The sequence below is a fragment of the Poeciliopsis prolifica genome, unplaced genomic scaffold (genome assembly GCF_027474105.1).
Source record: "Poeciliopsis prolifica strain line A6 unplaced genomic scaffold, Auburn_PproV2 SCAFFOLD026, whole genome shotgun sequence".
NCBI lineage: Eukaryota > Metazoa > Chordata > Actinopteri > Cyprinodontiformes > Poeciliidae > Poeciliopsis > Poeciliopsis prolifica.
The window spans coordinates 443,773-500,634 of record NW_026562401.1 but is presented as its reverse complement, the minus strand read 5'-3'; the positions used below and the strand labels follow the sequence as shown (position 1 = coordinate 500,634).

At 37.6% G+C, this 56,862-nt stretch overlaps 1 protein-coding gene across 1 annotated transcript; it reads right to left on the bottom strand.

Annotated features, from left to right (window-relative positions):
• Window positions 1-3,711: 3,711 nt before the first annotated feature.
• Window positions 3,712-54,839, bottom strand: nphs1 (NPHS1 adhesion molecule, nephrin). Its single transcript, XM_055047901.1, has 30 exons — window positions 54,782-54,839; window positions 51,358-51,451; window positions 46,001-46,189; window positions 40,905-41,027; window positions 32,867-32,989; window positions 32,196-32,277; window positions 28,244-28,347; window positions 25,795-25,916; window positions 24,305-24,476; window positions 22,837-22,994; window positions 21,386-21,527; window positions 19,887-20,011; window positions 19,634-19,802; window positions 18,912-19,038; window positions 18,534-18,706; window positions 17,736-17,876; window positions 17,025-17,159; window positions 15,555-15,676; window positions 14,503-14,662; window positions 14,228-14,384; window positions 12,932-13,083; window positions 9,176-9,287; window positions 8,919-9,100; window positions 8,774-8,809; window positions 7,836-7,958; window positions 7,243-7,291; window positions 5,929-6,058; window positions 5,005-5,089; window positions 4,669-4,832; window positions 3,712-3,975 (listed from the first exon to the last, which is right to left on the bottom strand). The coding sequence occupies exons 2-30, from the start codon at window positions 51,419-51,421 to the stop codon at window positions 3,886-3,888; spliced, it is 3,711 nt and encodes a 1,236-aa protein (XP_054903876.1). The 5' UTR covers window positions 51,422-51,451; window positions 54,782-54,839; the 3' UTR covers window positions 3,712-3,885.
• Window positions 54,840-56,862: the final 2,023 nt, after the last annotated feature.

The following is a 56,862-nucleotide window of genomic DNA, read 5'->3' as shown; positions in this document are numbered from 1 at the left end:
AACATATTCTGTTTCCACAACTTAGCTTATAAAAGCGACCTTTTACAAAAAAGTCACTGTTTTGTAAAATCTATCTTTTGGTAAAAGCAACCTTTATTTACAAAAAGGTAGCTTTTATATATATAAACAGTACATCTTTAAACTGTCACCATGTCCAGTTTAAGGGATGTATTTAAACTGTAGAATATGAAGCAGATCAATCAAGCTTCTCCGGCTCGTCAAAGTAGGCCTGCAGCCATTTGCATAACATCGCTCCCATTCAGAAACAATCAATCAGCACCATAAAAAAAGTTTTAGCAGTGTCAGTCATGCACGTGTAGACTATAACAATGACATTTTGGTGTGCAAAAATTTGCATGCTAATGTCATGCTAATTTTTTATGAAAATATTTTCAACTATATGCACCAGCATTGTCCTGCTACTTCACCAGTACACTCAGAAAATATTGATACTCACCATGTTCTCTACCTCCCCTGCTCAGAGGCTCAAAAGGTGGTGCCTGCACAGATGTATTCGCTACACCCTACTTATATTGTTGCATTATTTGAGCCCATTTTCCACTAAGCTCTGACATTAACAAGTCATTTTTACACCAGAATTGCAGTTTAGTGGACATTGGCTTTCTTTGATGAAGCCTGACAACGGCCATGTGTTTGGCTTAGTTGTCAGTTTTGTTAACATGCATAAACCTAATCAATTGTCTGGACAATGTAAAGGTGTTAAAGTGTATTTGTGCTTCTCTGGATTATTCTTTTTTAAAGCACAATCGATTTATCTGGAAGAGACGGGGTGCCCAGCCTACATTTCTCCTTGTAGAGGCTACAGGATAACACAACTTCAGGTAGCAGGAAGTAGATTGTATCTTTGTTAGGGATGCTAACAAAATGATATCAGCTTCAGCAGTATGAGTGGATAACATAAATAAAAAAAAAAAATTACAATCAAATCTCTACTTTCTGTGTTTGTTCAAGCTACCATTTTCAATGTAGAATGATCAGCTGCTACATTGCATCTAGTTGTGCAGCAATTGACCAACATTTAATTTGTAACTCATATTTTCTAAGACTCTTCATACAGCCATCAAGGCTTGAGAACAGAAGAAAGACTCTCCGGTAGCAGTCAGTCTAATAATGAATCTGAAGAGGCTTCTGACTGAAGACTCTTGCTATGACAGTCTTCTGACTGTCATGACTTGTTAACGGCACAACTGAAGAATTATAGAGATGTTACAAAAGTTGTGGTTCAAACGTCCCCTGAGCCATTTCATGCGGAAACCATTTAAGTTTCTGCAGTTATTCCATCTAATTTTGCACAAATTGAGAAATTGACGCTTTTCATTTGTAGTATTTGATCCACACCAAAAGTACCCAGATGCATAGTACAGTTAATGAAATCATTAAATTAATTTCCAACTAGATCCAGTTGAAATATACAGGCAATAACCAAAATGTACATCTATTGCACTAGCCACTAAAGTTACATAGATACTTTTTGGAAAGAGATTATTTAATTATGCACAATCACATGGAAAAAAATAACCTCAGACATTAGGTAATTAAATAATGTCAATTATTTCTCTTTTGATTAAATTTTTCCCTCTCTGAGATTCTCTGAGCTGCCTTGAGATTCTCCCTGGAAGCAACATATCAAAATGTTCATGAGGCGAGTAAGGAAAAATAGAAGGTGACATGCTGTATTGAGCTGTCAAGCTTTCAGTCTAGCAGATTACTGTTCATGGCTGAGCTGAAATGAAGCATTATGAACACGCTTTGGTATGAAAACAGAGCTCAGTTAGACAGGAACTTAAACAATTGTTCAGTAATGAGACAAACGCACCTTGACGGCTCATAATGGAGAATAGCAAGCCTGGGACAGAGAGCTCAGTGAGGAATATTGAAATGCATCTCCAGGCATTCAAACCCCACTAAGGAAATTTGTGGATTTGGCAGATTTGAATTGCATCTTGCATCCTGTAGGTAAATATTTTCATTGAAAGAATGGATTGATTTTTGTTAGAGACCTGTGGGGCTTTTCAGTCAAAGAGAAAAATATATGCAGTGCATTACATACAGCAACACTGCTGTGATGAATACTTGATAGAACATAGGCGGACATGACAGGAAGACAGGTAAGAACTTGAAAGTTCATGTTTGCACACACAAAATGTTAGCCAATAAGAGTGATGGTGATTCTGATCTACTAAAGGCAAGTAAGTATTCAGAGTATTCAGCCAATGATCTGCCGCTTAACAGTTTCATGTTACGCCTAAACTGCTAAGTTATAGTCACTGATGCAGAAAGTAAGCATGTATGTGCTACATATTCAAATTACAACCAGTCAATGAAAGTTGCAAAAGTATTAATATTAATGTTTTCAACTTGCGTTGAGCATAATGCAGAAGTTTAGCAGAAATTTTAAATATTAAAGTAGGCGACATGTTATTACAACTCCTCCACTCCCTCTCTTAATTTGTAAACCCTTTTCAAAACCATGCTTAAGCTTTCTTCCACTTATTGCTCTACTAGATAAAATTCCAGTAAAATAAACACCAATTTGTGGTTGCGTAATAAAATATGAAGAATCTGAAATAATTTTGCATGGAACTGTGGGTACAACAAATGACTGTAAATATCTGAGTAGTATTGGATAGAGGAAGATGAACTATCACCACGGTACCTTAGTAATCTGAACAAATATGCCAAAAGGGTTTTCATTCAAATATGCATATATTTTCTTAATATGTGTGATTCTGCAAGTCTGCAAAAGGAACTTAGCGTAAAATACAGTTTTATACTATTTAAAAAAAAAGTCCAGCCTCACAAATTGATTTCTAACTTGAATTTTGACATTGTGTATATTTCATATGAGAAGATTATAACACTAATTTTTCTTTGTGTAAATACCAGTTGATATTAGATAAAGAGCCACCAAAATAACTGGTTTTCTATAAAGCAGTGGCCACATTTTAAGCTTAGCTTAACCTTTTTCTCTTCTCAGTCTCTCTCTTTCTCTCTGACTCCAAATTCCCAGCATGGTTTCTCCCCTTCACCGATGCTTTAAGCTGAATTGCAGTCCAAGAGAAAATAGGATTATAAAGTCTGGTCACAGATATGGCTTCTCTCATCTTAAGATGAAACTGTGCTAAATACCGCTCAGTATGATCCCATTGTAGGGACTCCATAAGACCAGCTGTCAGAACTGAAAAGTCTTTGTAGTCGACGGGGGGAGGGGAAGGGTCCTGTCATCAGGTTCTCATCTGGATACACACTGGAAAATGTGGATGTCAGATGGGTCAAAAGGATGATGTCTGCTTGGGTGGCACCGTGAGCCTCTGTTGCTTCTGCTCCAGTGCCAACCGCACACATGTCAGTTTATTTCTATCTCTAACCGACTGATTCATGTCTACCTGCAGGCCCGCAGGAGGAGGGGGGGCATTGTGGGTAATAACGATGACTCGGCTCTAAAAAGGAGGCAGAAGATGGAAGGGGGATTAAAAAGAGGAGCAGAAGTCAAAACTAAACTTATTGTGTAATATTTATTGAGAGAAAAACAATATTTATCATATTGATATTCCTGACTGCAAGAAGGGGACCGAAGCTTTCAAATCTTTCCTCTACTGTAGCTTTCTTCTTGCCTTCTATTCAGTTTGCAATTTATGTCAGTGAATTAGATCAACTTGTTATTGTAAGGGTAAAAAGTAAAAACAAAACTTTAAAGTTGAAAAACTTATGTTTATTTTTGCTCTTAATCTTAATCATTCAATATCATTTGAACCAAGTTCTAGAAACAAAAAAACAGTATGACAGGAGTTTATACTTCTTTACAGCAATTTACTCAGTATCTACTATCTAGTCAAATTATTTGATTGATATCATTGTCTCAATCTAGACTAATTCTCCTCGTAATTCGAAGGGTAGATCGTAATCCCGCTCTGGTTGTTGATTATTCATGAACTGCCCGTCTCTCTTGAAACCCTGTCAAAAGAGAGAATACAATTACTGTGGAAAATGATTTTTCTCATTAAAAACTAATCTACCTATCAGAATAAGATAATCTGAATAAATATATGAAGGGAAAATGTTATCCATAGCAACCTGGTTACACATAAAAAATTGTTCTGGGATCTTGTGTGACATCTTTGATGAGTTGCCAAAACACTTCCAGGAAGCTTCTCTCCTGCTTCATGTTTTTTTTTTCCTATTTGGAGATTAATGGTTCTCCCTTTACTTCACTCGAGTCACAAAATTATACAGCTTTGTAGCTTTAAAATGGAGCTTGTGGTATTGCTTTTTGAGACTTGGTCTTATTTTCCACTTCATTTCTACTTTATCTGAAAGCTTCTGTTTAAGTTACTTTATGATTCTTCAAGGTTTCATGGTACATAGGTTTGGTGTTGTCAAGTAAAATTAAACTCAACTTCCCAAAAAATTACAGTAGGAGCAGGTTGCTTTTGATAACATTTTCCTCTAAAGTGAAATACTTGAGAAGGTGTTTTTATATTAAAATTTGCTTAATATAAAGCAAAAAGCCAAAAAAAACAAAAAAAGCAAGAGAAATGTGATGTAAAAGCTTTTTTTTATATTTTAGTAATGCATTAAATATTTTAAATGTATTTGTTATGTAAGTGTTCTAAAGAGTTTTGTTTCTTTTTTGTTTTTTTCAAAGACCTGATGGTGGGTTGGTGACCTCCAGTCCTCTGCTTGCTGGATCAGTCTGTGATCAGAGAAAAGTGGACGGTGGGCTGGAAGAGAGGAAGCCAGTGTGTCCTGCCGCACTCTTCTGTCACCCACGTCTTCATACAAATGGCTTTCAAAGTTCACAGGAACAGCACCTTTAACAGACCAAACACAATCACAGCATAAACACGGATTAAAACATAAATATGGATCACTATAATTTTCAGTGTTTGCCTAAAAATAACGGTCTCTTTTCACTCTCTGCTCGACAGAAAGTAAGGTGATTGCTTATGCCTTGGTAAAGCAAAAGTGTTTGTAGTGTCTCACCAGGGTCATGCCTGTCCTCAAGATGTGGACCATGGTAGTGTTTATAGTCACCAGTAGGATAATGATAATGGGAGTCTTCCTGAAACTGATCAAATAGACAACATTTCATCAAATAAAGCATCACAAACCATTTCCACATGTCAGTAGTTCAAAGGGATTTTATGTTAATGTCAAAATAGTCTAAAGGAAATTCTAGTACAAATATAGTCCAAAAATCTGTCAACACACACAAAAAAATCTGAGCTGTATTAGTTAAAAAAAGAACTGTAAAAAAATAATAAAAATATATTAGTTTTTTTTTTTTTTTTTTTTTTTTACATATTTTTTTACCAGAGGTGCCAATAAATGTTTAGGACACCCTATAAAGTAATGAGGGATAATGTTCAAAGAATGAAATGCTGCAGTAAGATTTTGAGAGATACTATGTCAGTGGTACATCTTAGGGCATAACCATATAAAATACAATGTTGTTTATCATACAAAGCATCCAGATATTGCTGAAGGTAAACATGCTTAAAGTCAATTAAAGTGAGGTGAGCTCTGCCTTCATGTGTATTTCTGAACCGACTCTCCTCTGACTGCACAGCCTGATCTGTTTTCTTTTACCTCAATAAACTGTTTTCTTCAATCTCAAATCCTTTTTGGCCTTTTAAAAGAACAAAATGATCATTTCTCCGAGATCAATGTGTATTTTGAATGCTAATTGTGGGCTATTGATCAATGTTCCATCCCTGCACACAACCAGAGGTTTCATTAGTTTATTTATCCCTTTTCCTTGTTATGGCTGAAGCCTCCACTTCCTTTGCTGCTAGATCTCTTCACCCTGTGCCTAACCTCTTTCCTCTACTCATCTGTTTCTTGGTGTCTCTACAGATCATCTGTTGCCCTTTTCTCTCCCCCCGTCTCCTCCTCCCTCTTTCTTACCGCTGTGTAGCTCTCGTAGACGTTGCTCCCTGTTTCAGATCCAGTGTCAATGAGGAGGGTGCGTTGGGCTCCGGTGTTGATTTTTTCTCTGCTCTCATACTTATTGGAGTTGCTAGTTGATTGACTTGACCTGCATGTAGAAATCAGAGCTTATCTACTTCATGGTTATACTGCTGATAATTCATCCCAAGTGTGTATAAATGGACATACTAACCACACAGTTCCCATAGAAACTTATTTCTAATGAACATTTGGCCTTTCATGATTACTGCAGGGCTTTTGAAATAAAGTATTGAGTCTCATCATAATTACAATTATCAATGTTTTCATTAAGAATCTGGTGTGGACAATCACAAAATACTGTGTAATGATAAATTACAAAAAAAAATGATACATGGATTTCAAAGCTTGTAAAAATAAAGCAAGAAGAGGGAAACATGCACTTAAATTCTGTCGCCCTGGGCCTTTACTTTATAGAGGCTCCTTTCACTGCACTTACAGCTGCAACTAATTTTGAGCATCCGTCTATGAACTTTGCATAATCCAGAAAGGTAATTGTTTTTTTTAATTATCTCTGTGGGTGGAGAACAACTTTTAAGTCTTTCCATACATTTTTAAATGGATTAACATCCATCTCTTGATTGGACCATGAATATGCTTTTATCTAACCAAGCATTAGATAAAACCAATTGCTTTTGGTTTTGCAAATGGTATGACAGATATAAGTTTACCATCTGTCATGGATGGGAAACTTTCATGACAGGTGCAACTTTTTAAGAAAAATGTCTTCCTGCATTGCTCTTTATTTGGCTCAATCTTATCAGCTCTGTTCAGCTTCCCCACAGCATGACATTGTGACCACCATGTTTCACTGCAGGGGTTATGTGTTCAGGGTCTTGTGCAGGGTTAGTTTTGCCTGCATATTGCATTTTGCATGGAGATCATCTGACTAAGCCCCCAACATGGTGGTTTGGGTCACTTTAAAAGGAGCTTCTTATGGCTTTTTTTTTTTTCTTTTCCTGATGTGAGTTCTATCCATGTCACCATTATACTATACGTTGCTTTGGTCTATCACATAAAATTGGAAAAAAATACATCCAAGCCCATGTTCATAATGTTTAAATGGTTTTATGTGGCATCATATTGTAGTTTCTTGGCAGTATTGCATGTGTGACGCAAGGTTCAAGACATCAATTTAGACAGCGTTTTATCTAATCTTGTTTTGCCTCCTCAGCTTCCTCCAGCACATGAGTGAAAAATCATAAAACATGTATATCTCCTTTTCCTCCAATTAAATCCAAAACCTTGACTTACACATCCTCTTCACTCTTCTGTCCATTCACCACACTGTCCCTTTCTGCCTCTGTAGGGGGAACGAGATACACAGAAAGCTACTCTGTCAAATGTTGAATTTGATCGAAAAACTAAAGAGGCCAGAGAGCAAGAGTAAATGAAAGATTAGTGAGATGTGAAAGAAATTCAATGGAAAAAAAAACAGAGGGCAAAGGAAGGTGCAGAAGGGAAGAAAAACCTGAAAGACTGAGGAGCAGGACTTGATGGTTTGGCTGATGAACAAATGGAAAGAGACAAGAGGGGAGAGCGAGAAAGAGAGGAAGGACATGAAGCCGGCCAATGAGATAAAAGATATGAGTGCAACTAGGAAGTGACAGTTTTGAGGGATGAATGTGGAGAGAGGTAGAGGCTCAGATGGTGAGTAAAAGGAGAGGAGACAAGACACACAAACAGAAAGAGGAACACGGAGCAATGAGGTGGTGCTGAGCTGACAATTACATCATTGCTCAGAGTAATCTCTTTAGAGTCTTGTGCGGTGGAGATCGGAACACTGCAGAGACAAGAAAGCGAGGAACACTTCCCCATCCGCAGATGAAAAAGATAATCACGGGTACTTGTTTTGTCGCGCCTGTTTTTCCACTTCCGCCCAAAGAAACAGCCCAGCGAATTCAACACCAGCAGGACTCCAAACACCACTGTGAAGGCCACAGTCAAATGAGTTGGCAGGCCACTCGGAGCTGGTTGCAAGCAAAAACAGAAATATCAGATTAGTGCAGAACAGATAAAGCTAAACTGAAGGACATGTAAGGATAAAAAGACCTAACTGGTCTCTCAGCAGCTTTTAAATAATTAAGAACTAGCAGATGACAAAAATAGCTACCGCTGTTACAGCCACAAAAAGGTGCCTGAAATAACATGAGGAGCTAAAGGAAAGCCACTGCTTGTCTCGCCTGGATTTCTTCAAACTCTTAAAAGACTCAAATTTAAGAAGCATAAATCTTATGCTTCTTAAATTTGGTATTGTCATTTTGAATATATAAGACAGGATAAACTTTACTTACAAAAGAAAACAACGGCATTTCTGGGACCAATACAGAAGAAAAATTGTCAATGTCTGAATTGTATAGTTTGGACTGAAGTTAATGCCTTTCATATGAATACATTTGAAAAATAGAGACACAATATTTCTATGGCACAATTTTAAGCAATTGTCAAAGTAATAGAAATGAGAAATACCAAAATGACATTTTGCAAAAAATAAAAATTGATCTCAATTTTTGACAGGAACTCTTAGCCAAATTTCTAATTTCTAAAATAACATTTAAGTAGTCAAAGAACCAGAGAAGTCATGCAAAAAGCATATATAGCATTCAGTGTACTCAGCAAACAGGGAATTATTTTCTTTCTGACACTGAATTATTGGCTTCATATTGTTTAAGTAACAAAAAATGATAACGCAGCCATTAAACTTAAATAATTTGAGTCTTAAAGAGTTTTATTACACTTTCAGTTATATTACTTTTTTCATTAAAATTGAGGGGGGAAAACTCACCCTGTGTTTCATCATCCGATTCATCCTCTTCCATATCTTTTTTCACCATGAAGAAAGAGAAAGGACATAAAAAACACAATCTTCATAAATGTACTGTTGACATCAGTCCTCAGATGATTGATCTGGGGGGTAACTCCAAACTGACCCTCAGTGGTGATGGTCAGTACTGCACCGTCGTCAGCATAGCCACTCTCTCCTATGGAGTTCAGGGCATTAACTGAGAAGTTGTAGGTGGTCTGCGGCTGCAGACCGGTAACGGTGAAGGTTGTTGTATCCGGGGGAACGACATCTACATACATGAAGCTGACAGACTGGTCCCAGATGTATCTGTCAAAGAAAAGAACACTCTATCAAATATGGCTTCCTGTAAGGATACTTGTCCTTTTGGACATTTGTCTTTACCGTATGCGATATCTCTGCTGCAAACCCCCATTAAAGCCAGGGATCCACTCCAGAGTGACGGAGTTATGGGTAACACTGACAAGACTGAATGATGAAGGTGGATCTGGGTGATCTGAGGGTAAAAAGGAAAGTTAGTCTAAAAAGCAAAAGTGTTCTTTGTCCAAAAGCTGAATTCTTCCACACTGCAGTAAAGTCTTTGACTAGAATGTAGTTGCTATGAAATGAGAATGTATGCTATTATGAGGGAACTGATTATTCATACAGACTCTAGAATAGTAAATGCCACTCTGCCACTTACAGGGTTGTGCGCTCCATACTCTTTCCTCCTTTTTTATTATATAGAGTGTCTGTATGTAGACAAATAAGTGATCATTTTAAATATGAGTGTAGCGCTGTTGATGTTCTTAATCAGAGAATATAAGTAAACCATCTATTTTCTCTTTTGTGTGTGACTATGGTCACATTTAAAAACCTACTGCTTTGTAAGGTTAAAGCATTGAAATTTATAATAATAATTTATACAAAGAGAGAAAGGTTGGATGATTTTGGCTGATAACCACAATATTAGGTGTCTTTCCATCCATATTTTCATAAATGTCACTGGGTTTTGAGGAGCGAGTCGCTACTCTTACCAGGACAGAACTCTTAAAATGTTCAAAATACATAAATATTTTATTGCATGAGCATTAACTTAAACTGGTGTGTTTTTCACATTTCTGGTAGTGGTCTTTGGAGTTTATTTTAACTCTGTTAACACTTTTTATACAGCTTGATGGCAAGAAAAAACTTGATTCCACCAGACATATTTGTCACAGTTCCAGTTGTTTTAAAGTTATTAAATTATTACTCTGGTTGTAGCAAGTTTAGGTGAGTAGCGATTTTCTTTGTGTCTTTCCAAAATAATAAAGATTAATAAACACATCCTGCCTAAAAGGCTTTTTTTATGTACTGCCCAAATGCTCAAAGGAAACAGATAAATGTGGATTAGTGAGTAAATGTTTCTACATTGCTCAGTCAAAAAACTACAGCTAGAACAAATGATTAAAAAAGTGGTGAGAATTCTTTGTTATTGTCCCTATCTGGTATCTTTACAGACACAAGCTTCAAGGTATTTATTGGTATATGATATGATTGTACGACAAAATAAATCAGTTTTAATTAAAACAAAAAAGTCCAAATTGTGCCTTTATATTTAGTTCTGCTAACAACCCTTACAAACTTATTGTGCAAATAATTTCTTCAAAAGTCACTTAAAATTAATGTGTTTGGAGGAATTAAAAAGTCTTTACCCTGTGGTGACCCCAGGCTAAAGAACAACCCATGTTGTTCGAGGCCTTCTCGAGGACAGAAGCCTCGACAAGACCGTCAAAGGTACAATTCCCGGCCAGATGACTATGGCTGCATGTTTTTACTCTGTCTCATTACCTGTCTGAAACTTTCAAATAAAGGTCACTGGAGATAGTAAGACCTTTTCTTTTCTTTTTTTTTTTTTTTGAAGAATTCTAAAGCAAGGGTAAAAAATTTTAACGTTTTCAACACCTTATTCAGTACTGTTTAATCCATCTCCTGAAAATGATGAAAATATGGCACAACTACAAACCTGCTAAGCCATGGTGTTTCACCAAAACTCACAAGTCAGGGAAAGAGACCATTAGGAGAAGAAGTAAAAAAAAAAACCTATGTATTAGTCATGCACTACAGTCTGGTGTTTATGGAAGAGCAGCTGCATTTTTGGATTGTTGAAAGAAAACCCATAACGTGTCCCTGTGCAGTTTTTCATAAGCTACGTTGAGGACGCATCAAACATGTGGACAAACATTAGTTCTAGGTCAAAGTTCAGACATAGAACTAATCTCTGGCAAGACTTGGCAAACATTTTTTAGATTCAATCTGAAGAAGCTTGATGGTCATGAATAGTTCTCTTTCCACTTTCAATTATGCACAATTTTATATTTTGTCCCTTCAAATACATATAAATTAGATTGCGATGATTCAACATGTGGAAAAGTGGGGTACTTTTGCAAGTGTCAGTGTGTGGCACTGTTTTTTTTAAAGAGAAAAATCACAATGTGGGTTTTCTTCATAGATGCTCATTGAAAAGGTGAGCTCGAAAAAACAATCTTAATTTTTATAAATTTTTGACTTAAAAAGCTAATTATTTTACCTTATGATTAGCAACAAAAGACAAAGCATTTGGCTGACTCCTTTAATAACCCAAGAACTGATTTTTATAATTTATATCACCAAACTTAAGCAATAAGACATTGCCTTATTGCTTATGTTTGTATCAATATTGAAAGAGCTCATCAAAGGAAGCTACTCAGACCTTTGGTCTTTTACAAAGGACTGCTTCAGCTAGGCTTCTGAAAGCAAAGTGGAGTGTTTCACATTTGGAGCATCAGAAGCAATAATTTTGGAGAGGAGCAGTAGTCAAGGTGAAATGAAAGAGAGGTAGTTAAACAGAAGCATAGGAAGAAAGCACTGCTTGAGCAGTGATTCATTCTGCACACCAGTTTACAAAACTAAATAATTCCTACATTCAACTCAACTCAAAGAAGGCAAAGAGTTCTCTTAAATAAACTAACAAAAAAATGTCTTTCTTTCAGCCCAGATGTGATAAGGAAGTATTTAAAATTTATTATCACTGTGTCAAATTAATTATGATAATTCCCACATGGCCATAAAAAAGGAAGAAAAATATATGGGCAAAAACAGGGCCAGTATTGGATTGTGTTTTAAAGTTTTTATAGTAAACATTAAATGTGTCCATCGATAGCTGCCGGCATTTGCTGAGAGCTGGACTTGGTTGATTAGACTGGTAGTGTGCAGATACATTCGGTAGCTTGAGGGTGGAAAAGTCTAAGTATGCCAGGAGAGTAAAGCTTATCACTGCAACTCTTATCTGTGGAGGAAGCAAAGTAGTGCTGTGGGCTAGATGATAAGGTAGAGAGATAGAGGAATAAAATAAGGTCTGGCTCTTGTGAACAACAACTCTCTCTGCAGTTTACAGAATCATCGTGGGATTGTGAGGATTCTCCCAAACTACTCTGCAGTTGCAGAGAAGGCCGGATAGAATTTGGACCACACGGCATGGATTCAGTTTTATTTAACTGTATCCAAATAAGAACAGAAGGAAACATTCATGCTTTCCTGCCAAGTGTGTGATATGAATAATCCCTACCCGGTGTGTGCCATAAAAAAAAAGAAAAAAAAAACTCACTTTGATCAGTTGCCATTCATTTAAAAACATTCATGTGGGATATTTTTGATTTTTTTTTGTCCACTAGAGGAGCAAATTTATAACAATGCGAAAGGCAGAGTGGGAGAAAATGGATGCCAAGGACGGTCAAGAACCAATAGACACTTTCTTGCAGTGTGTTGTGACTTGGTATTTATCCTACCAATCTCTTAACAGTATGATATTGTGTGTTTACAAGAACAGTGAGGCTCAGACATATGGCTTGTGTTGGCCCGATAATTAAACTGAAGGGAGTGTTATGATTATTTTTAAATTGGTTCGCATTTAAAAATAAATAGGTCAAACAAGGTTGTTTTATATAATTTCAAAACACTGCTATTGATCTAATAACCTTTTTCTCTTTCGACATGCCCAAAATTTGGCACAGCTTGCTTTTTCCTTTTTTTTTTTTTCTCTCCCTTTTGCAAGGCACCAAGTAAGAATACTGCTGAAACCACAGTCACCCAGAGACTCACGCCCAATTGCACTTAAAATGGAAATGTATGCAGATGCAATACTTGTGCTGACGAGCTGGATGTCTAGCTTGTCTTCCCCAAGTGAGTTGCGAGCAGTGCAGCTGAAGACGGCGTAGTCCAGAGTGGCGCTCACATTCACCACTCGCAGAGTACTGGTGTGGAAAGAGCCATCTCTCGCTGTCCTCTCCTCATACCTGCAATATGAAGATTTATGGCACTGAGGTAGGAAAAGGGATAAACACTCTGCGGTCACTAAAGCTGGCTGAAATAACAATAAATAGTAAAATAATGGAGCAAATTTGAGGATTAATGTAAACCACAGGACAAGCTAATAGAGCATGAATGTGAACCACGCCTCTCAAAATTATTCATACTCCCTAACTTATTCATATTTTGTCACATTAATAGTTAGTCAGATGGGAAGAAGAGAACCAGTGAACATCAATTTTCAACTTTTGCCACAAATTCTCTGTTGGATTTAGGTCTGGACTTTTACGGGGCCATTCTAACTCATAATTATGCTTTGACTTAAACCATTCAATGTTTAGAGTCATTGTTCTACTTAATAGGAATTCAGTATTGTCTTTTGAAGCCTGCGAAGAACAGCACTCCACAGCATGATACAACTGCTACCCTGTTTAACCAGTGTGATAGTCCATTCAGGATGATGCACGGTACTAATTTTCTGCAGCACATATTGTTCCAGAGGTTGGTCAAGCCATTCAGCCGGAGCTTTTTTAGCATGTCTGCTATGTAGACTACATGGCTTGTGGTAATCTGTTAACGGGACATGTCATGATTTTGATTTGAGAATGGCTTTCTCTTTTTCACTCTTCCATAAAGTCAAATTTGTGGAGAGGATAAGTGAAGGTTGTCAACACATCCTCACTCCTCACGCTAGTATTTCCCAGCCTTTTTCCTGTATCACTGATTATTCTTGTCCTTTCGTTTCTGTTGTGCCACACTACTACTATTTCTGGATGATGAAATGAACACCTTTCCACTATTCGTCCGAAACTTGTGTTTATAATTGAATTCTACTTTTACCTTTTCCACAACTTCCATATCTGCTGGCGGTGTTCTTTTGGCTTCATAAGTTCTGATTGTTCATTATTTCCCATGACAAACATTATGAGTTTCACAGAACTATTCTAAGTAAGATTCATTTTCTTCCCAAGAAATCTGGGAAGATTCATTTTGTTGATCTGTGACAAAACTACAACACAATATATTGAACGATGTATAAGAAAGGGTGTGTTTGCTAGTAATATTTTTCAAAGATCTCTAAATATAACTTTGTGATTAAACTATGACTAGAAATCAAAATCACCTCCTGACCTGGGATTTGCCAAATCTATGAGCATCCCTTTCTTTTCCCAAGTAAACTCTACAGGAGGAATGCCCTCTGCCTGACACACCAACTCAGCAGTGGCAGTGCCATCCCCTCGACTGGCAACCTTCCTCCACTGGGGTCCTTTCCGAAGTTCAGGAATGACTTCAAAAGGAAAGACAGATGAGGAAAAGTATTCAGAAACCTCAAATACTGCATTTTCATAAGTCAACTGAAAGTTTGCTTTACTTCTTAAACTGAAAAATAACAACAATGAACCTACATTGCACCACCAGCTTCATTTCCACACTGCCAGGGAGTGCTATGCCATTGCTGGCTGTACACTGGTAAAAACCAGCATGAGCCCGAGTCACATTATGAATGGTCAGCAAGCTTGATTTGTTTTCGTTGGTCCCCTCTCCCATCTCCACCTCTTCCTCTCCCTGTGGAAGACAGAGTGAGGAGAAATAAGCAAAAGACAGCTGCTATCCCTCAGTACCTGCACTCCCTCTAAGGGATGGTGCACTACCTGTCTTGCTGTGCAAAGCAAGACAGGTAGCCAGACATTATGGCTTGATGTCTGCATGAGAAGGACGTTCAATACAACAAGCTGAGAGGACAAAAGAAGAATAACACCAAAGGCTGTTGAGCCCCAAGACACAAGAAAAAGGAAGGCTAATAAAAGCCGAGAAAAAGAACACGAACCCGACTGTCAGGGGGTGGGTTGGACCACGGAGAGCATCAGCAGATAGAGACCACGCCACATTGACAAATGTGCCCTTTAGTCACGCAGCGGTAATGAAAGCTATTTTTCTGTATTTGGGCTGAGTGTGAAACAAGGAGACATGGGGTGGAGGGATAGTTAAAGCCAGTGAATTATAGTGCATCTGTGCATTTAGAGAGCCCAGTGATAAACGGTAAGAACAGAGAAAATAACACAGAGGAAGCCAGATAGGGGAAATAGATTCTAGACTGTTGCTGCACAGACTGTGTGTCCGTGCGCGTGTGTGTGACTGAGTGAGTGTGTTTGTGGCCTTGTTTTTGATACGACGTAAAGACCATTTTCCCAAAAAATACTACGCTATGGTTGTGAGCTAGTCATTGGAGCAGTTGGTCCCAGAAGGAAACCCATAAGAAGGAGTCCTTTAGGATCTTTATGACCTTTGTGTTAATTGAGTTCAGGTTAGGTTGAGGTTGTACTGCTAACCGATAACAGTTAGGTTTAGCGTAAGGGTCGAGGTTAGGCTAGATAACGAATCAAAAATGAATGGAAGTCAATGCAAAATCCTGTGAAGATATAAAGATGTGCATGCATGTGTTTGCTGTAGCACTCACCAGCCATTTCCAAGAGAACATCTCTGGTATAATGGGGTTGGCATCTGCCACACATATCAGGTCTGCTGTTCCTCCCTGGTTCACATACACAGGGTCTTTCTCTGCCTTGACACTCGGAGCATCTGAGTGTGAGGAAAGAGGAAAAGGCTGAAGCAGAGGTGAAGTCAGTCTGAGACAAATCATCCATTAAAAAAGCCATGTTGATTTGCGATAATTACTCTTGCACTTGTTTGGCTTTGACAGTGTTCATAACCCCTGGGATACAATACTATTAACTTCTTTCTATGCTTGAGCAAAGATGGAAAATTAATGTGACCCACGAAACCCTCTAATGAGAGCACATCCCTATTCAGATTATGGCAGTGACCAGTTTGCCCTCGTTTTGTTTCCCGTCTCTATCCATCTACACAACAGTGAATCTCTCCTTCCATTCAGAGTCCTCACTTCTTTTCTTTGTTAGCTTCATAAGCTTTTTACACTTCCCATGGGTCCCATGTACATGCAACAGTAAGGCCATTAGTGCCAACTTGTCTGAACCTATGTTCCCTCCTGAAGAACAGTGGCAAAAAACACTAGCAAGAGACAGACCTCTGGGTTGGTGGTACCCACTCGTGTTGGTCTCCTAACAAAGACCGACATTGTTAAGTGGGATACACTTCCACACTTAAAAGCTACTACAATCTTCCATACATAATGAATATCTACAACTGTCATGCCCAGTCAGTGCAGGATGGCAGAATCCATTAGTCGTGTACCATGGGCTTTGGTGAATCAGACAGACCTACATTTTCAGCGCTAGCATTATTAAATCATTACTATCGAGGCAGAGGGCCTAGAGCTTGAGGCTGGGCCTGAGGCAGAGGAGGAAATGGATAGTCTTGTATGGAGGCCTAATGAAGGTTTTTTGAGGATGAATCGAAAGCAAGTTTTGGTTGCCTGATACTCTGCAGCTTTAGACAAGTTAAAATTGTGCTATTAGCAATCGATGAATTCACTGTACTGCATAAGCAATTATTCAAAAACCACATTTGAAAGACAATTGAGGAAAGTCAGATGTAATATTGTGTCCAGGAAGGTCAAAGTAACAAGGTAAGTTGAAGAACCTTATATGTGACAACTGCTTTTGAATCATTTTAGAGTTTATGTTGAAATGGTACTTATTCGGCTACAGAAGAAATCTGATTTTTCAACATGCCAGCACACATGGCAAAATAGAAAAGGAGTGTAGCAACAGCTTGAGATCAGATATAGAAGTACAAAAATAGAGAAAGTTGAACCAAGTGGTCAAATGCATTCCTAGCAAGAAGGTTTTTAATGTATGAAACCTGAAATAGTACAGCTTGCCAAATATTGCATCCAAACTGTCCTTTGTGACTGCAGGACAGTGCACATTGATTCTATGACATTGATTTAATATACTACATATTTTACTCTGATATGTCTATGCATCCTCTACTTGCAGTTTCTTACAGTAAACATCCAGTTTAACACTGGTTTCGTTGACACCGTCACCATTTTCACATTTGATAGTGTAAAGTCCGCCATCTCTTCTTGTCACATTCCTAATCTCCAAAGAGTGGTCATCCAACCAGTGGTGGCGTATGTCTTCCCCTTAAGAAAAAGCACACACAGACACACATGCACACACACGCACGCATGAAAACCAATAGTAAATTGAGTATTCATTACATGCTCATCAACAGCATGTCCTCTGGCCACTGGTCTCTAAGTGACATCTAATCCTGCATTATTGATTTGTCCTGGCAAGATTCCCACTACAATCTGACAATAGGTGTGTGAGGGAGACCTTCTGTACCACAATACCCAAAAAAAGTAATAGATGTTTTTTCTCATTTGAAAAATACTGTAATTTCATGGGGTTGACTGCATATAATGGAAGTAGCAGAGCTAACAGAAAGGGTGTGGGTGCAGCTGCGCTCTGATGACATCGACCTGGAGAGGAAGACGGGTTTAAAGCCCTTGTGTTGTATTCAGGGAGACAGCAATCCTCATTTAGACTGAATATATTAGAGCTGTAATGAGAATCACATTTGGCAGGGTCCCATGCTGGCTAACCTGCTATGTTTTATTCAGACCCTGAATGGCAGAGCTGAGTGCTTACTTGCTGGCTCAGCTCAACTAGGACCTGGTTTATAGAGCCATCACACAGCCCGGGATCACCTTTGACCAGCATCTGCTTGCGGCGCAGCCAAATGCAGGAGACCACCTCGGGGTTTGCTGAGACCATCAGGGGGATGGTTGCCACATCATCCTCCACCACCTGGACTTCTGTTGCTTGCTCAGAACTGAATTCAGGAGGATCTGACGTAAAAGCAGTACAGAAATACAAATCCAGCTGAATTCATACAAATGTTACATGCACAGAGGAATAAAAACAGGCTCCTGCTCACAGGAGTGATAAAATCCAACAAGAGCGAGCACAAAAACCCACAACACATGCTGAGCACAAAAGCCCGAAGAGACACTAATGAGAGTCAAACCAGTAGAAAGTCAACACCCCACCAATAATTCCAGATCTAACCAGCTTCAAGCATTTCTACAACAGGGGAGTGAGGCAGCACAGGAGGGAGAGGGAAAGGCATTAAAATGACGTCTGACAGTACTTTTGTCCAAATGCAGATCTGCACAAACACACAGTGACATTCCTTCATGCTCATACACAGCACCGAGCTTTGAAGCAGAGGCTGGCTGCTGCCTGTGAAATGGCATCAAAGGCAAACATGGCTATGCAGCAAAGCAAATGCACAATTAGGACACACTGCCGCAGAGCTCAACAGACATACAAATCACAACAAAGGTTTCCTGTAAACAAAAAATATATTGCAAAAATATCCCAACGATGTAGATTTCATCTGCATTGTTAGTGAATTGTCATTCAAAAATCAAGCAGACATTGCTTGGTTACACGTGTGCGACAAATAACTGAAAAAACATGTTTTTTATTCCTATCCTACTTACATATCACATTCAGTTGGTAAAACGTGTTAGTTCCCTCTTCCAACACAGGATTGTAGGCCTGACAGATTGCCTTCTGGTTGTGCTGTTGTGAAGTCAAATTCAGGTGAAGCCTACTGAGCACAGAAACGCCCCCAAACTCAGCTTTCTTGGGTGCCTCCTCAACTCCCTGGAATCTAGGAATAAGTGCCAAGTTACAATTGCTAAACAATTTTAAGTTCACAAAAATATAACTGGACACATCTCAGAAGACGAGTCTCTGTCGTCCTACATCATTTGCGTTACTTAAAGCTGATTATATCCTTACAAAGAAAGTAGTGGCGAAATGCTGATATATTATTTGGTGTTTCTCACACTACAGGTCTAATTTTTAAAGCAAACCTCAATGGGCCCACTTTCCAGGAAATGTCAGACTTTGGGTTGCTGCTCCCAGAAAGACACACCAGTTCCATCTGCTGACCTCGGTAAAACACTTCTTCGCCTGTAATCTTCATGCTCACGGCTGTAACTGGAGAAGCATAATTCAAACAAGAACAACCAACCATTTAAAGAACTTTCCTTTTTGATTGAAACAGAACTAACATACTTGGATAAGCTTATTGGAAATCTCTGAAGTAAGACTAAGAGCTACATTCTTTTGGCAAAACACAGATCGTCGCTAATAAATCACTAATCACAAATATAAGAGGACATTTTACAATGTGAACTCCAAATTATTTTGACTGTTAATTGTATTATCTTATTTCATTGGATCTCTTCTGTCACACATATGACTCCACACCTAATACACATAAGTAATGGCCACTCACATCAGGAAGTTAAAATCAGAATTGGCTGAAATATATGCAGCAAATAGGTGGATTAGAATGCCCCTTGTTTAGATTGAGATAGTTCTCTTTAAGGATTGGTGCTTTTAAATAACATGAGGTAAACTAATGACTGAAACACATGAAGGTGAATGCTATAAAAATTTCAGTTGAATATATAAGTTATATTCCAGTGTGTATCACCTTTATTTAGCCAATATTGATATTATACATCTTTCAGTTGACAAGAACAAAGCTCAGATGGTGTGCGTGCATCAGGACAGTAGACATACTCACACTGGACCAGTAGCTTAGCATGTGCTGATATTGTTCTCTTTGCCTCATTTGTGGCATCACAGCGGTAATCAGCCTGGTTGTCGCTCGCCGTCAGGAGCAGGTTGAGCACCCGAGTTACAACCATATTAGAGGACGTCTGTGCCTGTGCATCCGAAACCTTTTTTCCATTCTAAAGCATCAATGAAGAAATTAAAATATGGATTGACGTGCAATTGTTCTTGGCATACATAAATGTTATAAGGTAAGATTGCACCTTAAACCAGGTAAGCTTTGCAAGAGGATTCCCTCCAGCCGAGTGGCAAACAAGCAGGGCTCTGGTGCCCGAGCGAAGAGGGATGTCCTCAGGCGGTGAATCAATAAAAACTTTTTGTGGAGGATCTGTTCTCAAAGGGTAAAGATTTTGACATTTACTGTCTCAAGATTTTGCAAATTTAAATGTATGTCGTTTTCTGTGTCTGCTCAGCTCCTGAAGAACTCTATTTTTAAAAAAAGGTCTTTGTTAAGTATCAAATTGTCCAGAATGCTTGTTATATCGGAGTTTGGAATAAGAAGTGGTAAAATCTGCAGGGGCCTAATGAACGACAAAAGCGCTTTCTGTTCTTACCACTGTTTTGTATCTTATTTCTCCAGGGCTAAGTTACAGGGGTTGGATGTAAACCTCCTGTTCTTATATTTTCACGGAGAAGCAGGTGTTGCTTGCCTTTCGTCTTCTCCAAAATAGCTGCGATCTCACCTTCTAAATGAATTTAAAGTGATTATTTTTCTTTGCCGTTTGGTCCAATCTAAGCCCATGGGATGTGTGACAGCTGTGTATAAGTCTCAAATTAAATTGTAAGAGCGTTGAAAAGAAAAAAAAAAAAACTTTTTTATGCTCTGCTTCTAAGGCAGTCTGTTGCAAATGATCAAGAGTTAGTCAACGTTCAAATAAGACCTAGGAGCATTTTGAAATGAGCTGAGATTTCAAAATCTGCAACATATTCAAAAAGATACGTTGCAGATGTCTGTAGTTCCTTCAGAGTTACCTTGACCAGGGTTTCCCTGGAGATATGTCAATTTAGGTATATGGCACTTTGTTTTTTTGAGCTTATCAGACAAAACAGCATTTTGTGTGATGACACTGAGATTGGCTGACTTCTGAAGGCACATATTTTATTTAGCAATATTAGAGTACAGAGAGTTTCTAAGGAGATGGTCAGACAACACCTCAAGTTCTTCTATATTTTGTTTTGGTCAGTGATAAAAAACCCACTTGTGATTAATTCAAACCATGGCAGTAAATTAGAAGTGGAAAAAGAAAAAAAGTACATGGGAAATGGATATTTTCCAAGAAGCAGCATGTTGCTTCTGAGATGCCATTTTGTCCCATAGTACTTTCAACAAAGCAACGCAAAAAAAAAGAGATCTTAACAAATTAATGTAGGATAAATTTGGACTGAATTTTGGAATTTTTTTTGCTTAATCCCTGTGCAAATATAATAAGTTATATTCCAAGGTTTTCTTAGTGACTTTCAGTGATTAATTTCTCACTGTAAAAAATGTTTGCAGCTGTTAAAAAATAAATGTGGTAAAAGTCTTACATTTTTAAATGAAGTGAAAAATGTGTTTTTTTTCCTTAGGAAACAAAAAAAACAAACAAAAAAACAACAATTACACAAATTCAAAATGTTTTAATATTGTAGTTGATTATATGAAATCCAACTGCACTGTTTTGTTTTTTCAAATAATTTGTTAAATGTGATTATGATTACTTACAGTATACAGTGAGCTTAGCAGCCTGGATTTTGGAAAGATGAGTGCCATTATTAAAAGCCTCACAGGTAAGCTCCAGTCCATTTTCCTCCCGAGAGACCTGGTGGGTCACATTGGAGGTGGTTGTCATCCCTCCGTTCTCTCCCTGCAGACACAAGGAGCACGCAACAATTAAGATGAAGAAAACAGGCAGGCTGGGTCCTCCGTCCTCAGCTGTGAAAAAGCGAGACAAAAAGCAGAAAAAAAGCCACCAACCTCCCTGGTTTGTCTTGTGAATACAGATGGCAAATTAGCTGCTGTAATGACTGATGTTGTGCATGGTCTGTGATAAATAAGCATATTCATCTGATTCCCCCCGCTTTGCACCCCATTATAAATGGAGCACAGTGTCATTTTGCACCTGCCTGATAGTGGTCATGCCTATGCAGCACATCTGGTTATTAAAGCCATTATTGTGGTGATTACGGTAAAAGCCACAGTCAGAAAGACTAACAAAGACAGTGAACAGGCGCGTCAGTCTTCATTAACTTCCCACTGTTTCACATGCATTAAAGCTCACATGCAGCCCACGGAGTGCCTCGCGCAAGATCAAATGGAAATGCTGCTGCCAGATGAATAAAGAGCTTGTTTAATAATACTCATCTTCTGTGTCAGCTTTTATTCACTTTGATCTTATTAACGTACACAAAAGAGGAGCGGAGCAACGAAATACTCTTTTTCGAATTGCCTGACTCATTTGCAAAAGCTGCAGTGGGCTTATTCAGGGACTGCTCATGGTTGTACTGTTTGCTTTCATCTACCGGGGTTCACATGAGGTCAAATTTCATATTGGGGATTCGTTTTCATTCAGTCGAGGGTCTTTTGCTACCCTAATAAGAAGCTTGATTAAGCAGGAAGTGCTTGCTTGTCTATTAATATGCATGCCTTCTAGGCCATTTTAGGCAAAAGAGGAACATAAACACAGCCTTTTTCTGTTTTCTGGTTGCATAAAAACATTTTAATCTGCAGGTCTGATCAGAGATTTTTTTGTCATATTCGTCCATCCATTATCTTACACGCTTATCCTTAGGGGTGCTAAGCAGTCAACCAGTGAGAGGCGGTGTACCCTGGACAGGTCACCTATCCATCCCAAGGCAAAAAAGAGCATAGCTTCATAGAGCTTTAAGAACAAAACAAAATAAAATGGCAAAAAAAAATTGATTTACTGTGGATTTGCACAAAAACAAATTATTCAGTAAGATTTGACATCTATATACATTAGCCAGGTTAATTCCACCAAAATTGAAGAACTGATCAATATAAATAAATAATATAACATTCATGCCCACGACAAGTCCGTCAGATTCTGACCAGAACTATAAAACCTACCACTTTTTTATTACATTACTCTTCCTGACTACCAGCTCTGTTAGAAACATAGACTCTTTACGTATTTGTATGCCATCCAGTCCCACCTCTTCCATTGTGACAGAGGTGTTGCTGAGCTCCTTGTGCCCCAGCCACCAGCGAATGTGGACTGGGGGATTACTCGAGGACGCATGGCAGCTCAGAGTCAACTCCTGCCCTTCGATGGCCTCCAGCGAACCCGACAGCGTCAGCTTCGCAGGACCGACTGATGAGAAAGCACACACATCCACAAGCAAGCACGCAAAGATAAGTTAGTAAAAAAAAACATCACCCCACGAACAGCACATTCAACAGCTCCCTATTCTGATCACAGCGGCAGCGCAACTATTTTAGGATGTGAGACACAGAGCTCGTATCAAGGGTGAGAGTGAAAATCACTTTGAGTGGCAACTTGTTTTCTCTGGGGGTTTTTTCATTGTGGTTTCTAAAGTCTGCTTCGTTTTAACCAGAAGGGGAGACAGGGTACAAGCGCTGCAGGCGATACGATGCAGTTGTATAAATCCTTCAGGGCAATACAAAGGCTGGGGAGGGGGGTCTGAGCTGACAGGTTCAGAGAAGAAGGTGGGTCATGTGTGTCAGTTTGTTGTCACATCTGTGCACATCCCATATTCCACATTACTGTGCTTCCTCTCTTTCGCTCTTTCTCTCTTTTCTCTCTCTCTCTCTCTCTCTCTCTCTCTCTCTCTCTCTCTCTTTATATATATATATATATATATATATATATATATATATATATATATATATATATATATATATATATATATAAACATAAATTAAGAAATATAAATATTAAGAAATATAAACACAAAATCACATACACACGCATATATAAATATAAATATATATTTAACTAGCAGGGAATCTTACTCTGTGCCCTACAGCTTCTGTCGCAGCCTTGAGCACACCCAAACAGTCTGCAGTTCATTTTCAGCATCCCTGAATGCATGTCTTGAAGGAATGTTGACTTCAGAGCATGTTGGGGGGGCAAAGGCAGGCTCACTGATACAACTCTTCACCCGCACTGACACGGCATACACAACATATTTTTTAAATAAAGTTTTACATAAGATATCGCATCATTTAGAAAGAACTTAAGATTAAAATCAGGTGAAATGCAGCAAGACGTATGGATAATAACTCCATATTTGTTTAATAGTTGCTGAAGTAAACATTTTATATTCCAATAAAAGTGTAATCTATTAACTATGGTTGTTACAATTGCTCCTAGTATAATCTGTAGAGCCTCAGGAATGTGCAGTTAAGCAGATGAACTGAATTAATGCAACAGCTCCAAAAGAACCATGAAGTAACGCTAGTCTGGAGGCAGTAAGAAATATTGGCTTCAGCTACCATAGCCATTAGTTTCATTAACGATATTAACATTAGACTTCTCTTTTCATCTCTTTTCTTTATAGCCGGAACTTCCAGATTTTTGTTACTTTTTTCTTTAATCTTTAATAAACCATTAGAAGTAAGACCTGAAAAGGGTATTGTGTGCCTTCTGCTTTCACTCACAGAACACTGTTATTTTGCGGGTGATGGACAGAGGAGACAGGGAGACAATATTGGCACTTTCACAGCTCAGCTCTGCCTGGTTGTCAGCAGGGGTGATCTTTAGTCTGAGGATATTTCTGGACGTCTGGCCCACGACTTCCTCTCCCCAGGTTGTCGAGAGAACTTCACCTTCCTGTAAGATGGATGAACATGAGGGGAAAAAGAGGTGGCAGCGTGTCTGATTATGGAGACTAGCAAAAGCTTTCAGATCACTTAAACTGTTTATTCTCTTTTTATGTTATCTCCTCAAACACCAACGAGCTTTTATGTGAAAAATCTGTAAAATTCAACACGTTTTGTGAACAGTGTGAAAAAACAACATGTGGTATTCAAATTTCTTTTAATGTCTGAAAAGTGTGGCTTAAAGTCATACTCAGAGCCTTTAATCTAATGCTCCTTAATCAAATTAATCACAGCAAACTCCAGTCCTTTCATAAGTTACCTAAATAGTAAACATAGTCTGTCTGTAATGGTGCTTTTCCAGTAGAGCGTCTCAAAAAGTTTTGGTCCCGTCTGCCCCAGTCAGACTCATTTTTCTTAGTGGATCCGGTGCCGCTCTGCATGGCTGTTCTCAGATTTTCCTACCTACGTCAGTGGTAGCACTAGCCACACCGAACAGAGAACAAAGTAATTTGACTGACAGCTGACCATATTTGTTGATTAAGTTGAGATGTACCTCTGCAAACTCCAAACAACTTTATATCTTTGCTGTGGACTGCGGACATGCCATCTGCTCTCAGAGAGCTGCTCGGTACAGAGAAGTGGAATTATGAGTTTAATCACAAGCAACGGCAGGAACATGTGTTTAATTTTGGGGCAGAATGACGATGACTTAGCACGTCTGTAAGCAGCTTCTCTGTCTGAAGCTGCCGATTTTTGTCGGTGCTGCAGAAATCAGCAGTGTTTACATAATATCAGCTTTTGATATGAATTTAACTTTTTGTTTGGATTAAAAATAAATAACGTTCTTGTGTGGCCATTGGTTTACACCTTTTGAGTGCATTATTTAAACCCTAAAGGTTGCACATCAAAAAAAATAATAATAATAATAAAGAGCTAGAATATAATTATTTTTATGTGCACAGCTTAACAATCAGCTGATCTGGGTCTTTATCGATGTGATTGGGCCAGTAATTCATTTATGTAAGACAAAATGATAATATCTGAAAAGTGTGGCCTCAAATAACATGAACAACCATGCCACTGCGAGCAGAGTTAAGTCATAAATTGTGTGTCCGGCACTTTCAACATCTCATAGACACTCTATATGAAATGATAGGCTAGATGAGGAGAACTTTAATCAGAAGTAAAGTCAAAAGGTTACAGAAACTCACAGCTTAGGTGGGAAAATAAGGTACTCTAGAGCTGGAAGGGTTTGTGAAATAAAATGACTCATTTAGCCAGAGTGATTTTTTTAAAGCTTCATTTCGCAGATGGCTAAGAGGATTTACCTTAGTCCATTGGAGAGTGCCCAGGGGGTTTCCACCATGGGATACACACTCCAACACGAGCAAACTCCCTGCTTTAACCACGTCTCCGTCCAAACCAATAATATATGGAGGCTCAGGAGGATCTGTCAGAAGAGGGAGAGACAAAAATAGCAATAGCTCAGAGAAATTTGAATCTGAAGCAAAGCATCAAAATATACTGAATACATTTAGTATTTGCTGTCACTCAATACAAATAATAAGTGGCATTTGAGGCCCCAACAGTTTCAGTTCTAGGATCTTAGCTTTTTCATACTTTACTCTTCTCTGAATTTACATTAAAGAGAGAAAAAAATCTATCTAAACATCTTTATGTTGCTGTTATACAAAGGTAAATAGTAACTAGATATATTTACTCAGTTACTTTTATTTAAGTAAGTTTTAGGGGGGAAAAATTGCATCTAGAAGTTTTACAATACTGTATACTTATTACATTTACTGAAGTATTGCAAAGTATCGCTGTCCTTACTGTAGTAAAATTATTCAATACTCAAAAATTATTCATTATACAATAGTGACTGTGACTAACTTCACTGAATGAAGACCAATTTGATTCCTATTTTAATTATATGAAAGTTTTATATTTAGTCATATTTTATGACTATTTTATGAAAATGTTATATTTATATAAAGTTTTATATATAAATATACTTGGCTATGCTATGGTAGCGTAGCCAAATAAAAATAACTTAAAAGAAAAAAATGCTTCTGTCTCATTAAGAAGCTCCAACATTTCTGCTTCAGTGCCTCAACACAACAATGCTCCTCCATTACCACTGTTCTTAGGGCCAATGAATGGAAGTAGACTATATGATGAACTCAGCAGAAACACAATTCCACCAGGTGTCACTTTGTGTTTTACTTTAAGTTGCATGCTTTTGCATGCAATTGGGTCACCACATCTACACATCTCAAAACCTTGTTGTACTTTTTTTCTAAGTTTCTGTTCAGCACTTTTTCCAGGGAGATGTGTCATATAAATAAACATTTAATTACTATATGCCATGAAATAATGAACAGAGTATCCCTGTGTGTTGAGACAAAGTTAATAAATCGGTCCCATTCAACATGGATATGTGTAAGAGAAATCCAGATCTGATAAAAGCATTAAGAATTAAGGGGAACAGTGAGACCATAAAGAAAAATAACAGATGTTCAAACAGTAATAAGACAACGTGAAATATGAATAAATTATAGCTGAGCTTGAATAAAATATTTGCAGTAAAATAAATTAAAAGAGGATGGGCTTTTGTTATTGCTGCAATCAGTTTCAGGGAGCAGCCTGTGGACTCTGGGCCAGCATGAAAAATTGCCACCTTGCTGACAATCTGGCTGGCAGAAAATGGCCACTGCGCTGGCATTGATGGGCTGGCACACTGAGTAATATCGCAGCAGAGGTCCCAAGTTCTGCAATATTAGCACTTTACCGCAGAACGAGCATATTATTTATGGAAAGGAAGGGAGAGTAGGTTTGTAGTAGCACAGATTTTGTCTACAAAGGGGTTGAGATTGGACTGAAGTTAATCAGGGTGTTCAGTCAGCTTTGAAGATGTTGGACTGGAGGGTGTGTCTGACTTGAAGACAGAGGAAAAACATCTTAACTTTAACTGATCAGCAGTATAAAATATAAACTCCACTGTGGTAAACAATAGCTGCCATGTCACGCAGGTTCATGCATTAAGAAACAAAGGCTCCCACAGTTGCAATGCCAAACAAAAGCAAAAAGGAAATTAAACAACAATACGGGAAAATGACAGCATTTGTCCCAGCTAACCTTTGTGCGGTTCAGCAGTTCTATTTCCATGCTGTCAAATGGTTTGTGAAATCAGTACAAGGAAAAAGGCACTTTCTGCCTCTGTGCATTCTAAATTTAATTTGAGCTGATGAACACAAACGTTGCCGGGCTAGTTAAGGCTGGATTTCTTATTATATGTGAGGTAGCCCTGGCTTCCATTAGCCTATTAGTTATTATAATGCTATTAAAAAAATCACTAGAAGCCTTGCTTGTACAATCCATCTGGGCTGGTCTAATAATCGTTTGGTGTATTTTGGGTTAACAATGGGCCAAAAGCTGTGTCAAACATGATACATCAGACTTAATGAAAATGTAATTGCACACTGCTCTGTTTTCCTCTGTACTAGTGAAAGAAAAAAACTGATTTTACTGTGACCCTACCGATCATTAATTGGGTCCACAGGGGGGATTTATTTATTTATTTTTTTTTCCGTTTTCGTCTTTTTTAAAACAGGTGTTGACTTTGCCTTCAAGTCGAATGTTTCTTCTCAGACCACTAGCATAGGCTGAGTGCACATGACAGGCTGCCTCGTGGGTCTCCCCGAGGGCACCTGGACTCCTGCGTGTGCCTGTAGCTGCATGAGTGTATGCTTTGAGAAAAGAAGCAGAGACACTCACAATACACATTCATGGTCACTGTGGTCACCACCGGCTGGAAAACGGCTTCATTGTTGGCGTGACATGTCAACTCTCTCCCATTGTCAGATCTCAGAGCAGTGACTCTTTCAGAGGTAACACAAAACAGAAAATAAATGACATGTTTAAATGAATGACAGTGCTCATAGTTCTCTTTAGTTGATATGGATAAACACTGGAGACCTGCAGGGGTGTAGGAAAGTCCTTGACAATTTTGTTTATTTTTGTAATGCAATTGAAAATGACACTATATTTTACAGATTTCTTTCACACAGTTATGGATTTCAGTTATTTAGTTTTTTTCTTTTTTTTAATTGATTAAATTTAGTTTACAGCTGCTGAAAAATTAAAATTTCAGTTTATCAAAAAAATGAGAATCTATATAAAAATCTGCCAACTCTTAAATTAACTCTAAACACCTGAAGGTTTCTTGAGGCTTTAAACAATCTCTCACTCTAGATCAGTAAGCTGCATAATCTGCTAACTTGAGAGATGTACTTTTTGAGACTCTGAGGTGTACTTGTGATAAATTTGACAATTTCTAGCCCAAATCTGCAGGAAAACTGTATCACATTACTCATGCCAAAAATTTGTCTCTTTTGCCATTTCATACATTTACATTTTGGACATATACTTATAGTTTTTATGGTACAAAAAGAAGCTGTCTGGGAGATGTTAAATTCCAGCCATGCATCGATTTTCACCCATCTTGGGTACATTTCATGTCTACTTGAATTATAAGATTATTTAAATCAATGGTATGTTCTGATTAGTTTCAAAGAGATGAAATGGTTTGTTTACATACAAAATATAACTTCCACCCATCCATTATCTAACAACCTTTTTCTTGCAAGGCCACTGGTTGCTGGTTCCCATCTCAAGCAGTCAATGGGCAAGAGATGGGATTCAACGGGATACCCAGGGGGAATATACAAACTCCATGCAGAAAAACCAAGGCCGGGACTGAAACCCTGTACCTTCTTGTTACAAGGCAAAAGTGATGTCATTGTGCAGCCCCAAGATATATTTTTTGATAAAATGAAACTTATTTAGGATGATGCAAAAATATTAAATGGAGGAACAAATTATGGAAGGGGAAATTGAACTTGATCCAAAACTACCATTACCTACTTGCTTTTACTGGAATAATGTGTAAATAACAGTGAACTGAACTCTGGAAAGGCAGTTACTTCAAACTAAAGCAAGTGAGAGTTGAGTGCCTTGCTTAGGTTATCCAAAAAATAAGTCATGTTCTCTTTGCGTCAGTCAAATGTGCTTCATTTGAAAACTGATCATCCAAATACACAGAAAATAAGACCAATTTAATTTGTCGCTTTAAACATACGCTTACTACATCTTCTTAAAAGTGAAATATTGTGAGGTGTTGAACCAATATAGAAAACACCTTCCCGTTTCAATTTTCCAAACCAGTGACAAATCAATAACGGAAATAACAAATTGCTCTCCAAGCAGCAGCCCTGACTTTTTCTTATTTCTGACTACTTTTGTTTATGAACTCTCTTTCCAAACACTATGTTAACACAATAAATCAAAATCAGACGTTATATATGAGTGGAAGAGTTAGCCATCATACTTTTTTCTATTTGGGATTTAACCACTATTGAATGATCTGAACTGAGGAATCTCAAAATTTTATAAATACCACTTTTTCCAAACACTGAAACCTGTTAAAACATACAAGCAAACATACTTTCTTAGTATGTTTTTGTGCAAGTATGTTTTCTCGCACAAAAACGAGAAAAGAAGAGCGTTCCTTCTTGTTGGAACAACATGAGTAACTGTGGTTGTATTCATGCAAATACTGTAAGCTCTTCAAAAATGTGGCTATGGATTTTGGTTTTACTTAGAAAACAAAAATTTATAGTTTTAATTGGAAAAGCAAACTGAAAGAATTATATAGGCCAGCCAGCTCATTTTGAAGTCAAGTTGCGTTTATATCCACTGAGTTAACAAACAAATTTCTCTTTTGGTTGCCATTTGCAGCCATTTGCCAAGGACCATTTATTTTTCTTAGTGCTTCTTGGCTGTACATCCAAGAGAGGTACATTTGTTGTCTGAACTTTTAAAATAGGAAGGTATAAGTAATCATGGAGGGGGGGTCTCAAACATTTTCAGATTTTAGCTGTTTCCATGCAACTCTGTTTCTTAATTCTTTCAAACACCAGGAGTCTGCTATACACTGTCCAATGAGTAAATTAGTTGGCAGAGCCCACTGATTTTCAGATTGAAACTATTAAATGGTTAGTTTGAGTTCAATGTCATTTCCAGGAGCAGGTTAAGACAATAGGACTTGTTCACCATCGTCCACTTCAGTTGGTACCAGAAGTTTTACTGTTGACAAACTAGCTAACGTGTAACATATTTGGAAGTGCACAAGGTGTCGTCAGAAAAGAAAGGTGCAAAATGAACGGATCAAAATATAGAACGTAACTGTCAGTTGTGACCTGAACAAGTCCTCCATTGCTTTTCATGTGCAGTCAATGCAGAGCTGGTGCCCCCTACCTACTGCTGAGAATAGGGGAACTGTTTTATAGCACACATCCTTTCATCGTGTCCCCAGAATTTAGATGGTTTCTGACATTTTGACTGAAGGGCCGGCTCACTGCGACAGCATTCATACAAAAATCTCCACTTGCTCTACATCACAGTTAAATTCTTTCTATTTACCCACCAAATATTCACATTTATTCTGGTGCTTTTTCACAGTTTGAGAATTATGAATCTGACAATCACAGAAAAGAAAATAGGAAAGTATAGAGCAAGGGTCTTCATATACCCTTAATGTCCTCCAAAACATTTATTACTTCTTTTGGCCTTGAAGTTAATTTTCCATGCCAATTTCTCTCATTTAAAGGTAAGCAATGGCAATTTCCAGCTCATCTATGGTATTACTGTGTATTTGACTTTACTTCTATTCTTGAAATAAAACAAACTGAAAAGGAACGAGGGGAAAGCTTTGTAGTCTAAATGACCTAAACCATATGATACAAAACTGTGCTTGTCAGAATTAAATTGCTTAATTAAAATTTTACTCAAAAAAGACTATTTGGGTGGAGTCCCAGATTACGGCTGGCGAGTTAGTGACCAATAGTGTACAGCAGCCAGCCTGCTAGTCAAAGCAGGTCAAATGCAATAACTTATTGACAACTTGGTGTGTCTATGAATCCATAAAGTCAGCATTATGCAAACCATTTTAAGGTAATGAAGGCTTGTAGGTAGAGAATCCTTAGACGCAAATGAGAGCTTGAGAACTTGTCTGTCTTTTTTTTTGTTTTTTTAGGGGGAGAAAATAACATTTTGCTTTTGAGTCTCTGTGTCAATAAATCAAAAAATGTGCAGTGTAATGCAGAGAGAAATCTTCACAATAAGTTTTATTCTTGTCTTGTTTGGGTTTCAGTTTATGTATTTTAAATAAAACTACAGTACAGTGACATCTGTTCAAATCCCACAAGGCCTGCTGCTCTGCATGCTCACTGTGATTATAAAGAAAGAACATCAATATTGCTTAAGACCTTGGCTCCAACTCTGGAGGGCTAGACAATAGCACAGCTCCTCAGTGCAAATGTTATCTCAGAATATGACAAGAGGTTATTATCTCTGACACTGAGGAGACGCACAGGATTAAAGCAATCTATGCCCCTGTTTAATGTATAGGCACCTGGTGAACCAGCGAGGTTCGGCTCTGTCTCGCTGCTGCAATGTAATTTCGTACATTTGACAGGAGCTAATTCAGTCGAGCGGTGGCAAGTAACAGTTGACTTGTCTACGCGCTGAGATTCATTGTATTCGCAAAGACAGATGGAGAAAATAAGAACACTTTGAAAACAAGGAAAACAAGGAGCCCAGGCAGGCTGGGGGGAGATTGAGCGGGCTGGTTGAGGAGAGTGAGTCTGGCAGGCGGTGGAACACATACGTTACTTCAGTGTGCGTGTTCAGAAGCTTATCCTTTGAGCCAGATGTGGTAAAAGACGTTTCACCTGTCACATCGACTCCATCTAGAAAAGACACAGTGGGGAGGAGATGCACAAATAAGACGAGTCTGTAGATGTGTTCACATGAGTCAGACGCATCAGTGTTGCTCTCACTTGAGTAGTGAATGTGCAAATAAGGAATCCTACCATCTTTGTTTCAATGTGTCTGAATTAAAAACAGCCATTGCTCGATTATGAATAGCTCAGGATGCATATGAATGAAATACCTTTTGACCTCATTTCATCTAAAACAAAAGGAGAGGCTTGCATAGTTTTAGCCCCATGCAGTGTAGCCTCTCATTAGTTAAAGTGAGCAACTAGAAACTTGTGATATACACTGAAAGAGTAATTGTAAAGTCAGGAGGAAATTGGAAATTCAAATTCTCAGGCTATGTCCTCCCACACAGAGTCTCGTTTCCTATTCCAGAAATATAAAAAACTCAGAACTTATTGCTGAAACTGAATTCCATCCTCCGAAATGTGTTCACGCTTGAACATTCAGGTCACGGCCTATAGAAGATCCTGAATGCAGAACATTTTAAAAGGGCTGCAACCCTTCTTTTCTAAGCTGTTGTCAGATTGAAATCAGCTGGAAAGCTAGAAAGGCTCTCACCTTTATACAGAGTGATATCAGCTCCAGGCTTTGCATCAGGGGCCACACACTCAACCTTGTACTTCTTTCCAGCCACCCAGGGTGTTGTCACATCCGTGGCAAAATATGGCTTCGATGGGGGAACTGCAGACATGAAACAATTTGTTTTCATATTAACTTCAAGGTCAATATTACAATGCTTTGATAGATCAACACAAAGTGGTGAATAATTGTGAAGTGGATGCAAATGAAACATATCATTTTTTAACTGAAATAATGACAAAAGTATGGCGTGCGCTTGCATTCTATCCCTTTGTTTCTCTGATGGCCCAAAAAAAAAATCAAGTCAAACCAATTTAAAAATTGCCTAATCAGGGAGTTGATCTGTAAATCCAACTGCTCTACAAGGAACATCAGCGAACTATCAGCCTAATGAAAACAAAGGAACACGCAACCAGGCAGGTCAGGGGTAAAGCTTTGGAGATGTAAAAATCAGTTTTGAACGTCTCAGATTCCTGTTCATCATCCACCTGAGAAAGGAGTTTTACAAAACTGCATCTTCATCCCTACCAAAACATTACATTTAATGGAGAAATTCCTCACCCTAAGGTGTTAGTTTACCCTGAGCTATCTCTGCTGGTGTGCTGCTCTTGGGTTTGGCTGTGGGGCAACAAACAGATCCCTTATCCATACTCATCTACTTTCTTTTGCTACTACTCTCCAGTTTGCATTATTCTCTGTTACTTCAAGTGCTAACTTTATGTTTTCTGTCTTTTTTTCTTTACAGTAAATGAACTAAATGCACCTGAATGGAAAACTAACATGCCAATTCATCTTGAACAAAACTTCCCTCAAGTGAACTCTAAGCACACATACAGAGCTACAACGCAATGGTTTATATGATTGATATTCAAACAGTTTATAGCAAATTTTGAAGGTGAAAAGATTGCAATGCTGTTAAAATTTTGAGTGATATGCAATGGGGAGGTTTGATGTAGTATTATGTTTGATTTCCATTTGTGAGCAAGACGATTCACTAATACACTATACAGAAAACAAATTTCTCTCTCTCGTCCTTTCTGGATTAACCACAGCAGTCTTCACGTATCTCCTATTCAACATGTCAGTTCTTTTATATGACCATGACTAGGAAAGAGAACAACAACATAGCTTTTACCACAAGGGACCAAGAATCGTTTGGCAGTGAATTGAGAAATCTGCCATCAGCCTAATTATCAAAGAGATTCTTCAGATCTATCAGCTCCCACCAAAAGAACTGTGTTATGTCACGCACAAACTACAGAGAAAATGTCCGCCTATTGTGCCAACTTTCAGAGAGTGGGTGAGCCATGGAGTGCATGGTTGCAGTAAAGGTTTTTTTTCTTTCATCAGAGATCAAGTGCAGAGGCTGTCTGAGCTGAGAAACAAAGCCGAGAGTTGGTATGCATAGGAAAAATAGGTGAAGAGGGAAATAATATGATATGTCAAGAGAGAAAAGTCAGCATAAGATGACATTGCTCCGCACTCTTACAACGTTTAATATAAATCTGGGAAAATCAGCCAGCCATTAAACAAACAGCTCCTTTCCACCTTTTTTTCACCAAATACAATCTATCCTACACCACTAGGAGGAGCTGTTGCAGTGTCCAGAGTCGCACACATGCTCTGGTCTGCTATTGAGACAGATGAGATGTGGCTGCAGCTTCAAACTGATTTAAAAGAAGCAATTGAATCTGTGTGGACTGTGATGGGTTACCCAGAGCACTGGAGAGGCGCATGCCGCAATAATGAGATGCATTTGTTTGTTTTCTCCCCCCATCCTCCGCCTCCTCCCTGAGAAGTTGACTAGGCCATGCATCTATTGACAGCCGCTGCACTCTCAATCTACTCACAGCAACACAATTCACATGGGCGCATCACTTGTTGTGCTTGAGGAGCATCTGGCAGCCCAACAAATCCTAAAAATAAGAATAATGATATGTTCACAAATGAGCCAGGCAGGTTTCTAATTTCTACCTCCCTCCCTGAAACACCATCCTGTCCCTTGTATCTCTTGTTCACTTCATCATCCCCCAGCTCACTTCGCTCCCCTAAATGCAATCCTTCTTGACCACTGCAGCAAAACTGCAGAAGTGAGGAGGAAGGTGTATTCTGTCTTGGACTTGGAACTTGCATCTTGCCATCCATCACGTACATTGGGGCACACCATGAGATCAGATCAGCATGGTCAGGAGAAAGTTACACATTCACACAAATCCCTGCATATACGCGTCTTGCGAAAGTGTTTATACGCCTTGAACTTTTTCATGCAGTATTTTTCCATGTAAAACCACAAACTTTGATGTACTTTAGTGATATTTTGTGCAATGGACTAACACAGAGCAGTCTATTATCATAAAGCAGAGGAAAATCATGTGGGTTTTTTTTTTTCAAAATTAAAATCTGAAAATTTTTCATTTACCAATTTTAACCTCCTTATTTTATTGTTTAGAGACCCACATTTCACTTCAATTACCAACTTTTGAGACATCGATCTGCCAACTCAACAAGTACAGAGATTGAAATTGTGACATTTCTGTGCAAAATAGCTCGACCTGAGCCATAATGGAAGGAAACTTTTTTTGAAAGACATTGAAAGGTTCAATGTCTTTCAAACAACTGGACAGACTTACTTTGAAAATGAGCAAATACTTTAGCCTCTAGTCAAGATCTACAAAAAGGAGTTGACACACATACTTTCCATACTAGCTGAACTTGTCAAAATGCTAAATGAAAAAAAAAAACATACCGGTTTCCTTTCACTTTACATCTATTCAACATATGCATTCCCCATGTTGTCACTGCAATGTAACCACAAGGTCCAATGGCTGTTGAACTACCCGATTGGTGTATTTGTTGAATGGTGAAAGGGAAAAAACATACATAAATAACATAAATAAATCATTTTTAAAAATGTATTCACTTTTTTCAGACATGCACCCAGAGCTATTCATAAAAAACAAACATGCAGTTTCTCTAATTAACCCCTATAGCCCCTTCTTAGTCTACATGCCAGTCATTTATTTTTCTTCAACATTCCCTTGTCCTCTTTATCTCTCGCTTTCATCAAGGTACATATGAAAAACACAAAATAGATTATGCAAGGACTTGTTCCTGCAGTTCAGAAGACAAACAGTGAGCAGCAGAATCTGAATTATTAGACAAATACAGACGGATGGATGGATAAAGCAGAAAAGAACCAGATTAGCAGATGCACATTAAAATGCATAAGCAGCTCTTCCCACCTATCCTTCTCCTTCATTCACATTGCTTTCTTTGCTTCTTGCTGCACAAACACCCAGAGATAAACTAAAATCTACAGTGCATGCAGATTTGCGCAGCTACCCAGCAAGCTGACACAGGTGAAGGAAATATGCAGATTTTCATCTTGCTCTGCGTTAAGTGTGTGCACGGTCTAACATGTGATACTAACATGATTCTCCGAATGATGCTGGCCGAGGAGATAAGGAGTCTCTAAAAAGCTGATTGTGCTGAATAGGACGGAAAATAATGGAGATCTGAGTTCTTAACAGCAGACACACTGCACTCATCAGTTTTATCTGTTGGGGGGAAAGCACATTCACACACATTCACACATCAGCTCTGGTGCATATTAGAGTGTATTTTTATTTTGCATAAAAACACACACTCCTGCTTACACATATGCATGGATTGTAGGTCTCAGGTGTGTGATCTGTGGCAATAAAAACAGCTGAAACAAAGTTCCTTTTATACCTTATCCCTTCTTTCCTGGCTTTCTTCCCCCTTCTCCTTAACGATTCAGAGGAAAGATGTTGAGCAAACGTGTAGGATGAAAATCAGATCTTCACACAGTCCCCCGATCATTTCTTCATTCAACCAAATGTAACTTGTTTTGACTGTATTACATAACTGTTAAATTCCCTTTTTGGAAAATCTACCTCCCATTTGGACTCTTGTGGCCAAAGCTAAAAATATATGACAAACACGCACACACTCACACTCAAACATGGTTTGTGCTCATTCACTTGTAAATCTGCTGTCCTCACATGGTTCTCCCATAAGATACATTAATATTTTATTGGAACAATATAATCAAATACTGACAATTAAAGAACAATACAAGATATGTCTTAATAAAATCTTTAGTCTCACTCTGTTTGGTCTTTTTGGCTGCTATCATCCTATATAACCCCACTTTGCCTATAGCAGAGAAATATATCTTCTTTAACAGTACCAGAGAATGGTGCATACAGTGAAGCATTTATCTTCAGACAATCTTACTATTTGGCCCAAAGTCCTGTTTCCTGTTTTGTGGTTTCTTCTCTAGATTATCACAGAGGTTTCCATTAAAGCTAAGGCCTGGGAAATAACACAACCATTGAGAAACGCTGAAATATATCTTGAGGAAGAATGCTCCACCATCCTTTTACAACCCATCTTTTTTTCTTTGTATATACATGTATGTGTGTGTATGGGGGGTATGTTCGTTTTTCTGGATGAGCTTGTACTGCCATAACATATTTTATTTTTAGACGTTACCAGGAATACCAATAAGTGGAGGGTCCTGTCTATGCTAATTAAATGTTCAAGATAGAATTAAAAGGAGCCTCTTAAGTGTCCCATTTCACTATTAGGCATGACGTCCCCTGGTAGTTATGAAGGCAGAAACTGACGCTTTAACATCAGTCGAGCACTCTAATATGCACACCATCACATCAGTGCAAAACTCATCAACCTCTGATGAGAATATATCTTTGGTAGCTGTCAGAACTTTTTAAGAACAAGGATGAAAAAAGTCGCTGTGCTTCATGTTGGTTGTGCCCCGATTTATAAGTTGCTCCATTATTCATAACAGGGAATCAGAAAATGAAGGCTCATTATATACTCTTCAAGAGCTAAACTCATTAGCTACCACCGAAACCTTGCCATAGCCCCAGTTCCTAAAATGTCCTCTAACCTCGAAGCAGCTGTGATAATAAGCTCATACAGCACACGCACGCACACACTCAATCACAAACATATGCATATTTCTGTAATATCCGGCAGAATGAGTAATTCAGTCTAAAACCAGAGCACATCAAAAAACTGTTTTGAACATTTGCAGGAGGTATCTGTATAGGCACGCAACATGATGAGAGAGAGAGTTGTTCATTAATAGGATTAAATGCTAAGGCTAATGGTACAAACCGAGACACAGGATGTGTCAGGTATGTGATATGTGGCACCGTGCGGGGTAAGTTTTAGCAGCAGAGGGAGGAGGAGGTAGGGGGTTTCAGCAGAGGTTGTTATTGTCATGGATTACTCACTGCCACTTGATCTGCCTATAGCAGTAATCCCCTATCTAAGCTCCACAGAAAGGCAAAAACACACAGGAGTTATGTTACACCAATGGATATGTCTTGAAAACATCTCTTTGTAAGCCCATGGAATGGGGACTTTATTGACATTTCTCTCTCTTCCCCTCGCTATTCATTTCCTGCGGTGATTTATCTTGAATTAGTCAGTCATGATACCAATATTACAACCAGCAATTTCAGTTTGGCTTTATTTTTTTGTAAATTCCTTCCCCTCTTTCATAAGGCAGGTCTTCATAAAGGGTTTATAGTGTTTTGATTTGATGCAGAGCTTGATGGGATCTGGCCACGGTTGACCGATTGGAGAAGGGAGGGGTACGTGGGGGGGGGGGGGGGGGGGGGGGGCTTGGGAGCAATCGTCGCCTTGATGGAGGAGTCTATGGGAAACTCATCAGAGGCTTGGCTTTCAAAAAGGATGCACACTTTCCAGTCCCAGCTCAGCACTAACACAAGATTGTATTCATAAGCTCATTATGAAGCCTGTGATTTCTCACATAGTTTGAATCACATGAACAGCTGGGGTGGAACTAATGATCCTTTAGGACAGACATTTTCAAAGAGTTTTGAAACTCATCGCTTCATTCTTTAACCTTTTCGACACGTGTAGGTGTCCATTCTGAAACGTAAACAGCCAAAAAACACAAAACCAGCCGTTTGTCAATTGTGAACAAGACTCATTATCTGAGAGTGTCAGAAAGATGCCCAGTGCTATGCAAACATGATGCCTGTGTATTTTGACCTTTCTGGCAGAGTCAAAGGCAATCTTGTTGGTTTCATGTACGTGGGCGTGCATGTAGAGGGCATCTCAGAGGTAATAAATGTGGGAGTCAAACCCGCTGTGGCTGCAGGTGTAAGGCGGCCTGCTGCAGGATACAGAGCTGCTGCAGAGCAGAATGGAGCGCAGTCATTTAAAAGAGACGTCTGCAGTCTATGGCTCTTGCTACCCCGCATCACCCGCCATCCCTCCTGGCAGCCCATTGATGTCAGAAAAACCTGCTCTCTTCCCAGAGGAGAGAGACTGCTGAAACTGCCACAGCGAAAACCCTTTCAACCCCCCCGTCAAACCTTCACCGCCACCCCCACAACCGTATTACCAAAGAAAAAGCCTGAACACAAGGGAGAGAGTAAAAATTTCAGTGACAGAGAAAATGGGAAGGGGCTGGGGGTGGGTCTAAGTAAATGAACTGTGCCTGGAGAAGAAAGGTTCTTTTAGAGTCCTTCCCTGACCACATATGGACTCACTCCCACAGGCAAGAACGATGGGAAAGGGTCGTTATAGAATGACAACAGGTGGTCCAGTGTAGTCTTACGGTTACATATGTTTCACTACATGTCCAAATTAAACTTTTCAATCACCTCTGTAATAATTTATTCTCTGCAAGAGAGAGACATTGAACTATCTCCCTTTAGGCTTGCCAGGCTGCACTGTCACCTTATATGTTACAGATGGTGGTAATAACCACCAGACCACTGGTAGAAGGATTTGAAAAAAAAAAAAAAAGATATTTAAGATGTTACAAAATGTTTCTAGAATTTACCGAACCATCTCAATAAATAAGATTATCAAATAGTTGCTTGAAAAAGTTAAACTAATATTGATTCATTACTCACATGGAAGTTTATGTCTGATGTTTAATCTCTTTATTTGAAAGTTGCAGCTCATGAAAATGTTGTTTTCCACAAACGAGAATATTGGATAAGATCAATAAAAGTGAAATTTGTGTTGTATGGCCTACACAATCAAATGGGAAACTGCTGAATTGATATTTTTTTCCATCACATTGTCTCTGACATCCTCTTCAAGGAGGATAAGCCACAAAAAGTTATCTCTAAAGAATTATGGCAGTTCACAGAATGCTCTATCCCAAAATATTGATGGAAAGTTTAGTGAAAGGAAAATGTGCGCTTTGAAATGGTCCAAAGGGAAGAGGAATACTGCAGTGTTCAGAGGACTTTTTGAGAGTTTGGAGAGGGCAAAGTGTGAACTGTGGGTGAAAGCTTCAAAAATCTTCAAACAGAAAAGCATCCCAGAACCCATGACGCATTTCATGGGCCATGTGACCAGCTGCTGCTGATCCACTGTTTTATCGAGTCTAAGGACTGGCCAGCAGAATAACCTGTTATAAACGCTATGGAGAATCTGTATTGTCAACAGGAAGGGTCACTGGACATCTTCCTCATAACAGACAAGCTTTGCTACAGCAGCTTCCTTAACATGTCAAATGCTTTATTGTTTATACTAAATTTCTGTAAAACTGCAATTTGTTTTTTTGTTAGCTGTAAGCCATAATCATTAGCATGAATAAATGATTACTACTGTGGTAAATACTACAGGAGATAGACTCCTTCATCAATAATTTCACTAATAATGCTGAAATAAATGAACTTTTCTATAATATTCTTGTTCATTAAGAGAGATATGTACATGTGCTCAAAGGAAAAATTTGAGTTTTCTGTACCAGTGACTCATTCATTTTGTCTCTGCTACATATGCCACAGTATTATCTTGAAAAAAAAGAAAGCTCTTTATCAATAGAAATGAATATTTAACAGCATTTTATATGCTGATTACTGGTCAAGAGGTCAGACATGTTATTGGAGTAGAGATAATGCTTACTGTGCCTTGTAGAACACGTGTCCAGCTACTTACAGACAGACAGTAAGACAGACAGTCAGACTCTCACTTTGTACGGTGAGAAAGGCTGGATTGGAGACAATAGCATCGCTTCTCTCAGATTGGCCGGCTTGGCATTCAAAGAAGGCGTCATCATCGAGTTGTGCATCTTGAATCCTGAGATTATACTGTCCTGTGCAGACACAGAAATGGAGAAATCTACTTAATCAAGAACAGTAGCGTAAAATTCAACAGAGGAAACAGTCACTTTAAGGTTGCCATTCATTGTGAATCATAGTTTAATGTGCAATCGTTCAATAGGATAATTCAACTCTGAATATGTTTAAATGGATACCTCAGGATCTTTGAATTGAGTTTGTGTTAAAAAGGTTACAAACAGCTTTCTTTAGACCACTCAACAATTATTTTATGCTCATTTCTATTACAGAGTTGCCTAGTGTTGCCAAAAAACATCATACCCAAAATTAGAAACAACTTCTAGAATTTCAGACACATGCATTCTATTCTGATACAATAGTTAATAAAGACATTAGTAAGCCTACATATGTTTATATTGCACAACCCAGATCAGGGTTATGATCATTTAATGAGTTTATCAGCAAAACCCCATTCGGTCACCCCTGTGTACACTCCTGCTTCAAGAAACCATGTACACTTTGAGAACTATGAAAGTATCAAGGCATTTATAATAATAGCCATAATATAAAAGGCATATGAATCACCCACTTTATGTATTATGGTTTTATTCTCAATGAAACAGGTGTGAATCTAATTAGCTTCAGCAGTTTATTCAGGATTAACCTCTTAAAAATTCAGATATGAGTTCACGAACACTGTCATTGTAAACCTTTCACAAAAATGCCAAGTGATTTAGCAAAACAAGCGCTTAATACATATAAAAGGGTTCACAATTGTTCTTCAATATACTCTAATGGAACAAACAAAAACTAAAAAGATTTTTCTGTCACTGACTGCTTCAGATACAAAAGATCTTGCTTCTTGTACAATGATAAGAGTAGCTCTTTACAATTTATAAAAGAACAAAATTAACAGTATTCAGTGATATCTGGGTGATCTAGCTATAAATAGACAATTTCCTTTTAGCTGTAGAGTTGAAACATCAAACTCTTTGAGAATCTCTAATTTCTTGCTCCAGGCATTCCAATTGATATGCAAGTTGCAGTGTACTGTATACTTGAAGGATTGTTTTTCTTTTTTTTTTTTTTTGTTTTTCTTCTTTTTTTTCTTGCAGGAGTTTCCAATGCGGTAAATAAAATCCAATCTCTAATTCAAAACGCGAACTGAATAAACTGCCTATTATTTGCTGCCAGACAGAGTCCCTCACTATGTATCTCCCCTCTGCTAGTCTGGCATGCCAATGGGGCTTGATTTGTTTGATGCGTTGCCACAACCTGTGGGGATTAGATGATGCTCACTGTTGGTTTTCCAGCTCCTGATGGCTCACGGCCCACTAACATGTGGAAAATAGTATCTTGGTCTGACAACCACTCAGGCCTAAAAACGCATGTGTCAAGTAAGCTGGCAAGATAATTAACACCAACCAGAAGCAATTTTCACATCTAAGTTATCTTTGAGTGCAGAGAGTAGGAGAGACACTGAAGTCATTAATCACGTTCCTCTTTTCTGAAATTATTCACAAATAGTGCAATCAAGTAGCAGCAAGTGTGTATTTATGGCAGAAGAGATGGTGGAAGGCAGGGACGTGACTTGCCAATTTGTCTATTACTTTTGATTTATTTCATATAGATTACAACCTTAGGAGGCTTTAAGATTGAGTATAGATACAAAGACATATTGACTGCAGTTAAAATGAGTTTTCCCTATGCAAATCCACATTATTTGAACCAAATTAAAGCTGAAAGTATATATTACAACATAAAGTGTTCCTTGTAAATGTGGTTCCTTTATAAAAGTAGTTGTTTTTAAATAAAACTCCTTTCTTTGGTGTTTATCTTAGCACATTTGTTATACTAAATAATTTCCCACAGCAAATTAATTACACCATCGTCTCACATACATAGAAAATTAGATCACAACCTCAATTCAAAGCATGAGTCTTATTTGAACAAAGCCTCGCAGAGAGGGTAACATACTGAAGTGTTTTCTTTTTAAAGAACATTTAATAGGTTAAAATCAATGCGTTTTTTTAACAAGGTGCAAATGGAAACAAAGAATATAAGGTTCAAATCAGATATTTGAGATTTAATTTGTGATTACCAAATCAACAGTTTGTTTTCTACCTAGTCAACTGATGAAAGCAGGTAACATGTTTCAAAAAAAAAAAAAGTTTAAATTTTACAGTTTCAAATTATATCATTTTTCACAACATACTGCAAAGCTTTTACTCATGTCACACACCTTCTCTGTTTCACCAGGTCTGAACTAGTTTTAAGGAACAATGAATGAGGTTTCCTTCTGCTGCACACAATCTGACTTCTGTGAACTGGCTGAAGGCTCTTTATCGCTTTCTATTTCCTTTTCTTCCTCTGTTTGAAATTACAGACTCAAAGGAAATAGAAAGAAACTTTAGTGACTATAAAAGCCTACATGAAACTTTTACCTAGACTGAAGAAATTGGAGGGGAAGGGATTTTCAAGTTTACACAATCTATCATTAGTAATTTTTCATAATAGTCATGTTATTATCATTATGGAAAATATGCAAAACCTTGGTGTTTTTTGTGCTCATTAATAATTACATTTCACCTCATTGATTGGCTGCAGGTCAGGTATAATTAAATCTCTGCTTGTGGGCCAGTCATTGAAAATAAATTAACAAAGACATACTTCATGCTCTAGTGCGCTGAACAAGCTGTTTTATTGGCTCATCTGTGTTTGTCTTTACAATAAGAGCAGTTACAAGAATCAGCCTGAAATCTTGCAGTAGATTAGGACTCATGTCATTCCATATTTATATCACTCCTTTGCTTCAGGGGGTGGAGGGAAAAGGAAGTGCGCTGCATCTACCTTGAGTGTGTGTTGAAATCAATGCTGCCCTCTCTTGTCTCTGTAAAGACATGATTTCAAGCTTTTTAAAGCATAAATAAACACCCCTGATGGTAACAATCAGTGAGAACTGGTGGCCTATCAAGTGCAGTCAAGTGTCATCCCAAATGATTTGGTTCGTTCTGGGCAGAGGAAAGTGATTGCATACATCAGTGTGCAGTTACCTTTCCTGGAAATTGTACCTGTGCTGATGGAGATGTTATTCATAGGTGAGTGGATGAGTGTATAACATGCTGCGTTTTCCTGTGGTTCAAGTGTTCATGGGTGCAGGTTCTTATCTATATGCTGTAGACTTTTTTTTGAATGTTATTTCTTTATGGGCTCTTCGTGATGCTTGCGTTGAATCACTAATCAGCAAATAAAATGACATTTTAGAACTATAAAGGGTAAAAATGTTATTGAATTATTAATTTTTTTATCAATACTTAAAAATAAATTGATTACTAAATTATAGATTCAGCATGGAATGTGTGGCATATGGAAAATCCTTCAGAAGACTTTCATACAGGTGCTATTTTATTTTTTTATTTTATTTTTTTAAAGTTTATGTTAGGCCACTGCTGAATTAGATACAACATGTGTGACTGAAAAGTAGCTCAGTGGTCCATATTATCTTTTTCAAAGAAAGCAAAACTTTCAATTTCTTTTAAAAATCAAATTTCCAAAACCCAGAAGAAAAGTCCAGTGGGATGTTTCACCAGTCAGTCATTTGTTAGGGTTAGTCTGCTGCATTTCCTGAACTCCAAAGTTTGCATACCTGCTATGTGAGAAGTAAGGAGCAATTCATGCTTACAAACTTTAAGTAAATATTGGTTTTATATTTTAATAGAATTTGTTTTATGTATTATTCTATTTTTGTTAAAGAAACTCAAACTCTGACTGCTTGTATAAAAAATATAAATATAAATAACAAAAATGAAGGGTTATGATATCCCACTTGAGAACCTATACAAAATAGAAGGTTTGATATTTGAAAGAATTACAGACAAATATGTATTTTTCAGGGATACTACACATTACTGAGATGCACCTGGATATTTTTGTTGATGTTCTATGTGCATGGACTATGGCTCCCCGAGCGTGCATATGTCACTGGCTGTCTCCCACAGAGTGCAACAGTGAAGTGTGGCTCGTCTAGTTGCAGGATGATCAGGAACAGATGCTCCTCTCCTACTCAGGATTGCCTTCTAATTGGCTATTACTTTTTATAGACTGTGGTGTTCTGCAACACACTTTTTTCCCCTCTGTCACATTTTACTGATTAGCTGACAGTACTATGTTTTTTTTCTCCCTTTTGATATGCTTATGACAGGATAAGTGGAACGTGTAATCTCATGTTTTTATACCAACCCGCTGCATTTATAGCTCACGTTTTTTATGACAGTGTTGCTTGTCAGTTTAACCTCATTTCCTAGATACTTCACTCTGTGAAGTACCTGGAGTATGTTATTTGATGCATCACCAGTTTTTTTTTTTTTTTTTTTTTTTTTTTTGTTTTTTTTTTTTTACTGAAACTATGCAAATTAGTGTTGACAGCCTTGTTCTATACTGCAACTTCACAGTTTAAGCTTTATGGTAATTTCTATGTTGTGTGTCTTTTAAACAAAAAGACTTGCATTGCAAACATATTTACAGTCCTTAAACTTTTGCATACTTTCTTACATCACAAGTCCAAAATTAAGTGTTTTATCTGGATTCTAGGTGATAATCCCAAACCAAGTAGCATGTTACATAAGATATGAATTTGGATTTATTTACAAATTTCCACTTGACAAACAGGAGTATTTCTTTTCACTGTCGCAACATCAGCACCCAGTGTAAGAAATTGCTGCAAAGTTGCCAACAGGTTGTAGTAGGCTGTCCATTGTTGATAACTGTTGATACTCTCTGCTTTGACTAGGTCAATCACATGAATAATGTAGAAATTTAATTGATGTTCATGGATGTTAACAAACATATATTTAAGCTTAAGTGGTATAAAATAATTTCTAGACACCATATTTAGCCAGAAAAAACTATAGCATTTACTCCGTTTGTCACATTTTTGATTCAGCTCAGTTTTTTATTGCTTTCATTTAAAATCAGTCCTACAGACTACTTGGGTGACTTTCCTGTTTACCTCTCCTTCCAATCATGCTGTAGCGTGGGAAGCCTGGCAGGCTTCTCTGAGGTCCCAAAAGAAAGCCGTCTTTCGCCCACTGCACAATCCCCGAGGCCCTGAGGACCTCACACTTCAGCACAGCTGTGGCTCCCATTCGCACAGTGAGGTTCCTGGGCTCAGTCCTGAAGGCCTGCTGGGCATGCGTGCCTGGAGACATAAAAAGCAGAGGGAGGCAAGGAGCTGGAGTGGAAGAGGGTGTAATGGGAGTTAATGCAAAGAGATAAAAACGAACGAGGAAATCGGTGTGCGCAAGGAGTGTTATCAAAGAAGTAAATGAAGTAGAGAGAGCGTGACATAAACATGCACCGCAGGGATGCAGTCCTGTGATCTTTTGTAGGAGAAAGCATCCCATTGTGTGTGGACACATTATTCATCCTGGCATATGTTTTATTGATGGTAAACTGCGGTGATACAGCTCTAAAAACGAGTCAATAAAGTAATTACAGCAAATTAAATCTCCCCTCGGTCACGCAGATATGGTACGGGGAGGAGCAAAAAAAGCAGGGGGTATCAGAGACCTTGTTCACCTGTGGTTTTTCTTTAATGTCGATGACCCACCAGCTAATACCTTCTTGGAAGAGTAATGATTATCACTTTAATTCCCCTTGTTTGTCATAGGTAAGGTTGGCCATCCTTCAGCCAGACTGTGAAGGGAAATTCACTGGTTCAGTGCATCTGAATCAGAAAGGTAACTTTAATGCAGAACTATCACCAGGATGAGGTTTCTATCATTATAATACACAGAATAAATTCAGTTCAAGGAGCCTTGTGCAAATACTTATTCCAATTAGCAGCTCAAATCAAAGCATGGTTCTCATTTAAACAATGCCCTGCAGAGAGGATCTGCCTGATTTCATTGAGTTGCTTAAATCTTGACCTTCATTGAAGCAATGACCAAGTTGTTTGTGAAGTGCATGCTCTGTTGCATCTGACAACATGAGTGAGAGGCAGAGCTCTCAGATCAAGGCTGAACCAGTCACCTCACGTCAAATATGAAGGGCAGGATTGGCCATAACAGTAGATGCATACAAACAGCCAAACACAGAAGCATTTTTGCATACAGTTTACATAAATGAATACTCAACAGACATACAAAATGGATGTGCTTTTCTGAAAATACAGGAATATATCGTATCAAATGCGTGATAAAATTTCATTTGTGTGTTCTTAATTAAAAGGAATTGCTCAAGCCAGAAAGATTTTAGAGTTTCTTAATTTAATAAAAGTGGTGTTCCATTTCATATCAGTATCTGTTTTTAGCTAGTAACAGTTAATGTGATTAAAGAAATACATTTTAGATTTAAGAGGACACTATCGATTGTTGAACTTCTGTTTTAGTCTAGATGTAAGCCATGTTTCTTTTCTTTTTGTGTCTTTTTTCTTTTTTTGTCAAGTAAGTGTTAGTGTCAGCCATAGGTTTTCCATACATCCCTGTCTATTAAGCTCAAACTAGAAACTTCCTGTTCATTTGCTGTTCCTTTAAGGACACTATGGTAAATTAACCAATGTTAATCAGCAACTCGACATGGTGAGATAAGTTAATGTTTAAACTGTGCATCAGAATGGGGAGGAAATTGGATTTCAAGATACTTAAACAGTACATGTTTTTTTTTGTGTGTCACACAAGCTGGCCTACGTAATTTAGATACAGTTGATTTACTGTAATTTTAAGATACGCACAACCGTCTCATGGGTTTACAGAGTCAAAAAAAAGTACGAGAAAATATGCAGTGAACAGCAGGCATGTGGATGAAAAATTATTTCTGGGCAACAAAACTCAAATAACCTCTTGTTACAGCAAGATATGTAGAAAATAGTGTCTCTGAGCGACAACACATCAAACTTTCAAGCAGATGTGCCACAGCAGAAGAAGACCAAATCTGGTGACACTCCTGTCAGCTGAGAATTGAAACCTGAGGCTACAATTCTTACAGGCTCCTGCAAATTGGACAATAAAAGATTGAAAAAAATGTTGCTTGTTTTATTATGCCTCAAATTCAGCTGCAACATTCAGATGGTAAGATCAGAGTTTGGGCCAGACATCATGAAAACATGAATCCATCCTGCCTTATATGTGTCGCACCATACCATACCATGACACATTTTCTTGGTACTCATCTGGAGCATTAGTACCATTTGAGCTTGCCTACTTCCTATCTGAGTGCAGTTACTGACCATTAGTATATATAGCACTGGCAGGGGGTGGAAGAGCTTGATTTTTTTCCACGATTATCTGTCTCATTCTATTCTGTCATTACAAGGTCACTTATTTAACATATAACTAAGTGAACTTATATATATATATATATATATATATATATATATATATATATATATATATATATATATATATATATATATATATATATATATATATTTCTTCTTTTCTTCTATATATATATATATATTTATTTTCTTTTTTTTTCTTAGATACTATAGTTTCTTTAGATTTATGCCACATGGAATTGAACCAGTTGACTTGTCCAGCAAAGGTCTTCCAGTCAGATGTTGGCCAAACATTTTCAAATATAATGTTTAAAAAATATTCACTTTAAAAATGATTTAATGCATATTTCCAATTAAAATTCTTTACACCTAAACTGTGCACATTTTCACAGGTTATGGACTAATTCAATTGTTGAGATATTTATTTAAATGACCCATAAACTATAAATATGACATCATCATAAAACAAAAACTGTGTTATTAGTTTTGGTGTTTTACCATCCTAAGATTGACAGTGGTGGTATTTTTTTTAACAATTTCTCACAGCAATGCAGTTTTATCTCAACAATATCTGGTGTTTAATACAATATCTTGGCGTTGAGCAGTAATAAATGAACTGTCCCAATGACATATGCATTTCCTTAAGTTGAAGTGAAAAAAAAAACTTCTTCCTACTTTCTTTTTCACTAGTTTATGATTAAAATTACATATTTTCTTTGTAAAATTACTCTGCTGCCACCATGCAGCTCGGTTTGTCTCAGTATGTCTGAGTCCCTGCAGTTGTTTTTTGCTTCATTTTAAAGTTACTTAATCTGTGTGGTAATTAACCTTCCTTCTTTACTTCTTGCATTCTACCTTGTTTTCCTCCTGTTTTGCTCTTTGCTCAACTTGTATCATCAATCATTTTGTGGTTTAACTGTAGTCCACCCCTTCTGTTTATTAGCTGTCTGTTCCTTATTGTTTGTCGTGCTGCGCATACCGATATTTTTAGTTTGCACCTTATTTAGTTATTTGTGTATTTTGTCTTGAACCATTCCCTGTTGTTTTGTTCCAAAGCTTGGATTTGTGCATTTTTTTATTTTCTGTATTTTTTCTAACTAAAGCTTCCCTTTTCATTGCTCCAACCTTCAAATGTTTCTTACCTTTTTCTCCTCTCTCACTTCTCTCTTTGGAAATGAACACTCAGATAAAACCTTGCACCATGTTTTTGCTTAAGGATGTCAAACATTTCTATAGAAAAAAAAATAAATGCATATGTTGATGCCATTGCTAAAAATGTGAGATGTTTCTGGCATGCAGTCAGAAAGAACCTCTTTTTTCCTGTGTCTAAAGATATTTTTGTCATTAGTGCATAAATAGGTAAACACTGTATCTATAAAAAAGCATTCACTTGCTTGGATGTTTCACCTTTTTATTCCTTTTACAAAATCATGGGGAACAAAATGTAAAATGTAACTATTTTTTTTACAAGAAAAATTGCTTTTAAAAGTAAAAAGTGAGCTCCATTAAACTTTTAGAATTAGATAAAAATACTAAACATAAAATAAAAGATTTTGTATTTATTTTACACATTTTATGTGTTCCCCCTTTTTAAAGTAACTAACCTAATCCAACAAAGAATCAGCCAATTGGTGCTTGTTGTCTCACAGTGAGTGGAGTGGAAATCACCTAAGTTTCAATGACAATATCTCAAATGACTGTAGTATAATGATGCCTGTGTCCGAAATCCATTCACTGCTAAACCGTGTTCCTGGCTCCTATTATAGCATGAAGACAAAAAACAAATGAGTATGAGTGATCCAGTTTTCAGATGGTTCAGGAATTATCTTTCAGATAGAACTCAATGTGTTTATACAGACGGGTTGAAATCAGAATTTGTGGACATTGTTAAGAATGTCCCGTTTGCTTTTGGTTCCAGTTCTGTTTACCATTAATTAAATTGAATTGGGAAAGTATTTGTAAAACTTTAAGTCCTGTCTGTATGCTGATGATACCATAATTTATCTTGTTCATGGATACAAGGACAGCTAAGTAGCAAAGCCAAATACATAAAACCCAGTTTCAACATTTGCTTAAATATAAATGCTAAACCTGCATAACCGTAGAAACACACAGCAATGCTAGAGCAACACTTAGCCATGGCTGAGAGTTGTTGCCTTCCTTTCGGCTAATTCCAACAATATGAGCATCAGCAGTCTATGTGCACAACTCACTGAACCAACAGTTAATGAAGAGAAAAAATAAGGCTCATTTCATAAAGCCAAAATCTAGTCTTACCTTTGGTGTTCTATTGTCATAGTACGTGTTCGAGAAAATATTTCCCCATCTTCCATCATCCCTGTTGATTGCATTATTTTTGCAAATCCCATGGATTCTATTGGGTCAGATGGTTTTGAGAATTCTCCCTATGAGGCAATTTGCATGCCTGCATGAACCAATAACAATAGTAAAGTGCCAAACAATTTATTGAAATGTCCATGATGTTTAACTTTAGGAACAGTACGCTTTTCAACATCTGTTACTCTGATGAACTGCTTGTTTTCAGATAATCATATCTAAAAATATTATTTCTTTAAAAGGACAAATCTTTATTAGCCTATATTTTTACTATAGCAACATTGGAGGAGGTGGAAGAGTTTGAACTTTTCACAGGTTACCTGTCTCATGTCTGTCACGACATGTTGATAATTTTAGTAAATATGTAAAAACTACATTTTAAAAAAGCTGCATATAACAGCTTTAAATTATGGAGGGGAAAATGGAGTTAATGGACATATTACAGTACGGCCAAGATAGAATCCTGGTTAGTCTTTGTTGATTGAAGGCTATGACCATTGCATTACTTAACACAGAATGAACATGGAATATTTTAGCTGCCCTACATTACCATTACAAATATGTGACAAGTCATATTTACAATAAATCTAATGTATAACACACAGCAGCAGTTACATAAAAAAAAAAAAAAAAACATTTTAAGATTGTTTGGTTTTAGTTTTATCAAAAACAAAAGCACCTTGAAAAGATGGGACCTGAAAAGGCCATTGTTACATAGACTTCAGGTGCACAGCAACATCTGACTCTCTTACCCCAATAAAAACACAGAAATGGTAGAGTCCAAGCAGACATGATCCAAGCCGACACAAACTCCATTTCACCATTGGCACCTGACCTTAAGGAATCCTGAGAGAACCATAGACAACAAAAATTGATTAAAAAATGCACAAATGTGAATTCAGGGTTAAGAAGTGATGGTCAGTACAATTTTCAAGTCATGAACTATAATGGTATAAATAAAATTTTACTGAACAGAGCTCCCAATGAGAACAATATATTTTTTTTAAATAAAAAACTCAAAATGCAGTGTTCCAAATTATTATCCACAGCAGATTATATATATATATATATATATATATATATATATATATATATATATATATATATATATATATATATATATATATATATATATATATATATATATATATATAAAATATAAACTTTATAAAACTTTATATAAACTTTATTTTCTGTACTTTCTTGACCTGAAGGAGAGCTTTGAGAGGTTGGAGAGGTTGGTGGATTTTAAGTTCAGCTAGTAATCGCTTCAATTTATCAGCTGCAATAGTGGAACAAATAATAGTGATTAACTTAATTGAAAACTAAATATTTTCTCAACTGAATAGGCAAAATGAATTGGTGGCAACTGCTCTTTGACGCATCTCCCCCGTCGATTAGTTGCACTCCAACAGACTTTGATAAGACTTAACTTGCACTCAATTATTATTTGCTCTCAAAACATTTTGTGCATTTCACAGCCTCTACTATACTCTTAGAGCACACCAAGCCAATTATATCCTTCTTAAATGAACAGAAAATCCTCTGTGAGGTTGAAAATGTCCATCCTCTCTTTATCTCTGCCACATGTGGGTAAACACAAATGGTATTATTTCATCATTCCATTTGTTCTCTTTTTTTCATATGGACTGCAATGTACTACTTTTCTTTTCATAAGTGAGTGATTTCACCTCACAATTAAAAATCCAAAATATCATTCATTCCAATGGGATTCAGAGCTTAAACATCAAATCTTTACTGTGAGGAAGGGAAATGTTAGTCCAACACACAGAAAGGTTGCTGCTAGCCTCATGAGTCACCACTTTCTTTGGGACTCTTAATGAAAGCAGACATGGCCTGTCTGACCTCCCCACATTGCCATTACCTAGTTAAACAACCTCCTTAATTGCTTTAAAAATACAGCGACTCCCAAGAATGTTCATTAAATGGTGCGAGTTTGTTTACTTTGTATGAGAAGTCTCTGATGGTGTCATATTTACGGAATAAGTGTTACATGTTATTCAGATTGAGATTAGATAAGTAGTGGATAAAATGGTTATTACATTTTTCTTTAAAGAAATGAAAAGGATTTTGCCACAAGAGCTCTTAACACTGTATTTTTTTTTTTTTTTTTTTTGCTTTAACCTTGTTCTTCACCAGCTTCTTACAAATGCAAATTGCCAAGTTTGATTTGAAATTTGATTTGCTTTAGAAAAAAAAAAAAATGCCTGTACTCCCCGCAAAGACATAAGAGGCAGGCAAGCCTCGTTTTAATGGCATCTTTCATAACATCATCAACTGACTCACTGCACTCAGTCCAGGACCAATTTAACGCAAAACTCCATGAAATCAGTCAAAGTGCAGAAAGTGCTGTTTTACCCCTCGTGCAGCAGTTCAACTTAGTCGTGGTCTGACATCTTAATGCCAACCTAAGGATTTTTTAAATCTCGTCATTTGCCTGTAGGTGTGAACGGTCACAACGGCTTCCATGGGAACCATGCCAGCTTGAAACTTAAATGATGTTAAATTTAGAGACAGTTTTTGAGATGCAGTTTTGATTATCAACAAAATCATGTTCAAAACAGAATATTTGCTTGTGATTTGTATTTTGTAAAACGTCTTGCTAAGTTGTAAGGAGTTTCATGCCAAGATATTTCATGACATTAAAATATCACCACATTTTATGTCAAGTAAGGTCTGTCTCACAAAGTACTTTCCAGCTCCTATCACTATGTAGCAGTGACTAGAGAAACTGGTGCAAGATGTCGGCAAAGCCCTGAATTTGAAAGTTAGAACTTTATACTTCACAATTTTAATCAACGTTTGAAACTGTTGGCTATTAAAGTTAGCTAAAGTATCAGTATCATTTTTACAGATTTCTCACTTTATTAAGAAGTCTTTGATCATCTTTAATTTAAAATATGAATACTTTCACTGGTTAAACCTGAACTTGAAAATTTTGCACCATAAACAGATTACTTAAAATCTGACAAATTGGACTAATTCACCACAATAGTGTGTGAAAACACAAACAGGAGCTTTTTGATGATATTTGTCATTAGGACTATGTTAAATTTAAACCAACTTAATACATTTTACATACTCATTGGCTGTGATCGTGACTATAGAGGCCACACAGTGAACTCATTTTACAGTCTTTAAGAAATGCTCAGGCAGGGTGTGATGTTTAAAGAAGGCTATGCTAATACTAAGAGAGCCAAGAAAATCATCCCTTTGCACACATACACAAATCATTACACCATCACCCCCAGTTTAAAAATTTGATTCAAAACAAGATGGATCCATGCTTTCATGTTTATTTTTCTTTTAAATCAGGATCCTACCATGTTACTGTTTGAGCTGAAATTTAAACTCATCGTAGCTGGAAACATTTTTGTCCAAGCTGTCCATCTTTGGTGAGCCTATGTCCATTATAGACTCAGTTTCCTGCTTTTTGCTAACAGGACTGGCAATGTGGTACTTAACATGTCTTTCCCAATTGCTGAAAGGTTCGAAATATTACACGTTAATAGATAATATAATGCATACATTGGTTGTAGAAAGTGGATATTGCAGCTTCTGTTGCCTTTCTTTCTGTGTTTTTTGATTCCCTGTGAACCTATAGTTTGTGAATCTTTTAAACGTTTAATATATCTGTGAAAACAAACAATTGGGCATTGTCAGTTTCCCAAAAAAATGTAATCAAAAATGTCATCTTGTCTTGTTCTTGTGAACCCATTTAGGCTGAATGGATTATCATGCTACTTCTCATTAGGCATTATTGTAATAAAAAAGTACAAAATGAAAAAGTGTGACTGGGAGATTCCTGCCTTCTAATTCAATAGTCAAGTATTGGAGATTCCTGAGGCCTTGAAGAGAGCCCAAACTCAATATTTGTATGGTTTGTCTGTTTTCCTTTACAGCCTTTAAGTTTTCTGAAATACAATGACTTCACTTCACACTCTTCTACACCTGCTCTCCCAAGAAAAGGGCTGAAAAAGAGAGGCAAATCCTCCTTTAAACATCTACCAACTCAAGTATATTTGCCTGCCTAAAGCACAAAGTGCGAAAGCAGGAGGCAGACACTCACAGAGAGGGAGTTTCTTCTTTAAAAAAAAATAAAAATCTTTTAATAGTTTTATGAATTTGTATGAGTGAAAGAGAGCAATAACTTACCTGTTGAGTGACACCAAGGCTCAGGAGCAACTTTTTGTCTTCCTGATCTACAGATAGCTCTCTGAACGCAAGTGAGCAACCGAGATGTTAAAGAATGCCAATGGGACTCTCCCCTTCACTCACTCCTTCCTCTATGTCAGAGAGATACAGATAAAAAGAGAGAGAGAGGGAGAGAGAGAGATGCTACATTACACAAACTGAAGATGGAAGTGAGGTTGTGTGTATATGTGAGTCTGTGTGTGTCAAGCGTGATGTCTTGCAAAAAATATCCATACCCATTGAAGAGTTGTATGTTCTATCACACTACAACCACCAGTTTGTATTGTGGTTTGTTTTATTGGGATTTTAAAGACCCAGACAAAATAGCGTACAGCTGTGATGAGGAAGGAAAATTAAAATCCATCCATTTAACCCTTGACCCTAGTGGTGTCGGGAGTTCTGCTAGTGCCTATCTCCAGAGGTGGGGTACGCCCTGGACAGGTCGCCAGTCTGTCGCAGAGGAAAATTATATATAATTTCCAAAGATTACAAGTAAAAAACTGAAAAGTGTGGTGGGATTTCATATTCATCTTCCCTGAGTCAATACATTGAAGAACCTCTCTCACTGCAGTTGCAGTTGCATTTTATTTTTTTTAGCACCACACTGATCCTGATTAGAAAATAGATTTTTGTGAGCATAAGTTTTCAAGTCTTGCCACAGAAGCCCAGTTGAATTTTGGTATGGGCTTTTAACACACCTTCTTAACACATCAATGTATTTTCCAGACTCTCCTTGTCAAGTCTTTTGTAGTCTCTAATATAGTTTTATTAACCCTCACAAGTAGTGGCATGCATTTGGCATCACTCACATGCCTATTACCTCTAATCAACTTAAACTTAATTTCATCTGAACAGAGCATCCTGTTACCTATGTTTGCTGCGTCTCCTGAAATAGTTGATGGTAAACTGCAAACAGGATGTTTTATGTTGTTCTTCTTCTCTTTCTTTAAACAACACCTAATTTGTGTAGTGCAGCACAAATTCGTACTCTGTCATCAGATTCTTCTACCCAAGTAGTGAATCTCTGGAGCTCCTCCAGAGTTGGACCTCTTGAGAACTTTTCTTGTTATTACTCTCCTCGTCTTACATGGATGGATGTGTCTTTGTAGGACAGCATACTTTTTCCATTTACAGATGATGGTTTGAGCAATTTGGTTAGATCTAAAGGCACTTGGTTGTACTGGGTTTTATTTAAAAGTATCACAATAAAGAAGGTTGGCTGTAATGTCCACACTTTGGGAACCTTTACACAATGCTTCATCAACTTGGTTTATTGTTGTTTTTTTTGTGAAAGTAAGATGTATTTGTGTTTTGCTGTTGCTCATTTGATCTTGTCTATAATTTCAGGACAAGACAAACACCAGTTTTTTTATTTTATTAATTCGTTTCTATGGGTAAAAAGGAAATCAAAGAAGGGCCGATTTCTGAGCATTACAATGTGCTTTGTTGGAAGGAGCAGAACTGCTTCAAATTTCCTGATGTAACAAGGATGTCTTCACCGCTGCCAGTCTGTAACACTTATACATAATAAATGGATTCAGGACTTCACACATAACTGTATTTTCTGCACTGAACACTACCAGGCTGATATGCTCCACTGCAGAGTTAGAGACAGGGACCAGTCAAATTCAGTCTGAGAAAAGTTTTTTTTCCCAAAAAATATTGACCCTCTAACACTTTTGTCAATTATATACTTCCAACTGAATGGTGTCTGGAGTATACCACCATTTGCTCAGTGGAACATACTGAAAGCTCTCCTGGCGAGGCAACTTAAAAGGTCATGTTTGCTTCCCCTTCCACATGTATCTTTCAGCTGATCATCCGATGCTCTGCTGCACTTGTGCTGTGACTCTGTGTCGACTATACCAGCCGAATGTTTTATGAGTCTATCCCTTAAGCAGTTACATTGGGGCATCTGCAGTTCAGCTGTGCAATAAAAATATCAAGTGATGTCTGTTAAAATATTGGCAAAAAACTTCTTATCTGTTTTGCAGGTATGTAACAAAATAACAGGATATTGCAAAAGAAAACACTGAGCTTTC

What these genes read in the sequence shown, in the direction of transcription:
- nphs1 (XM_055047901.1), bottom strand. Translation starts at nt 51,421, where the DNA reads ATGGAGTTTGTGTCGGCTTGGATCATGTCTGCTTGGACTCTACCATTT. An exon ending in AGCCTTTCTCACCGTACAAA is followed by an intron (nt 32,990 to 40,904) that starts GTGAGAGTCTGA and finishes TCATGTCTGCAG; the next exon opens with TTCCCCCATCGAAGCCATAT. An exon ending in GGTCACCAACCCACCATCAG is followed by an intron (nt 3,976 to 4,668) that starts GTCTTTGAAAAA and finishes CTCTTTTGACAG; the next exon opens with GGTTTCAAGAGAGACGGGCA.